Genomic DNA, 72,089 nt, shown 5'->3' on the forward strand with positions numbered 1-72,089 from the left:
ATGATGTTTATGGGGCACGATTTCAGTTAAGTCGTGATTACAAAATGCTTAAAGGGGAAACAGTGACACTTAGGCCTTATTTGTTTATTTTAGATTAATATGTCTAAATTTTAATGCACATCTGAATATTAGGATGAGGTATCTAGATTTGAATACTGAATGATTAAGAGTTTTCGTTTTTCAACATCCGAATGTGTATAATTTATCTATATTTAAACATAATAAACATGCAATTCAAATAAAAAGTGATTAAATATAAATCAATAAAATATTAGAGAAAATATTAACTTGAAGAACAAAATCATTATTTAAGGTAATTGAAGTATTTAAAGATATAAATGAATATTTTATGTCTGATACAATTATTGAACTTTTGAACTATAAGTAAAAATTATATATCGATAACATAATTGTTGTAATAAAATGTAATCACAAAGATCAGTGAATTGAAAACATAGGCTCCTTCGAGCTCCAAACAAAAACTTCCAAAGTTTTCCTTTAAGAGAAAAAGACCCGGCCATTCCAGATGAAAAAAGTTGGTAGCTCATCATATCAGCTAAAAGAGATGAAAATAAAGCTCCCACATTATGAAGTGCAGTATGGCTAGTGTGCAGTGAATTACCTAATTTCGTTCTTACTCATGTTGGTCCGTGCATTGCAGGAGTATCCCTGCTAGTTTAATGTAAGATTCAACATTTTAACTAAACTAGATTTGCGTGTTTGATCTAATAATGGATGTATATCATATCATTTGTGCATGAAAGTCTTGATTTGTTATGTGTTTTTCTAATTGAATGATGGTTGCGGATGAAATGGGCATCTTATTCCACCTTTAATATTTATTATTATTATTTTTATTTTTTTTGGCAGCAGAATCAAGACAAAATGGATTATATGGATATAGATGATATACATACGGACACAAATGATAAATCGGGAGTAGAGGACTATGGAGTGCTTATCTCTAATGGGGTAAGACTTTTTAAAATTGCAAATTTAAGTTTAAATGTTTAATTTAATATTTTTTGTTCACTTGATCTTGTAGGCTAGATTACACTTCGCTGGTAGCACGATCATGACCCATGCCAGCCATCGGTTAGACCTAGGTAAGTATCTAGTCTCCTGATTTTAATAACTTTCTTCATACTCCTTGGTTTCCCATTCTTGCACTTAAATGTTGCATTTCAGACGTTATACCTCCGTAAATCCCTTGGTAGTACTGAAACTACTACACTACCTTCTTCTCATGTCTTCTTTTATTAATTTTCATAAAAAATAATATAATATATCCCATTCACACCATTGAAAGTAAGTCCCAAATTCTTATCTTGTATTTTTTTTTTTTTATTGTAACAGACTCTTGCATTGCCTTCACTCTTAGCACCGCAGTTGGTGCTCTAGTCGCAGTGAAGGATCCTGGTGCGATTGCACATAATCAATCAAAGTCAGAAATGGTTGATTGTTTCCTAATCCATCATGGAGGGCTCTTCTATTCATTTGGTTATGGATACGTTATTGGGAGGGGCCTGCACACAGAGTAAGAATATCTATATCTAAATGGCTACAATCTTTCGTGTCGATGCCTCGATTTACGAGTATATTCGTTATAGGTTTTCTTTTCAAAACAATAATTTAAAACTGTATTTATGTGTGTTATAATTCACGTGTTTTATGGGCGGACCAAGCTCTCTTGTGAGAGACGTCCTAAATCATTTATGTCGCCAAACTTTTATAGCGGAATATATGTGTATCATAGCTTCATCCAACATTGTACTCCGTATAAATCTTTAGTGGAGTTAAAAGTTAGCTTTTTCTGTACTTTAATCATTGTGACGTGAGTACTTGATTTATTTTTGTCCCTTCGCACCATAGCTAGCAAATTCATAGGTTGACTTAGTAACCCAAAAACATAGTTGTTGTATTAATCAGTTTATGTTCACAAAATATTATATATGATTTTTGTTCACGTGGAATAGAAATTTTACTCTTGGAAGAGTTATTTTTCCTTAGAAGACTTGAAAATGATCAAAGTATGTTGTACCATTTTTAGGGTCCATGACTTTCATATAATCTGAAAATTGATTATAAATAAAAAATCATTGTACACTTTTCTATGCTTAACCAGTCAGTAATGTTCAGAAATTTTGTAAGGCTTGATTCAAGTTTAGTATGTTTTCTCAAAAGCCTGTTCAATTTAATCTACTTTTGTTTCAGGGTGTTTATTCCCCTTGGCAGGATGAAGATGTACTTCGTTGTCCAAATGGAGTAGCATGGCGTCATGTTGTTCTTGTCATAGGTTATGGTTACAGTCAGAATGATGAGCTATATTTTATTATCAAGAATTGGTCAAGACTTTCGTGGGGCGTCAACGGGTACGCCCGCGTTCGAGGGGATCTACTGGACTCGTTCGGATACCCAAGTAACATATGATGGAATTGCGACTTTGAGGCCTAAGTCGAGTTGAACTCAGGCACGCTATTTGTTGAAAATGCTTAATTTCTTCTCCCCTTGCTGGATAACTCTTCTCAAGTATTAAATTGTCTTGATTATATTTGATAATATTTTCTGGTTAGGTTACATTATATTTTAGATGTCTTGAAATTGACTAGATGTGATTTCATTTCATATGGAGATGTGAAAAGACAAAGGATTGAGTTTTGTATTTTTCTTTAGGTTTGACACTTTGCATAAAAAATTGACTCATTTATGCACAAGTTTACAACTTTGCTAGATATTTGATCTCCTTGTCAGAAACTAAATCCGCAGTTTGCTCCCTATGACTTGGACTATTAATGGAATTACTTTGATTTTGCAAAACTTTTACATACTTCGAATTATAATCACTCAAAGCATTTGAGTGTGGACTATCCGTTTTGAATCTTGATATATCATTATCCCTTAGGAAATTTTTAATTTCAACACATTTAAGGCGCTAAAAGTGACAGATACGTAACATAAAAAAGACAATTTAAAAGTTGTCTAGCATTTTAACCAGGGACCAAGTTTTTCAGTTGTCAAAAAATTTCTGAATTCCTAGTTATTTTAGTGCATGCTGCTCTTGTTTGTGTTGTAGAGCTTCCTAGCTTGATTATGTGACTTTTGTTCTATATTTGATCTTTCCTTCTCCTTTGCAATCAGTGAAAAAATAAGCAAGCGATTTAATTCTCACTGAAACTTTTTAAAATACGTAGATTATTTGTACTAAATTGCTTCGTTAAAAATACAATACATCAAAATATCAAGAACAAAATGATTGCATATGTTCCACTTAGATTGATACTTATATGCATTTATGATTGTACAGTTGCTTTTTTCAATAAATATTTTCTTTATAATTTGAGTCTCCTACGCATTAGTTTCTCTCTGATACACGGACAAACCAAGTCGATTATGTTCCCTCTTGTTTCTTGCGTTGGCCGCGGGATTCTTTGATTAACCTTGTATTCCTTTGCAGAAGCAAGAGTATTGGTTAGCTCTCTAAGAATATATAATATTGACAATTAGTTGTGAATGGATGATCCAAACAGCATTATTGCGTCTTTCTCTTGTAACAAAATCTCAGTTCTACACAAGTATTCAACCTGTCGACAACCTTTATTATCTGTAATTCTTTGCCTAGTTAGGCTTTTTTTTTAATGCAGGATATACATCATGATGGCTATTCATTTTTATATGAGTCACAATAACTTTATTAGAAATCAACATCTTCTTTGACTAATTTGAGAGTCTTTGTTTGCAACACATTTCAAACAATACTTAAGGAGGTAAGTAATAAGATAATCAAACTTGATAGAAGATCTAAAGGTCAATCTATAATTTCAGTTGCCAAAAAATTCACTGAAATGTAATTTTGTTAATTTTAGTAGATTCTTTGATGTCAATGCATCCATCATTGATGCATGATTCTAGTATTTTGGCTGACCTTCTTGGTTAATAGTATCTGTTTTGTTTTCTATTTTTTTGTTTCTGTTGTTGCAAATTCATCATTATTATTATTTGATACAAGATTGTGTGTAGAGTGAAGCAGAAAGATAGAAGAGCTAAAGGTCAATCTAAAAAGATCAGACGGTTTTTGTCATGAGATCTGATGTCAAGTTGCTTTTTTTGGGTAAAAAGACTTATGTTATGCGATTTCAGTGAAATATGTTTTGGGGATGAACTTTAGCGTGGAATCATTTGTCATGAACCATTACCATTCACATTTCTAAATTAGTTAGTAGGAGTAGAAATTAGCTAAATAGAAGCGACGACCAAGATTAGATGGGAATTAATGAGCATTAAAGGCTCTGATCAAGCCACGTCAACAGGCTTCCAATTCAGCTGCCAACACTGATAAAGGCTAACAACCAGGAGAGAGAAGGCATAACTGAATTCGGTATTTCCTCTCCCAAAAATTCCTTTTCTCTTCTCCGTTCTCTTCTTCTTCTCTCCTCTTCTAATTCATTCTTATCTTTCTCTTTGCAGTTATGGTCTATCAACGAAGTCGCACTAGAATTAGTTTCCATTTCGGTTAATTCAATTTTTATATTGTAATTTTGTCATTTGCTTTACAGTAATCATAAACCTAGAAAATTGTCCCAAATATTCATGTCAATTTACTTTAATTTGTTGGATATTGGTTCACTGATAGTCGGGTTCTGAAATTTGGTATCAGAGCTTCGATTCGTGCAATATGTGGGGTAGAAATGGTGGACGGAACTCGTTCTAAGGTAGTGGATGATAGGCTCAATCAACATGACGAAGTATTGGAAGAAATGCTAAGCAATCAGCAGGCATTTCGCACTATGCAAACAGGGATTCAAGGAATTCTAGAACTTATTTTAGAGAGGTTGACTACTCTAGAAAGGGTACCAAACAGAGACGTTGGTGACCAACCACAAGGAGACGGACTGCTGCCCATTTCAGCTCAGGACATGAGGCTAAACAAGATTCAACTAGTTCCAATACCCCCTCCTAAATGGGAGTTGCCCAGTTTCGAAGGTTATGAACCTAAGGTATGGATCCGCAAATGTGAAAGATATTTTAACTTGTATAGAACTCCTGATAATCAAAAGGTGGAAGCGGATGCACTTTACTTGAATGGTTTAGCTGAAAAGTGGTATAACTCCTTAGTATTGAGTAGAGGAATAATAGGTTGGGTAGAGTTCAAGGAAGAACTGTGTAGCAGATTTGGTGGAGAATTGCTGGAAGATACATTGAAGGAGTTTAATAAGTTGACGCAAACAGGTATTGTGGTGAGTTTCCGAGAATATTTGAGGATCTAAAAGCCCAAATGCTTGTGAGGAACCCTTTGCTGAATGAGTTACACTTCTTATACATCTTTATGGGATCTTTGAATGAGGAAATCAGGTTTGGTGTGAAGCTATTCAAGCCTACAACTCTAAAGTTTGTGATCGAACAAGCAAGGTTGTAGGAGAAGGCCATTGAGGAAACCCAAAAGAAAAATAAACTCAGTTACAAATCTCCTCCTGTTTTGGGTAACCCTTCCATTTCCAGGAGTATACCAACTCCAACAACAGTAAGGCCGAATGCCTTCAGGCTTAGCCCTGAAGTTTATGAGTACTTTAAAAATAATCATCTATGTTTCAGGTGTGGCGAGAAATATGTACCAGGCCACCAGTGTTAGAAGAAGCAACTTAATTGCTTGGTGGGAGAAATTGAGACTAGTATTGATACTACTAAAGTACTGACTGAGATAGTCATAGAAGGGAAAATTGAGCAGGAAGTTCAGGAAGCTGTATGTATGAGTGCACTATTTGGTAGTAATCCATGAGTGAGCTCTATACTGGTCAAGGAAAATGTGAAGAATAGGAACCTCACTGTGTTGATAGATTCAGGTAGCACACATAGTTTCATTGATGAAAACATTGTCAAAGAGACAAGTTATCAATCCAGCTATTGCCCTCCAGTAAGACTTACTATAGTTGATGGTAACTATATTATGTGCACTTCCATCTACAAAAGGATTCTTATGGAAGATGCAGGGCAGATCCTTCCAAGAAGATTTTCTTATTATTCCACTTGGTATCTGCGATATTGTCTAAGTGATTGATTAGATGAAGAAGCATAATCTAACCAAATTTGATCATGAAAAGAAGTGTTTCACCATTGGGAGGAAGGGTAACAAACTAGCACTTCATGGCATTCTAGAGGAAGGAAGGCTGAGCATGATATCGAGTGGTTCATTGGGAAGAATCATCAAGAAATGTCATGTTATCATTTCTCACTTGTTCATGTTGAGCACAAGTTCAGTGAGCAATCAAAAACCAGTAGCAGACGTTGTCACAAGGGTGTTCGATCAGTATACAGATATTTTTGCTGAGCCTAAATCATTGCCTCATGTCAGGTCTTTAAACCATGCAATTCCACTCAAACCTAGATCAATGCTTGTTAGTTTGAGGCCTTACAGATACAACTATTACCAGAAAGATGAGTTAGAGAAGCAAGTCAAAGAAATGCTTACTAATGGCACAATTCAGCAAAGTCAATCTCATTTTTCATCACTAGCTTTTCTTGTTTAAAAACAAGATGGTACTTGGAGGTTTTGTGTGGATTACAGAGGGTTAAATGACATCACTGTTAAAGACAAGTACCCAATTTCCATTGTGAATGACTTGTTGGATGAACTTTATAGATCTGTGGTATTTACGAAAGTGGATCTAAGGACCGGTATCATCAAATCAGAATAAGGGTTGAGGATATGCACAAGACTGCTTTTAGAACTCACTTGGACCATTATGAGTTCAAGGTGATGCCATTTGGGATTAGCCAATGCACCTGCAACATTCCAAGAATTGATGAATCGGATTTTTCAGCCCTTCATTAAGAAATTTGTCCTAGTTTTCTTTGATGACATACTCATTTACATCTTATCATTAGATGAGCACATTCAACATCTCACTATTTTATTTGCCACACTGAGAGAACATTCTTTATTTGCAAAAGGGTCAAAGTGCTCTTTTGATTAGCCTAAAGTGGAATACTTAGGGCATATTATCACTAAGGATGGGGTTTTCACTGATCCTGCCAAAATTCAAGCTATGATGGATTGGCTAGGCCTAATTTAGTTAAGTTTCTCACATGGTTCTTAGGTTTAACAGGTTACTATAGAAAATATGTGCCAAATTATTGAACTATATACAGGCTTCTCACTGATCTACTAAATATGACTCCTTCAAGTGGAATATTGAAGCCGATTTAGCATTTTCAGCCCTCAAAACAGCCATGAGCTCCACTCCAATATTAGCACTACCTGATTATTCTAAGGAATTCATAGTTGAGACTAATGTCAGTCACAATGGTATTGGGGTTGTCCTAATGCAAGAAGGTAGGCCTATTGTTTATTTCAGCAAGGTATTAACACAGAAACACAAGGGCAAATCCATATATAAGAAGGAATGCATGGCATTAATGAATGTGGTTGACAAATGGAGACACTATTTGCAGTTCAAACATTTTGTGGGGAGAACAAATCACCATAGTTTAAAATACCTCTTGGAGCAGAAGGTAACTTTAACTATTCAACAAAAAGGACTGACTAAATTACTAGGGCTAGATTATGAGGTCCAATACAAGATGGGTACTGAGAATAGAGTAGTTGATACACTCTCTAGGCAGCATGAGAAGCCATATGATTACACAGATCATGGCACTGGACAATTGCTAACTATAAGTGTCTTAGTTCCTATGTGGATGCAGGAAATAGGAGCTAGTTTTGTAGATGATGATCAAGCTCAAGGGCACATTGTTCAATTCACAGTGGACTTGAATGGACCTAACATATGGCACTACTCCTCTAGGGTTCTAAGAAGAAAGGGAAAGATCTATGTGGGAGCTACTGGAAAACTAAGACAACAATTAGTATCTATTTTTCATGACTCCTCTATTGGAGGACACTCTAGACAATTAGGAACCTTTAAGAGATTGGCTTTACTGTTTTACTGGCCAGGAATGAAACGAATGGTGGTGCAACATGTGACTAGTTGTGATGTGTGTCTCAGAAACAAAGAGGAGAATGTGGCATATCCTGGACTTTTACAACCTCAGCCTATTCCTAACCAAGTTTGGAGCCATGTCAGCATGGATTTTATTGAGGGCATACCCAAATCACATAATCAGGATGCTATACTTGTGGGTAGTGGACATGATATCAAAGTATGCTCACTTCATAGCCCTCAACCATCCCTTTACTGCCGCAACAGTAGCTGAAAAGTTTTGGAAGAGGATCCACAGTCTGCATGGCACCCCAGAATCCAGTGTCACTGACAGAGATAGGATCTTTTTGAGTAACTTTTGGCAATTATTGTTTAAATTGTTGGACACTCAGCTAAATTATAGCACTGCCTTATCATCCTCAGAGTGATGGGCAGACTAAGCGGGTGAATAGATACATTGAGAATTACCTCAGATGCATGTCTGCTAGCAGGCCTACTCAGCGAAAATAATGGCTTTTCTCAGTAGAGTGGTGGTACAACACAAACTTCCACACAGGATTACAGTATACTCCCTTTGAAGCACTTTATGGTTATTCTCATCCACAGTTATCTATTGGCCCTTTACTTGAGACTATAGTGCCAACTGCTGAAGATGCAGTCATGAAGAGGCAACAAATGCTACAATTGCTTAAGGATAATTTATGCAAATCCCAGGAAAGGATGAAACTATATGCTGACAAGAGAAGGACTAACAGAGAATTTCAGGTTGGCGACATAGTCTATTTGAAACTACAGCCTTACAGGCAAACATCTATTGCTCTTAGAAAGAAATTGAATCTATGTTCTAAATAGACAAAATACATAAAGAGACACTTAAAGTTAGCCTCAGATGTCTATCTTACACTCCAACTTACTCAATGATCAAGTAGACACTTCAACTTGGCACAAGTATGTCTTGTGAACACCCCCATCTGGTAAGCTTAGAGCGTGAGTTACAATTGCATATGACATGAAAAAGTGACAAATAAAAAATTGACATGTGTAATTTTTGTAAAAAAGAAAAAGACATTTTATTTAAAAAGAAAAAGAAAAACATTAGAAAATCCTATTTACCATCTCCTTCACCGTTGTAACAACCCGGTCGTTCATTCTGAGAGTTATAGCCCCATTTCCCCCATCTATGCTTATTTATGGGTTGTTCAACTGTATTGAGTTGTATCAAGTTGGTAGGTTTGGGTTCAGAGTAGTTTTGGAGTGAAATGAACACTTAGTCTCTTGGTTAAAAAGTTAAGTTAGAAAAATCAACCGGAAGTGGAATTATGAGTAAACGAATTCGGATGTGGATTTTTATGATTCGATTAGCTTCGTTGGGTGATTTTAGACTTAGGAGTGTGTCCAGAATATAATTTGGAGGTCCGTGGTAGAATTAGGTTTGAATTGGCGAAAGTTGGAAGTTTAGAAGTTCTTAGGCTTGAATCCGAGGTTGATTTGGTGTTTTGGTGTTGTTTTGGGTGTTCCGAAGGTTCAACTAAGTTCGAGTAGTGATATATGACTTGTTGGAATTATTGGTTGAGGTACCGAGGGCCTCGGGTGAGTTTCGGATAGGTTTGGGTTGTGTTGCGCTCGTTTTTCTTATGTTTCGACGTCGTTTCTTCAAGCATAAATGATATTATATTGAACAAATGAGCTCCGATTTCCTTTTTGATTGAAGCATTAGATCCGTATCATAATTACGAACCCGTAGCAAAAAAAATCGTTAAATTTAGACATCGTATGAGGATTTTAAGGTCATTTTACAAGGAATTAGGTTGTCAGATTTATCAGATTAATTACGAAATTGCCACTGACGGCGTATTTAAAAAGCTGCACGATTTGCAAATATTAAAACCTACATATCTCCTTCACTATAAGGTCAAATTGAGTGATTCAAAAGCCTAACTTGACTAAATTTTCATAAGGAATCCATTGGAGGCATAAAAAGCAAGTTTCGAGATTGTTTGGCAAAAGAAACGAGGTAGAATAACTGGCAGAAAAATATATAAAATGAGGGTTTGTTCATTTGGTCATATTTTGAGTTGGGGAACTCGGATTTGGACGATTTTGGAAGCGATTTTCACCATAGGGATTGGGTAAGTGTTCTCTACTCGGTTTTGGTTATATTTCATAAATCCATCTTTGTTTTTGGGATTTGATTGATGATTTCAAAGTAAAATTGAGGGAGTTAGGGCTTGAGTTTTGGAGAGATTTAGGTAGGGATTTGAGGGACCAAACGGAGTCCGATTTTGATTTTTATATGGTTAGACTCGGGAGAGGACTAGGGTTCTAATTCTGCCATTTTGACTAGTTCCGAGACGTGGGCCCGGGGGTAGGTTTTGGCTGGTTTCGGATTTTTGGCATATTTTGTAATTTTTACTGTGGAATTCGATTCGTTAGCCTATATTGATGGTATTAATCTGATTATGGTTAGATTTGCAGCTTTTGGAGACCGAGTCGAGAGACGAGGGCATCCCGGAGTAGGATTTTACGCTATTAAGGTAAGTAACAGTTTTAACTCTGGCTTTGAGGGTATAAACCCGATGAATTTGATACCGTGTGACTGTTTGGAGGTGATACCCACGCTAGGTGACGGGCGTGTGGGTGTATACCTCGAGGGATTGAGACTTGGTCCGTCCCGTGAGGCCTCATGGCCATCATCTGTGTTTACGTAGTTACTTGTTGTTGAACTTGTCTGCCTTCATGTTAGAGACCATGCTTAGGCTTTATTCATGCTTACATTATTTGTACTTAGTCATAGAAATTATTGTACATGTTTACCTCAGCCTCTATTATTTGCTAATATGCTGTGATACTTGATGTTTCGGGCTCATTTCCGTATTTTCTATATTATATTTAGAGTTGATTTAGTTTATGAGAAATTCAAATGTTGGAAATATTTTATTAAATTCTTATAATCGATTTAGTAGTAATATTTTGGGAAATAGACTTGTCTTGTAACACGATAGGCGCCATTACGACCAAAGTTAGATTTTGGGTCGTGACAACAGCCCACCCTCTTTCTTCTTCTCCATAAATTTCCACCAAATCCTATAAACCCCATTTTCTATTCAATTTCACTTTCATTTTTTTTAAAAAATTCATCATCTCTATTCAATTTTATTTCCACTATTTTTAGAAAATTCATCATTTGCTTCAATAATTCATCGAAATGTTGCATCGTCATCTAATTACACAACGCGGAGGATTCCACAATGCTTGCACTTGCAAACTATGGTTAAGGCTTGGTCCAGATTCATGGAAATATTAGCAACGATTACCACTTGTCTAATTAGATCAGATGTTAGAATCGAAAATAATAATGCTTCTTCTATTCGCTTATCCTCTATTTCCATGGCTGCCATAAAAATCGTAACACTATTTAGAATTATGGTTTATTAAATAGTGTATTTGGTGTTGTTCTTATTGGGGTGATAGCGTAAGGGTGATGATGAGTTTGTGATGGCGGCGGAAGAGTGGTGGTGGCTATGTCTTTATTGGAGATGAAGAAAATGGGGCCCATATGAAAAAAAATAAAATAAAAATATAATTTTAAGAGCTTTCACGCGCCCGAAATTGTGTGAAAATCAAATATTTTGCCATGTCAGCTCATGGTGTCCACTAGACACACCTGTGCCAAGTTGAAGTGTCTACTTGATCATTGAGTAAGTTGGAGTGTGAGATAGACATCTGAGGCCAACTTTAAGTGTCTCTTTATGTATTTTACTTTCTAAATATTATGGCCCTTCAAAATCCTTGCTCAGATTGGCAATGTAGCTTATAAGTTGGAGTTGCCCTCTGAATCAATGGTGCATCCTGTGTTCCATGTGTCGTTGCTTAAGAAGAAGAAAGGCAACAAAGTTGTAGCTCAAACTACTCTACCTCTCACGAGTGAAGATGGTCAGTTCCAGATTAAGCCCATAGCTATTCTAGAAAGGAAGATGGTCAAGAAGAACAATGTGGTTATTGTTAAGGTGTTAGTTCAATGGTCTAACCTTCCACCTGAAGATGCCACTTGGGAAGACTACCAATTCCTTAAAGCAACATTTCCAGATTTCCATTCTTAATCCTTGATGTCAAGAATTGTTTTTAGGGGAAGGAATTGTCATGAACTATTACCATTCACATTTCTAAATTAGTTAGTAGGAGTAGAAATTAGCAAAATAGAAGAGACGACCAAGATTAGATAGGAATTAATGAGCATCAAGGGCTCTGATTGAGCCACGTCAACATGCTTCCAATTGAGCTGCCAACGCTGTTAAAGGCTAAAAACCAAGAGAGAGAAGGCATAACTGAATTTGGTATTTCCTCTCCCAAAAATTCCTTTTATCTTCTCTGTTCTCTTCTTCATCTCTCCTCTTCTAATTCATTCTTATCTTCCTCTTTGCAGCTATTGTCTATCGATGAAGTCACAATAGAATTAGTTTCCATTTCGGTTAATTCAATTTCTATATTGTAATTTTGTCATTTCCTTCACAGTAATCATAAACCCAGAAAATTGTCCCAAAAATTCGTGTCAATTCACTTTAATTTGGAGGATATTGGTTCATTGATAGTCAGTTTCTGACATCATTGATTTCATTTCTCACCTCTAGGTGATGAACGCATCTTCTCTAATTTGCACTTGGTGAATAATCTTATTGTTGTTAATTTTCATTGACTCGTGACTTATTGAAAATGCATTTATTAATATATAGTCTCACATGGGTGGAATGTAACCCCTGTAGCTGGCGTGGATTTGCTTTAAGTTTGAGGAATTCTTATTAAGGAAATTCTGCATCACTTCTATTTTTTCAATTAAATAGTTTGATTAATAGACTTTAAGATATAGAAGTGATACGTTCAAACTAGAAAGATTGGGAATTGTATAGGTCACGCATCTTTTTTTATTCTCATTTTCCATAACCGACTCCCGGCTCTTTTTCTTTGTCAACGCTATTAAGGGGCAAGGACCTATAGATTTTCCTACTTTACTTATTAAAGATAATGAGAATGAGTTATTCAAACAAAAAGAAAAAGGTCCTACTTAGTTGACCGACAATAACAGATGTTTGCGAAACTAAGTAGGGCCTGAGGTCCATGCGAATCCGCAAATCTGAGGAGTATGCCTTCATACAATACATATTTGGTATGGCACAAAACAAATAGTATCAAAATGCCTTATGACTTTCTGGATGCATCTTATTCCCTTTTTCTGAACTTTTGAAGTCCTTTTCTTCTTATCTTTCATTTTCACATGTCATCCTATATTCACTACTAGAAATTGGGTAAAAACCGATCAAGGTCGACCGCCCAACTTTGTTCGGTCAAAAAACCAACCAAAAAATCGATCAAAGTTGGTCGGTTTTTCAATATATATATTTTTTTAATTTTTTTTTACGAAACCGACCAACTTTGATCGGTTTTCTTTGGCGCAAAAATGTGGGAAACTATTTTTGAGTCCCGCGAAATTTATTTTTCAAGAAACCGACCAACTTTGGTTGGTTTTTCAATTAAAATAAATAAAAATTAATATTAAAAAAATCGACCAAAATTGGTTGGTTAATTCGGCCGGTCATTTAAAAAAACCGATCAACTTTGGTCTGTAATTTTACTTTTTAATAAAATCGACCAACTTTGGTCGGTTATTTTCGTGCGAAAATACAATTAAAGAGTATAAATCAAATAACAGACAATCTTAAAACAAAATGCACTAATGGTCTAGTGGTAGAATAGTATTCTGCCACAGTACAGACCCCGGTTCGATTCCCAGATGTTGAATCTTTTGATTATATAATTAAAAAACCGACCAACTTTGGTCGGTTTGTTTTGCAATTTTTTTTTTTTGAATTTAATTGACCGACCAAAGTTGGTCGGTAATTTCCGATCAACTTTGGTCGGTATGCCTTTCCGACCCCTAAAATATCGTCCACACGTAAATGGTCGCGTTTTGATCGATTATTGACCATTACCGACCAACGTTGGTCGGTTTTTACAGGATTTCTAGTAGTGACTTATGTTTTTCTTTTCATAAGTTGAATGAAAGATGAAAATAGAATGAATGCCGATAGTACGTATCTTCATTGTCTAAAGGTCAGATTCTTGTTTATATGGTCATCTGGTAAAAAAAACAAAAGTTTGTTTGCTTCCACCCTTTCCCAATTTTTATCGTGTTGTTAGAATAATTTGGTATTAGATTATAACTATTATGGCTTCTTATATGTGGTTTATTAGTTTTCATCTAATACTTTTGTCTCCATTTCAGCCTAATGGTGCAGATCGAGAGTGAGCATACTTCACCCGTGGATAGAGAATGACCAAGCAAACACTTGGTATTTGTTTTTTCATATTTAGCGATGGAGTGCGCTAATGGTATTTTTGTTTGTCTTTCTCCAGATTTTGTTCCCCCATTTGAATCACTTGGTATTGAAACCGATATTACTACTTGTACTGTAATTAAATACTAGTGATATCCTTTGTTCTCAGATCGGATAGACACCAACAGGGCTATGTGGTGGAGTAGTAAATACTGCTTACCCCTTCATCCTTAATCAGAGGTCTCGGGTTCGAGTACCTGGGTATAAAGTTACCTTTATTAGAGAGCGTTTTACCCCCAATGTGATATTTTCCTGCGCGAACACGGATTTAGTCGGCCCCAATGTGAGTAACGGACACCAGATGGGAAACAAAAAAAACCAAAAAAAAGATCGGATAGACTAATAGAACGTGCCACGAAGCATTGTGTTGGTTGAATGTGATCGACAGGATGAAGTTTCAGCTTAGGTGCTTTTTTTTTTTTAATGTGTTGAACTGCCAAGTAAGACCTTACTTTATTAATAATTTTTGTGACTCATTCATTCATGTTAATCGTTTGTCCACAAACAAACCAAAAAGAAAAATAAGTTTTCCGTAGTAGTTTCATATTCAAGCGTGCATTTTATACTGACATTGCATTAACATGTCTTATTACTAATTCAGATTGAAAGTTGAGTCCGCAGTTTTTTTCCTTCAAAAATAGAATGGAATAAAGAAGAGATAGTCTATCTTGTATCGATCTTATAATCACTTTATGATTAGGTTAATTACCATTCACGACATTCTTGACTTCTCGAGGGGATATTTCTTACATAAAAGAATACAATTGTAATTTTGCTCAAAATAATAAACAAAAAACGACGATTGTTTTGTGGTTATATAATCCCTCCATCTCAGGAAATTTATTTTTCTCTTCTCTTTTAGTATGTTTATATTATGCTTAACTTCATATTATACTCCAAAGGGAAGTTCTACGGAGATGTTTGGAGGCGAGAGGTGTTCACATAGATTGCACTAGGGCGATTAAGGATATATATAATGGAGTTAAGACTCACGCTAGGGCAATGGGAGGAGACTCGGGGTACTTTCCGATTAATGCTAGGCTGGAGATTTGGAGACATACCCTGAAAACTAAAGGTTTTAAGTTAAGCAAGACTAAAATCGAATACATGGAGTACAAGTTCAGTGACGTAACTCATGAGAATGAAGTGGATGTGAGGCTTGATACACAAGTCATCCCCAAGAGGGGTAGTTTTGTCACACCCCAAACTCGGGGAGCGCGACCGGCGCTCAACCGAGAGAACCCGACCGAGCAAGCCTGTTAGATTTTCTTCTACCCAAACTCATCCATGAATAAAGAGGATATGTACTCCATTAATCAAACACTGAAAAGATTTTATTAACAACTTCCTTTTCATTCCCATTAGCAGCTTCATTCATAATTTCTAAAATATTACGAGTTTATAGAATTAATGAAAAATATGACTTTCAAATACCAATATTTCTAGTTCAATTCCCAACATCAACCCCAACTCACAACCTGTCTACGGAGCCTCTAAGTACAATAAAAGAGTAATATGGAAATGCCGGCAACAAGGCCACGGCTATACCGCAAAACACAGTACATGAGAAACAAAAGATACATGACCCCGAAATAAAGTGGGGCTCACCAAATTAGCTGAAAAGAGTGTACTGCTATCACTGATCAATGCCGTCTGCTGTAGAACCACGTGCATCCATTAAAGATGAAGCACCCCCGGCAAAAGAGACGTTAGTACTGTCGAATAGCACTAGTATGTATAGCTAAAAGTCCTCTTTCAAAATAAAATGCCCATATAAGAAAAGGCAACACATAAAAATAATAAGTCACAATCAACAATATCCAAATGTCCAGTTAAAACATAATAATTTTCAAAATACGAACTGCATATACAATTTTGGTTGGGAGATCATTAGCACCGATATACCACCGTCTTTGTTAGCATGGAGTCCGATCACGCCCGACCGGCTAGGCCATCTCCCTACGAACAATGTGGTTTGACATGTGATGTGAAAGAAAGTTGTTACCAAGAGTAGTACTACCATATGCGTAATATGGCGTCTGATCTCCACCCGATCAGCTAGGCCGCCTTCCCACATATGCCATGTGGGTTGACTTTTCCAATCCACAATTGTTACCAGTTTCATCCAAATTAAGGGGAATAATATCACAATTTCTCCAATATTTTAATTTCATCCCAAATAAGGGGAATAATCACAATCCATCCCTACACCGACACGTGTAGTTTCAGGTGTGGGCCTTATGACCCACCCTTCCTCGGTTTTGCTAATGATGCTCCCAAAAATATTTTGATTTGATTTACACACAGAGGTAACATAAGTACAATTGTACTCACCTCAACATCTTTCACATTGTATAAATTCTCATTAGTATTTCCAGTCATTCACAATGACAATATTTCCTTGGCTCATTTGGCCATTCACAAGATTCTTTATTCCTGGCACGATGGCCATATTTCATATTCCACACTTTCACCCCTTTCAATTTCAAAGATCACCATCAAATATCAACATATAAAATATTCCGAAAATTACAACTTTAAGTTCATTAGAAATGAACAATTTAAGCACCATAGATTTCTTTCCGAAAAATGGAGTAAAATAATTGGCAATTGATACGCAAGTTCAAATTATCAACAAGTAACACACCATTTATTCTTGAAATACTTTTCTCAAAAAGGGTAATACACAATTTTCATCACGAATATGTAAGAACGCAAAACACATTGAAAATGCTCACAAGCATAGTATTTGTTAAAACAGCCACATATGGCATGACTTGAGTACAAATGCTTTTAGTCAATTCTATTTTCGAAGTCATTTTAAAACAGTTGAGTCGAGGCTCATTCCATAATCTTTATCACATATTCTCATTTCATTGGCACCACTAGCCACAACTATAACTTAAATTCTTGGCACATTGGCCATACTCATATCCCCAATTCACTCATTTCACTTCCAACCATATTTATAGATTATAAACAATAAGACATTTCCAATCAAAACTTTAGGTACAAATATGAGCAATTAAGAGTCTTAAGAATATTGAGATTTTCTCACACAATTTGGCATCATAACCTTCAATTGGAACACGACTCAAAGACATAGTATTTTAATACGCAAACCATACTTTGAACATCTATCTTTCGATATAAGGCTCATTCGCAATAAACAAGTTTATAGGGAATAACCCGAAATATAGAAGTTAGGAATCTTGAGCCAATCATACTTGATCTTACGGAAATATTATGGATATCTATTCTATGAGAGAAAGTTTAGCCAACATACCTTACTTTGAACTTTCCTTAAATTATTACAACGTTCCAGAAATTCTAGAAATCCCAATATATTTTGAGACATAACAAAATTGAACCATTATTAGGAAGATATTTATGGTCTCAGCTCATTTGAGCATTTTATCAAACACTAGGTGTGCAAATTTAGCTACAAGGTTCTTCTACAAGATTTTCTTCACTCCACAACCCAATCTTTACTTATTTGAGCTCAACAATCTTCCCATAAACCTTATTAGTACAAGCATGTATAAATAATACTCTTACACCCAAGAATCATACTACCAATCACCCATCTTTTACCCCAAACTCGAAATTGAAGACTAGGGGTTTGAATCTTACCTCTTAGATAAAGATCTTGTGAGATTTCCTTTTTGGATTTCAAAGCTTAGGCAAGATCTTGATGAACAAAACATTTCATCTACTTTATTTCTCTAGAACACTCTTACTTCTCTCTAAAAAACCTCAGATAATTGCCCCTAAATAGACCCCAAAGCCTATTTATCAAAATGAGGTCGGGTTATAAAAATAGAAAAATTAACCCTCCGAAAGCAGGTCTGCGGTCGCATAATGGACCGCAGAATGGGTATATGGGTCGCAAAATGGTTGCAAAAATCGGTGCCCAGAACTGGGCTGTTCTGGTCCATTCTGCGACCAGTTTGCGGTTGCAGAAGCAGTTTCGCGATCGCATAATTATTCTGCAATCGCAGAGTTGGTCGCAGAATTGCATTTTTCTAGTCTTTGGTAAGTTGATCATAACTTCTTGTAGGAGTGTCCAAATGATGAACGGTTTGAAGCATTGGAAACTAGACACATAGACCTTTATATTGATATTTAATACACCATATAACGCTTTATATCAAGAGAGGTATGGTTATTTGAAGTTAGGTATTGTGCGAACTCATTTGAAACTTTAACCCATCATAAATTTTTCAACTTGCCTTAGCCTTGAGGCTCTTCTTAGACCATAAACCATTATTAATGCACCTCATACATATATTAGCATGATAAATTGATATCATTCTTATAATAGCCCTTGTCTGCACACAAAAATAATATAATTAGTGCACATCAACTTTCTTAATAGCGCTTAAGTACTTCAAAATTTTTCGGGGTGTTACATTCTCCCCCACTTAAGAACATTCATCCTCGAATGTTTTACAAGTCCCTTATAAGAATAGAGTTACCATCATTTTACCTCCAACCATTATACATAGGCATTTATGACCACATGGGGCTTATACTTCCCTTCCAAAATTTCAACTTACTCAAGGCCCGTAAAATTTGGCTATCTTTACAAAGTCTTAAAGATTTTGACAGAGTTTCCCCTGTAACTGGGACTATCCACCTGTCAGAGAATCCCAGAAATCAATCCTAATAATATATTAATTATTCAACAACGCATCACAGTATATATCAACAACTCCGATCTCAACATTAGGGCATTACATTAACAAAAGTGGTATCTTGACATGAACTGCACATTTAAACCATAATGCATAGAAGGTACGTTTTTTAACCACAACCATTTGGCTCTACAAACAAGTGAGAATATTTCATTTTCTCTATACTTTTGGCCTACGAGGTGATCTCTTCGACTCACAAACCTAGCCATAGCACTTGACGGAGGCAATCTTAACTTCCGGACTTATCTAACAAGGATAGCAAATAATTGCTCCTCATAATCCAATTATCCATTAACTTCACCTTCTTAGACATGGACACATGAAACACCGGGTACATGGAGAATAATAATAGGGAAACATCTTACTCATAGTTTGGCCTATTTCTCTCAAGATTTCATAAGGCCTAATGTGACTACACATACTTTAGCTTCCTTAATAATTCACCCAATATAATCATAGAGAACATCTTGAGAATAACCTGTTCACTTTCTTCAACTCTATATCCCTACGCCGAATACCCAAACTAAACCTTTGGCGACCTCCAACAATTAGTCTAAGATGTACTAGCTTAAATATGACCATAAAACTTCCTATCCAATATATTTGATCATGGGATGATATTTCTTTTTTGACATGTTTGAACCTTTAACCCCCCATAGGTTTACTATAATAGGAACAACGAGGTTCGAGATTGGGCTGGAATTATTCAAGAATCCATCACGTGCCAGGAAGGGTATTTCAAGAAGTTATATTCTAAGAGATATGAGGGTTACTACCAATAGCGCTGGCATGGTTAATTATTGTGATGACATTATTGATTCGACAAACGAGGCATAGAGTTGCCTAGTAGGCATTGATAACGTAGGGACCATGTTCATGATTCTGAGATTTAAAAGAAATGAGTCATGAAAAGGACAACAACAATTGTTTTATTTCATATGTGCCTTGTTCGGCAATAGTAGGCCTCAAAGAGAGATAGTCATGTATGTGACACTAGTCACCTCTTGGAATGTAGAAAAAATCAGTTTAACTCGAAATGAGAATATTCTAACACTTTGAATGTGATATGGGTTTCAAGATAAATGAAGTTGCATTACCCTCTTAATAGTATTTGACACAAGAAATCTAAGCCACACACCCACGAGGTTAAAAAAGAAGTTGAACACTTGTGAGGTTATTATCATTCTCACAGCTTAACCTTTCCTGATAGTTGATCCTATATGAGAGGACTAGAGATATGAAAAACTTGTCTTTCAAATCAATATGCTTATCATAAGTTGTTTAACTTTCAACCACACACAAGTGAAATCATGTACCTAGGACATCTTAATGTTTGGATGAAATCATGTATTGGTTAGAGAGAATGAACACTTTGTTGTGAGCTAGACATGCTTTTGCCATAACAACTCTCAAGCTGCAATACTAGGCCACTTCATAGGCAACTACAATACTAGTAAAAATGTGAGTTACTCACTGAGGCATGACCTAGGTGGACATGAAAGTCATACTGAGATGGGCGAACAAAAAGATCTTCTTGCGACAAATTCATGAAAACCTCAAATTCCCAAGAAACTTTATATAGATAAGTGACCCCTTTCAATTGATAGGTACACATATGATAGGTGTTAAGATATGCTCTCATGTTACTGGACAGTGAAAAGGATTCATGATACTATTCATAAAGGAGTAAAGTGATTGTTCAAACCATAGGAGTCACATACACCGGAGAGAAAAACAGTGGCTCGAGAAGGATCTCAACACTAGGTTGCTTTACATTAGATTTGATACCGCATAGTAAATATTATGGTGGTGCGTGCATAGGCACAAGTGAGCAGATGTTATTCATTCGATTCAAAAGGTTCTGTAAGAAATTCATCGGATATAGTCCCTTGTTGAGAATTTTGGGAAGCAAATGGGATGTATTAATCCTAGAGTTATAACTCAATTCAAGGACATAATAATAGAGCTCAATTCCACAAAAGGTTATAAATAAGAGAATTTGTGATGGAATGGATTCACGAATAACGCGTCTCGTTCAAAGAGTAGGTACATGTATTGTTTTGTGATTCAACATCTTGTTAAGACCATGTTTATGAGAGCTCTTCAATATGGGTACACATAAACAACAAGTAAAACTTATGCGGTGTTCATAACGATATAGCAAGGAGTGACTTACTTCATGACTTTAGATTAACAGGGCAGTACCTTAATTGATGCCCCTCGACTCCACATCCAAAATATACATTAGTACCATAGTGACATACCCCCGAATGACATCTCATACACTTCACACAATGAGGATGAGGTTCGCTAAACTGATTCGTCCCATTTACCCGATATTTACCCTTTTTGCATACATCATAAGCATTCCCCTTAGTCTTCCTCCAAGCCTTCATGAGGGGAGTAACAATCTCTGTAACAACTCGTTGTATGGACGTTTGGAATTGCCCAAATCTACCACCCTAACACGCTTATGAGCGTACTCACAACATGACGTAATTTATTTTTTCGCCCGCATATCGAGCAGACCGTAATAGGTGTATCCAACCTAAGGGCATTTGTTCTTCTTGTGCCCCCTCTTTCCAACACCATAACATATTTCCAGAATTATCTAACATAAACCCGAGTGGCTCTTCTTTCATATCAAACATTTCGGCTTATTGATGCCAATAATCCTCTTTCATTTCTTAGGTTCTCTCACCACATAAATTGGTGGCGGGGTGACATTAATAAAAATAAGGGCACTTCTCCTAGCAACTGGTTCTTTCATTCACTCCTCGCTACCTCGAACTTGCGGGTTACTCATATGGAAAATGAGACATGACGAGGAAATTAGTTTCCTATCTTGAGCTCTATCGCACGATCTGGAGTATCAAAGAAGTATGAAATTCCTAAATGTCCAAGTAGCCTCCTCATTATAGATGTGGTCGATAACACACCGATAAGAAGGACTCTACTAGACACGGCTCCGAGACATCCTAGGACACTTTAAAACCTGGCTCTGATACCAAGTTTGTCACGCCCCAAACTCGGGGAGCGCGACCGACGCTCAACCGAGAGAACCCGGCCGAGCAAGCCTGTTAGATTTTCTTCTACCCAAACTCATCCATGAATAAAGAAGATATGTACTCCATTAATCAAATACTGAAAATTTTTTATGAACAACTTCCTTTTCATTCCCATTAGCAGCTTCATTCATAATTTCAAAAATATTACGAGTTTATATAATTAATGAAAAACATGACTTCCAAATACCAACATTTCTAGTTCAATTCTCAACATCAATCCCAACCCACAACCTGTCTACGGAGCCTCTAAGTACAATAGAAGAGTAATATGAAAATGCCGGCAACAAGGCCCCGTCTATACCTCAAAACACAGTACATGAGAAACAAAAGATACATGACCCCAAAATAAAGTGGGGCTCACCAAATCAGCTGAAAAGAGTGTACTGCTATCACTGATCAATGTCGTCTGCTGTAGAACCACGTGCATCCATTAAAGATGCAGCGCCCCCGACAAAAAGGACGTTAGTACTGTCGAACAACACTAGTATGTATAGCTAAAAGTCCTCTTTCAAAATAAAATGCCCATATAAGAAAAGGCAACACATAAAAATATCAAGTCACAATCAACAATATCCAAATGTCCAGTTAAAATATAATAATTTTCAAAATACGAACTTCATATACAATTTTAGTTGGGAGATCATTAGCACCGATTTACCACCGTATTTGTTAGCATGGAGTCCGATCATGCCCGATCGGCTAGGACATCTCCCCATGAACAATGTGGTTTGACATGTGATGCGAAAGAAAGTTGTTACCAAGAGTAGTACCACCATATGCTTAATATGGTGTCTGATCTCCACCCGATCAGCTAGGCCGCCTTCCCACTTATGCCATGTTGGTTGACTTTTCCAATCCACAATTATTACCAGTTTCATCCCAATTAAGGGGAATAATATCATAATTTCTCCAATATTTTAATTTCATCCCAAATAAGGGGAATAATCACAATCCACCTCTACACCGGCACGTGTAGTTTTAGGTGTGGGCCTTATGACCCACTCTTCCTTGGTTTTGCTAATGATGCTCCAAAAATATTTTAATTTAATTTGCACACAGAGGTAACATAAATACAATTGTCCTCACCTTAACATCTTTCACATTGTATAAATTCTCATTAGTATTTCAAGTCATTCACAATGACAATATTTCCTTGGATCATTTGGCTATTCACAAGATTCTTTATTCCTGGCACGATGGCCATATTTCATATTTCATACTTTCACCTCTTTCAATTTCAAAGATCACTATCAAATATTAACATATAAAATATTCCGAAAATTATAACTTTAAGTTCATTAGAAATAAATAGTTTAAGCACCATAGATTTCTTTCCGAAAAATGGAGTAAAATAATTGGCAATTGATGCGCAAGTTCAAATTATCAACAAGTAACACACCATTTATTCTTGAAATATTTTTCCCAAAAAGGGCAATATACAATTTCCACTCACGAATATGTAAGAACGCAAAACATATTGAAAATGCTCACAAGCATAGTATTTGTTAAAACGGCCACATATGGCATGACTTGAGTACAAATGCTTTTAGACAATTCTATTTTCGAAGTCATTTTAAAACAATTGAGTCGAGGATCATTCCATAATCTTTATCACATATTCTCATTTCATTGGCACCACTAGCCATAACTATAACTTAAATTCTTGGCATATTGGCCACATTCATATCCCCAATTCACTTATTTCACTTCCAACCATCTTTATAGATTATCAACAATAAGACATTTTCAATCAAGACTTTAGGTACACATATGAGCAACTAATAGTCTTAAGAATATTGAGATTTTCTCACACAATTTGGCATCATAACCTTTATTTGGAACACGACTCAAAGACATAGTATTTTAATACGCAAACCATACTTTGAACATCTATCTTTCGACATAAGGCTTATTCGGAATAAACAAGTTTATAGGGAATAACCCGAAATATAAAAGTTAGGAATCTTGAGCCAATCATACTTGATCTTACGGAAATATTATGGATATCTATTCTAAGAGAGAAAGTTTAGCCAACATACCTTGCTTTGAGCTTTCCTTAAATTATTACAACGTTCCGAAAATTATAGCAATCCCTATCTATTTTGAGACATAACAAAATTGAACCATTATTAGAAAGATATTCATGGTCTCAGCTCATTTGAGCATTTTATCAAACACTAGGTGTGCAAATTTAACTACAAAGTTCTTCTACAAGATTTCCTTCACTCCACAACCCAATCTTTACTTATTTGAGCTCAATAATCTTTCCATAAACCTTATTAGTACAAGCATGTATAAATAATACTCTTACACCCAAGAATCATACTCCCAATCACCCTTCTTTTACCCCAAACTCGAAATTGAAGACTAGGGGTTTGAATCTTACCTCTTAGATGAAGATCTTATGAGATTTGTTTTTGGATTTCAAAGCTTGGGCAAGATCTTGATAAACAAAACACTTCATCTACTTTCTTTCTCTAGAACACTCTCACTTCTCTCTAAAAAAAAAACCTCAGATAATTGCCCCAAAATAAACTCCAAAGCCTATTTATAAAAATGGGGTCGGGTTATGAAAATAAAAAAAATTTGCGCTCCGAAAGCAGGTCTGTGGTCGCATAATGGACTGCAGAATGGGTATGCGGGTCGCAAAATGGTCGCAAAAATCGGTGCCCAGAACTGGGCTGTTCTGGTCCATTCTGCGACCAGTTTGCGGTCGCAGAAGCAGTTTCGCGATCACATAATTATTCTGCGATCGCAGAATCACATTTTTCCAACCTTTGGTAAATCGGTCATAAATTCTTGTAGGAGTGTCCAAATGACGAACTATTTGAAGCGTTGGAAACTAGACACATAGACCTTTCTTTTGACAGGTAATACACCATATAAATCTTCATATCAAGAGAGGTATGCTCGTTTGAAATTAGGTATTGTGTGAACTCACTTGAAACTTTAACCCATCATAAAATTTCAACTTGCCTTAGCCTTGGGGCTCTTCTTAGACCATAAACCATTCTTAATGCACTTCATACATATATTAGCATGATAAATTGATATCATTCTTATAATAGCCCTTATCTACACACAAAATAATATAATTAGCGCACATCAACTTTCTTAATAGCGCTTAAGTACTTTGAAATTTTTTGGGGTGTTACAAATTTCAAGTATCTTAGGTCAGTAATCCAAGATAACATGGAGATTAATTAGGATGTCACAAACTGTACTAGAGCAGGATGTATGAAATCTTGCTTCTGGTATCTTGTGTGATAAGAAGGTATCACCGCGACTTAAAAGGTATGTTTTATATAGTGATGGTTAGACCGACTATGTTATATGGGGCAGAGTGTTGGGCGGTTAATAACTCTCATGTCTAGAAGATGAAGTGACGGAGATGAGGATGCTTAAATGGATTTATTGGGCATACTAGGAGAGACAGAGTTAGGAATGAAGATATTTGGGACGAGACGAGGGTGGCCCCTATGGAGGATAAGATGCGAGAAATGAGGCTGAGATGGTTCGGAATTGTGAAGAAAAGATTCCCAAATGCACCAGTAAGGAGGTGTGAGATGTCAAATATGGTGGATCTTAAGAGGGGTAGAGAAATACGTAAAAAGTATTGGGGAGAGATGACTAGGCAGGATATGGTGCATCTTCAGCTTACTGAGGATATGACTCTTGATAGGAAGTTGTGGAGGTCGAGGATTAGGGTAGAAGGCTACAGGTAGATTAGCGTACTTCCCTTTTATTATTGCTATTGTCCCTTCTATTCCGGTAGCTTTAGTATTGCTCTTGCTTTTTCTTGGATTTCTATTATTACCTGTTGTTGCTTCTGTTTTGATTTTGGTACTATCTCATTGTTGCTTTTGCTTCTTTTCCGTGACTTTTAATTTTATATTTTATTTCCTTACTGTTGTGAATGTGCTTGCGTGAGCCGAGAGTCTATCGAAAATAGTCTCTCTACCTGCACAAGGTAGAAGCAATGTCTGCATACACATTATTCTCCTCAGATCACACAGATGAGAATACACTAGGTTTATTGTTGCCGGAAGAAGCAATTAAGTAACGGAACAAAAATGCATTAAAAGCGAACACATGCATTAATGAATTTAACTAAACTAACATGACATAAGTTAAAGATCAAACAAAGTAATTAAACCATTTCATATTTGGATTTACATGGAGTACTACTCCTATACTAATCAACATACAAGTAAGCATAAAATGAATTATTCAAACTCTCAAAAGCAATAATTAACTTTGTCAGCCACTGCATATCCATTGACTATATCTATTTTATGTGCCACAATATTTAATGCTTACAAGAATGTGCTTTAAAACCTCTTACCATAGGCTTAAACTTCTCCTTTGCCTTTATAATGCTAAGAAAAATCAGCCTATATAGAATCACCATTCCAAAAACAATAGCAATATCTCCCCACTTAGAGTAATTCAACTCTACTTGAAAAATATCTCTCAAGATTTCATCTCGAGTAACAATCACAGCCAATCCTCCATTAGTAAAATATGTAAAAGTTTCATACTCGTTCTTGTAAAAACCTTGAATTGCGTATTTGTGAAAGGCTAAATAGTACACTGGGTATTTCCAAATTGGCATTGGAAGATCCTTTGGCAAGCGAAAAAAGCCTCCATTTAGCATCATTACTCCTTGAATTCCAGCTCCTATAATTAGATGTGACAAAATCAACTCATTTTTAGTAATTCGCCTAACTAGTTCAAGTTTAAACGGATTGATTATGAGATGTTTATTGACTTAATTTAATGGGTTGAACCAGAAACCATCAAACTATTGAGTCAAATTAATGTAACCTAACATATCAAGATGCAACCCTAACCAAGCAAATAACAAGCAAAATTAAATTTGAAAATTAAGAATTATGTAAAGTTGATAGAACTTAAGCTATTCACTTAAGAAAAATATACTAACTTTCACATTTTATTTTCAAAAAGTACAATGACATTAGAAGGTCCATGAGCTCATCTTAACTCAACCCTTTTAACTCAAACATTTAAACCGGTTGAGTCATGATTCATTTATTGATTTGACCCAAAATTCGTACATTTGCCACATGTACATACCTGTGATGATTCCCATGAGGAAGTCGGGAACAATGCTTGCAACGATCATCATTAGGCTCTCGACTAGCATCATACAAGCGAATAGCATTAGGAAAAAATAAGCGAAACGATCGATCCCTTTTTGAACATCAGCAAGGTAATAAGCCACAGCTCCAGGTACTAAGGAGATCAATAACAAGAATGGAGTTGAAGATAATGTGTTTCCTATGACAAATGCAGCCACACCATAGTGCCCATTTAGCCTTTCTCGCGTGAAGAGCTGAGAAATGATCAAATCAAAATTAACTTAAGTAGTTGTTCATCCCGTCGCTTAAACTAAAGTAGCCGGCAAATATATAATATATGTATAGTCTATGTATAACATGTATATAGCTGTGTAGAATCTATGAATAATGACTAGAAAAAGTAAACAATAAATCTGTCCTATTATTTATGCAAAGATCCCAAACAACTATAAGAAATCGAGGAGGAGGATAAAAAAGGAAGATTACTTTCATTTCCTCCACAAAGGAAGGGAATCCACCAATTGCCATGAATGTCAAGAAACCAACCACAAATACAAGCATTGAGCTTCTAGCCTGCAAAGGGAAGAAAAAAACATCTAACTCTTGGGGGGGAAAAGGTGATTCTTTAGCTCATTTGTTTACATAATGACTTTAATTTTTACAAAATTGACCTGATATAACTAGTTAAAATATACTGATAGCATAAATAAATATTTACCTGAATGGAGCCATAATCAGATCCAATTTCATGGAATACAGTGCCAATGCACAAGCACAATGCAAGATAAATGAGAAATCGAAGCCAGTAATAGCCTAAATCACGATACATATTGACGAATGATCTTTGTGTTAGAACACGACACTGAGTGTTGAATCCTGCTTGACTCCCCTTCTTCTCAAGCAAATGTCCATTCTACTACATACATATGAAACCAACTTAAATAATAATCGAGTTAAACTTCTATATACCGACAACATAGAGAAGCAAGTAATAGCCTTTGATGAAATAATACAAGAAAGGGCTATACGAATAATTGTGTTAATAATGTAAAAGTGTACATGTCGAGTTTCATAAAAGATGACTACATAATACGTATCATCTATAAAAAGTGAGATTAATAACTTAAAAGTAATTAATTACTGATAGTGTAAAACTATTTATAATGACAATGCATATAAGTTAAATCCGAAATAATTTGAGTTAAAAATTAAATTATAAAGAAGAATATAGAGGACATTTTTACCTTTTGACATATGCTGAATACCCTTTGGCGGACATTGAGGCAAGCTTCTGATGATTCATATGACATGGCAAGAGTGTCAATTGCTTTTCCTGAGCTTATCTTTTTGCCAAATCCTTCTTCAATGTCCTAAAAATAATAAACAATTAATTGTTTCAATGATCAAAATATAAATTTGTTATAAAACTGCATAATTTAATAATTAAATGTGTTATAACTTACATCAAAATCCTTGTTAATAGTTCTAAGATAGTGATCAGAAGGGTTCCTCAAATATGGACAAGGAAAGCCATTGATAGCAAAAAACTGGAGCAAACATAAGACATAATATATTCATTAGTATCCTTGAATATTGTCTAATTCATTAGAGTATAATTTGAAATATATTGTCATTTGGTACGACAAAAGTCATCTTTCATATGAAAAAGATTTTTTTATATTTGATTGGCAATTGAAAAATATGCACACAGTGAAACCTTTAATTTGAGTATTAAAGATCAATGTAACGTGTAAGTGCTAATTGAGGAAGTACGTAATAAGATATTAAAAAGCTAAGATAGTTGTAAGAAAAATATCTTCTGCCAACAAGTGACGGAAGTTATTTTCCCACCTTTTATAGTAATAGACATCAGAAAATGACTATTTGAAGAAATTAATATATTTTTCTAATAACTTCTGTCGTACCTCGAATATTTTCGACACTAATATTTTAAAAGATATCTTCTGACACTAATATTTTCTAACTTTACGTACCTCATTTGCTGCAGAACTAGAACCAAAATAAATGGTTTTACCATAAGATAGAAGACATAAATTATCAAATAACTCGAAAACTTCACTACTAGGTTGATGAATTGATGCCACAACAGTCCTCATATCTTGTTGTGCAATTTTAATAATTCGATTCATCACATGATAAGATGCTGCACTGTCCAAACCACTCGTAGGTTCGTCAAGAAACAAAAGTTTTGGTCTTGTTAAAATCTCAATACAAATGCTAACTCTTCTTTTTTGTCCACCACTTAAACCTTTTAAACTCCAACCACCTATTCTTGTATTCATTGCTTCTTGTAATCCCATTTCTTTTATTGTTGCTTCTGCTCTTTCTTTCTTTTCAGATAATGGCATTGATTCTGGAAGTTGTAGCTGAGCTGAATAGTATACTGTTTCTTTTACTGTCAATGTTGTCATTAGTGTGTCATCTTGAGTTACATAGGCCTGTGAAAACAAAGAAGTAAATGTTATTTACCCGAGGTTCGGTGCACAAAGCATCTCATGTTCACGTACAGCCTGGGGAAGGACCGCACCTAAGAGGGTGATTTAGGCCGTCTACCCTGACACAAGCATCAGTGGCGTCGGAGGTAGGATTCCGCAAAGGGAGTTCAAAAAAAAAAGTTAAACTCTTACGCAAGCATCAGTAGTGGCGGAGGCAAGATTTTCATTAAGGGAATTCAAAAAAGAAAAAGGTAAAAAATTAAAAGAGAGCGTGGCTAGTGAAAATTGAACCAACGATATAACAAAGATTTTGGACCCCTTTGACCATTGAGTTATGCTTTTGGGTTGTGTTAAGAAATTCAAAATATATTATATAGAGATACAACCCGGATTTTGCCTTATATGCACAGTGTAATGTTTTGGCGAATGGGGTTCGGGTGAACCCCTTCCGCCCCCTAAATACACCCCCGAGCATCGGTGGTTGATTCAACGGCTCGAACCGTTGACCTATATAGGTCACACAGAGACAACTTTACTGTTGTTCCAAATTATTTACTAAGGGTTTAAAAGAAATTATATAATCAAGTTAACTATAAGGTACTTCGAAGTAAATAATTATGATAACTATGAATTGGTAACTTGATAAAAATGTCGAAATTTATATAAGGGGGTTTAACCTGCATATTAATAGAGGTTTAAATTTTGAGATAAAATGCTTTTGAGTGATAATTTATATGCAAATTTCGTACCGAGGTTCCAAAAGCTAGTGCTTGCTTGCGGCCATTGACGAGTATATCTCCACTCTGTCTTGTGTTGGAGGCTAATCTTCCTGCAAATTTCCAAAATGATATTAACCCTTTCGTGAAAATAGTTGTAATTGAATGTCTGTAAAATATTGGCGTAACTGGTAAAGTTGTTGTCATTTAACCAGGAGGTCACGGGTTCAAGCCGTGAAAACAGTCTCTTGCAGAAATGTAGGGTAAGGCTGCATACAATAGACCCTTGTGGCCGGCCCTTCCCCGAACTTCACGCATATCGGAAGCTTAATGAACCGGACTGACCTTTTAATTGTAATTGAATGTTTATATGACTTCGTGTTCTCTATCCCTTATTGTTTGTTAGCCGACACATCTAATGAAGTTGGTCGAACGAAAGCAACTTCTTCTTTAGTTACTTTCCTTCTTTTTTAATATTCTTCTTTCTTCTTTTTCTTCTTCTGTGTTTAACTTATAGTCTATTTATCCTATAGATTATAAGAACGAGATTAAATATAAGCTGGATAGTACAAACGTCTGATTTCGCAATAGGACTCTTAATAAATGTTGACAATATATTATAGTCTTAATTAACTTATTGGTCAATTAAAAAGAAGAAGCATAAAGAGGCATTAAGCTTCATTATTAAACAATCCCACCCCCGTCTTATTTATTCTACATGACTATAACTGTGGGTTTTTTTTGGTGGGAGGGGGGGGGGGTAGCTAACCTACTTTTATAAGATAAGTTGACTTGCATAGTTTAAGTATAATTTCAGAAAAATGATACATCACCAAGCCATTCTTAATAATAGTTTTCACCTTATGTATACTAGAAATTGATGTCATACTAGTGCACCTAAAACAGTAGAAATGACATCAGGTAGCGGCTATTTAAGAATTAGTCAGTGCGTCCCGAATTTTAGTTTTTCAGTTCAAAATTTCAGGACAAAAATATTCTGAATAGTCCTGAAGTTAAAGATTTTTAGTTTAAAAATTCAGGATAAAATAAATACTAGCTAATCTCTAAATTGCATCCCTGAAAATAACTATCTGTCCACTTGCCCCCCTAAAACCACTTAGGGTTGTAATGACATAATAGGATCATTTCACCCTTAATTAGAGATCTCAGATTAGAACCCTAAAAATATAAAAAATATTTTTATTAAAAAGTGTTTTCTCTTTCAACTGGCGCTTAACGCTGCGCAAATCCAAATTAATTTATGTTCCTATGCGAATGCATGACATCACGTGGGAAACTAAATAAAAGTACACATAAATATATTTTTATTCTTAAAGTGAGACCTTGGTCACCAACCATAGAATCGTTTTGTTGGGTCAGCTCAACAAATATTATTTCGAGGAAAGGACTTTCTAAAACAAGGTTTCTACGTTCCACCACAAATTATTCCATTTGACATCCCTTTGAGCCACGCAAAAAAAAAAAAAAGGCTTTCTAAAACAAGGTTTGCAAGAAAAATGTGTCTGAATATTAAAGAATTAATTAAAGAAAAAATCCCTCCACTGTCGTGTCACCCATGATTCATTATATTGAGCATAAAATGAATGTAAGATCAAAAACTGCATTTTCCTAACGTTAGCTACCACTAATAAAAAACTAGTTCATGCCTTTGAGGTGGCAAACCGGCGGGTCGGGTGGGATATGGGCGGGTCAAAATGAATAATACAAAATAGGATAAATTATTCGACCCGACCCATATTTAATATAGATATTGGGGTAACAAGCGGATAATATGAATATCCATATTATCCTTGACTTCTTGAATATATGATCACTTTTGAGAGAATTCCTAGTCTTTCAAACTTGAAAAACCCCAATTTGAGGCTTTACAAATGTAAAAGTTAAACTCAATAGTTATCTATTGATTATACATTAGTTATCCAGTTTCTAAGTGGATAATATAGTATCCATATATGACCCGTTTTTAAAAAATTCATTATCCAACCCATTTTTTAATGGATAATATGTGTAGGTCACTATTTTTTTAACTATTTTGCCACCACTATTCATGCCACACAATATAGATTAGAAGGAATAATAATTTACATTTTCTTAAATATACACTAAAGAAGACATAAGCTTATCGAAGAGTTTCTAACTACAAAACTTAAATTAGGGAGAGAAATAATTCAGATTTTACATCCGTGCGGTTGTTTTAATTATGTAACTTGAAACCCCAAGGGAAAAAAAATGCTATTGGCCCCATTGATATTAACAAAAAAGTGATTAATGAGAGAAATTAGCTTGGTGATATTAACGCTAAAAGCCTTTTACATCTTATCTGCTCAATGTTTATAGGAAAACTGACATTGTATAGCCGCCGTAAAAATAATAGCCGAAAAAATGTATAAAATTTGTATATTTTTTGTATATATATACATTCTATATGTTATATACAAAACTTAAACAAGTTTTATACACTTTTTCGGCTACGATGTAAATAGTTTCTGGCGTGGGCTAAAAGTGATAATACCCTTTTATAGGAATTTAATATTATGTCCTTTAATTTGGAAGCATTAAAACTAGCTTTATCAATTTTCCTATATAATTTAAGGCTACAAATTCATATTTGCAGTGTATTATCTACACAATCAGATTAAGGTGATCTACAACAATAAGTAATTATCTATTATATTTTTGATTTGATATCCATCAAATACACTAAATAATCTACTATGATTGGATAATATACACTAATAACGTAAAAGAATCTTAAACGGTCAGTACACATATAAGTTAAATCCTATCAATATTCGATTCTTGTTTCACTTTCTCTATTATTAATAGCATAAATGACAATCCAGCAGAAATATCTCCAATATTTTCTCTCAAAAGTTCTTATGCATGCATATTGAAAGTAGCTAGTGGGGATTCAACTACACTAGGTCAACGGCGGAGTCAAAATTTTCATTAAGCGGATCAAAATATCAATAAGTAAATCCACGAAAAAGTCAAAGAAATACAGTATAATTTTCTCACGAACACTACACTCCTTAAATGGATGTGGCTTCGCCGCTCACTAGGCCAGATATAGATCACATTTGTAAGGAACAAAATTTCCGAGAAATGAAGAACCTCTTGATATGGAGCATTTTACCTCCTAAATTAGTGGACATACTCAACATGAATTTAGATTAATCGAATCAGTAAGTTTCAGATACCGAATTCGTACCTGCTAAAGCATCAAGAAGAGTAGATTTGCCACAACCAGAAGGACCCATAATAGCCAAAACTTCACCAGGTTGAGCATAACCAGTTATCCCTTCAAGTATTGGCCTTCTTCCTACTTTCTTATCTGGCACTGTCACCCATAAGTCTTTCCATGTTAAATATAAGCCCTGATTATCTTCTAATTTAGAAGAAATCTTTGTTTCCATTAATGGATCACTTTCTTTCTTTTTTAGAGGAACTTCAATTGGAGAATCCATGGTATAATATTTTCTTCTTTTTGGTGGGAAGATAATGTTGTTTGTATTATAAGTATGTGTAGTAATGTGCAGTATATATAATATTCTGTGATCCTTTTGTGTGGAGGTTGAGAGGTAGGGAAGAAAAATTAAGAAGGGGAATAGTAGTTAGAGAAGGGAGGAACTTATCGTTTGGTTATCGAGACAAACAACAACAAACCCAGTGTAATTTCATAGGTGGAGTTTGAGGAGGATAGTGTCTACACAGCCTTACCCCTACCTTGTACAGGTAAAGAGACTGTTTGCGATAGACCCAAGCTCAGTCCAAACATAATGGCATTCAAGGGCGAAGCCAGAGACCAAGTTGAGGGTTTGGTTGAACCGAGTAACTTTGGTCCAAACTTTATATTTGTCTTAAAAAATTCTTTTAGTATGTATAAATTATTAGTTTAGAACTCAGTAACCTAAAAAGACTTGAATACTGAACGCATAAACTTCAAATCTTGGCTCCGCCTCTGGTCGCAACATTAATATTTGGTTACTAGGAGTAGGATAATCCCAGAATAGCTAGAATTTGGAATTGTATTTATTTCATGTTTAATTAATTATAAGTATTAGCTAATATCAGTACAAAGTTTAGCAATCCAGAAATTTTTGTTATTTCTAAGATATTTGATGATATACTTAAAAATGAGAAAATTCTTAGGTGTTTATACACATGTTAGTATTTTACGTGTACATGTTTTGGGCCTGAATCATTGTTAATCACTCTCTGCAAGTTGTATACGTATACGTATCCTTTTCATAAGTAGTTTGAATTTCACATACTGCATGCTGGTAAATAAGTAGTTTTTTCACACTATTAATGATTTTATACAATTTTGAAATTTAATAATGAGATACAAAACCTACATAAATTGGAAAACACTCGTAACATTCTGTTGAAGTAAAAATAAATTGCTACAACCTTTTGGTTGTTTAATTGCAAAAAAAATTAATGAAAACGATGACAAGAACATCAACATCAATAATAGACGAGTAAGTTCCTCTATATTATTATTATTATTATTATTATTATTATTATTATTATTAATGTCAATAAACAATAACTATACTTGTTGGCTAGGAAGTTAACTATTCGGGTTAAGTATATACATATAATATTAGGATTATTATTGTTTGAATTTTGACTGCACGTAAAGGTGGTTAACCTAAAAATAACTACCTTAGGATTTTTTTATTATTATTTTTTTTTTGGCAATATCCACCTTAGGATAACTTATGCCTTCTTGTCGACTTAAAAATTAAGATAACTAATTTTGGTTAGCGAAGAGTGACGATACTCACTACAAAGTCTAAACATTTACACGTATAGCCAATCAGGTTCACGGTATATTTTCCTAGCTTATATATATATATATATATATATATATAGATTATACATTGCTTATATATGGTTATACATATATTATACATGAATTAAGTATATATTATGCGTCCTGACTATTTTCAATTTACACTGTTGGATGAGCGGCTATTTAAGTTAAGGAAATTTTACCTCCTATATCAAAGGTATACACCCTATTTATTATAAACCAAAATTATTTACTTTTTATATTTTATAGCAAAATAAGTATTTATGGTATATACTACCATTGAGGCATGAAATACGCTATTTATGTTTTTTCTCTCTCTTTCTTTCAATTAACACACGATTCTCTCTAAGAATTTTTCTTCTTTCTCTCTCTCTTTCTTTTCTCTCTCTTCGAGCAAAATAGGTCGAATCATAGATACAAGAAAGAGAAACAAATCATGAAAGAAAGCCTCAAAATCTCAAAATCAGAAACATGAAAGTAAATCTATAATCAAAAAAAGGAAGCGGAGATATCTTGGGCGAGGGAGAGATTGAAGAGAAAGAGAAATTCTTAGCGCTGTAAGTAAGAGAGAAAAGAGGAAGAAGCGCTCGAATTGGAAGTGTTGTAAATTGTAATGGAAGAGGTAGTGAAGCGATACAAGGAGTCTTGGCCGAAAAACGCCATCTCCGACGAACTTTCTTTTCTTCTTTGCTATTTAGTCACATACAATGATACAAATATATTGTATTCTGTAAATATTTTACTCAAACACATTGTATTGCTGTATAAATATATTTTTTGCATGTGTTTATGTATTTCGAATGTCTGTATTTTTTTAATACAGTTGAATACACATGTATTCATGCATATTGTACATACAATATGCATGAATATATGATATAAACATTGAAATACACTGAATACAAACATTAAAATAGAACAAAATATAATCAGTGAATACATTTAATTTTAAAATAGAGTAAAATACACTGAATACAAATAAAAATACAGTGAATACAACCAATGAAATATACTGAATACATCAGTAATAACATGTATTAGGAATAACTAAAATAATGTTAATACAAATTTTGAATACACTATATATAAAATAGCAAATATAGTAAATACAAACATTGAATCTAATGAATGCAATAGTAAAAAAAAAATATTGAAACACACTAAATACAATAGTTATATACAACTGAAAAATTATTCTAATTAATTGGGTTGATAATGAGGCATGTTAGAATTAATTTTGTTGAGTTATATTCGGAGTGTATCACGCTAATTAATATTATTTATGTTATTAGACAACTGAACATACCTATTTTTAAGGTGATTGTCATTACTATATTCATAAATATATGACGCGAATACATGTGAATACATGCACGTACAACTGGACTGCCCTGATTTTAGGCATTTTTTGCTGCTGTATTCATGAATACAACAGCGCGAATACATGTCAATACATGCGCGTACAGCTGGACTGTCCTGATTTTAGGCACTTTTTGCTGTTGTATTCATGAATACATGGCGCGAATACATGTGAATACATGCGCGTACAGCTGGACTTTCGTGATTTTTAGGCGCTTTTTGTTGCTGTATTCATAAATACAACAACGCGAATACAGGGAATACACTACCGTAATAACTGAATAGTAGCTATAGAAAGTAATTATGTATATGGTAGCTATAGAAAATTAATAGCTACTAAACAATAGTGGTTTCTGAAAAATTTTCTTTAAGTTAGTTCTTCTTGATTTTATTCCTAGGTTTGTTTAGCCTATTCGGGTCAGATTTTGGACAAAGCAAATAAGGCAGGTTGTCATTTTAAAACCACTGCATTACTTCGCCAGATATTTTCATCTCTTCTATTACTATTTACCCTGTTTTATTACTTTTGTTTCACTTGATTTCACTTATGCCTATAATTTTTCCAAAGACGTATTGCATTTCGACTGTTACCCTACACTTTAGACTTGATCCAACCAAATTATAATGACTGAAAACCTCAAAATTTCTTGTATTCCCAATATTATTTGACTAAATAATATATAAAAGAGTAACTAGGGATATCGGTTTTATGATCCTTTACCAGCGGTGTCAAATTTAGCGTATGACAATATGACCCAAGCAACTCGCCAGGCTTGGGAAGATTGGGTTAGACATATTCATTCGCGAGTCAATTTGGGCATTATTCAAGTTAGCTCATCTAAAAATTTAAACAGTTTAAGCTACATATATTGCTTAAATTGATTCATTAGAAAACTTATCAAGAAATAGAAAAATAAGCTTTTTAAGTTTGATTTTGAAGCAATCAAGATAAATAAAGAAACAGGCGTATAGGTCAAAATATGCCCTAGAATATTTAAGACAAGATAACGCTAAAGGAAGAGTGTTCAAGCCGTCATCAGTCGAGGTCGACCAGGAAGCAGCGAGATTCATGGCCGAGATGTCAACAAGGGTCGAGGTCGAGCACCGTTGGCAAAGTTGTAACGGCTAGTTTTCGAAATAGGATATTAAAGAAAATATTCTAATGTGCACTTATACTATTAGGGTTTGTTAAGAAAATGTATCATATAAATAGAAAAGGAGACAATGGTGGAAGGCATGTGACATTCATTATTTGACAAGAACAGACTTTTGATTGAAGATTTGTTTCTCTCTCTTACAAAGATACAAACATTATCTTTTCATCTAGATTCTTGTTCGTATTATCCCACACCCTTTCATCAGATCCAAGAATAATTCGAACATTCTGGGATTTGTCTGTCACTCATCATTGTCAGGAGGGATAATCGACTAGTTCATACTTTATTGGGTGAATCACTCCTTCTATTTATTTAAATAACTTTTATTGTTATCCATACTTTTTGGAATAGTTAATGCATATTGTTGTCAATCCTCCACCAGATCTGACCAACATTAGTCACCTTTTCAGAAAATACATCTAGAAATATTATTACTAACTAAGTTTAACCCATTATTATATAAATTCAACTGTTTAAACCGAAAGTTACACTTTTTAGTCAAATAATTTGACGCCGTCTGTGGGAATTTCTTAGTTAAGCTTTTAATTTCTTCTAGATCTATAACCAACACAAGTCTCTAACATTAAAAAAAAAAAAAAAAAGAGAAGAGAAAGCAAAAAACAAGATCTCCTTTCTTTGTACGTACAAAATCCTAACATGGCACGTAACCGAGAAGAAAGGGTGAGAATAATAAATAACCTCCCAACTAACCTCTTGAACGTCATCAACGAAAGCTGCAAACGGAAGACGAAGACGAAGGCGCAACGCCCAATGCTTCCCCTAGGCAATATGGGTCACCGCCTCCTCATTGCAGCATCACAAAATCTCTTGGTAAGGGAGCCTCATCATCTATGGGGGAGGAGACGCCCTCAGCTGTAAAAAAAAAAAAAACTCCTCGAAGCATGGATAACCGACACGCTAACCAGCGTCTTCAACAAGCCCGCCCGGGATGCGGCCACAGAAAATGCAAGAACTTGCGTTATACAACCAGCAGACGAGCAGCACAACCATCTCCCTCTTCCTCCCACGACAGGTATTACTCACAATGTCGTTAATAGTGCAGGCGACGACATTCTCGCAACCATTCTAAATAGGATGGAGGAAATGGAGAACGAGAACAGAGCACTCCGGGACCAAATAAGGGAACACCAAAAAAGGGTCAATAAGATACCGAGCGCCCCTAAGCTTTTACCGAAGAGAGATGCCGGCAGATTCGTCGAGCAGCCTTATAGTGATGACGCCACCCCACATGCCATACCAAAAACCTTTAAAATGCCGTCCTACCTCAGGATATATGATGGCACGACCGATCCTGAAGATCATGTGACTCACTACATTACCGACGTGAAAGGAACTGACCTCTCCAAAGAACAAGTATCTTCCATTTTGTTGAAAATATTCGGTGAAACCCTCACAGGAAGAGCGTTAACTTGGTATTCGCAACTACCTGCGCATTCTATTAAAACTTTTGAAGAGATGGCTGACAAGTTCGTAACGGCCAATGTTGGGGCCAAGATGGCCGAGGCAAAAGTGAATGACATATTTGCTATTAAATAGTCTCCGAGAGAGGGATTGAGGGACTTCATCGCCTGGTTCAACCGAGTAAGGATGACCTTGCCGAACGTATCAGAAGGGATGGCGGTCACAGATTTCCATAACGGGCTGAGCAGGGATGGTTCGAGGGCGACTAGAAAGCTATTAAGTCGATTAATGAAGTAACCCCCTCCCCCCCCCAACAACTTGGGATGAAATACACAACGCATATTGTGCAGACCTCAATAGACCAACTCATTAACTGACCTCGATACAGGCCGAACCCAAAAAAGATCGAAGAAATTATACCAGAAAAGACTTCGCAGCTCCGCGACTTAACAGGGAACGGCATCAACCGTATGTCAGAGTTGCCGTTGCGCCCCCCCCCCCAACACCACCATGAAGAAGGCCCGCCTAGATCAAAGACAGGGACTCACCGAAACGAAAGAGGTATGCCCCCTTTATTATCCGCTTATAACTTTTGTGTGTCATATACAGAGATAGTCTATGCCCTATAGAAGCTCAGACCAAAGGTAAAATGACCACAAAAGATGAGTTCAGATCTGAATACCAGGAAGTCGGACGCCCTTGATAAGTGAGAATTTTGACTACTTATTAGCACCTTTTAGCTTTCATTTTAATCCAAAAACGTTTAGTTGTTTTCCCGAAAACTGATGAAATGTGGTTAATTGCAGGAATATTGGAAGATGAACTCCCAAGATGAAATCCAACTCAAGAAAGAGTAATCTGAACTCAAGCACAAAAAAGGCACAAAAGCTCAATTGTGCGGACCGTATAATATCATCTGCGGCCGCAAGTTATGAAGGAAAATCCATCACAGACTGGTGCAAAGTGCGGTCCGCACATGAATTGTGCGGCCGCACAAGCTGGGTCAGGAGCAAAGTTCAGAGAATCTGCATTTCAAGTCCATCAAAAGTGCGGACCGCACAATTATTGTGCGGCCGCAGAAGACGAGCTATGCAGCCGCAGTTACAATTGTGCGAACCGCAGAAGAGCAAGATGCGGCCGCAGTTACAAAAGTGTGGACCGCAAAAAGAGTGCAGTGCGCCCGCAGTTCAAAATTATGCGGTCGTAGACTTCCAATCCTGTCAAGCTGAATAAAAGTGTGGACCGCACATGGAATTGTGCGGCCGCAGAACCTTCGAAAGGGCATTTTTGTCCGAAATTTTTAGCCCTGTATAAATAAATAAGTTTCACATTTTTTGGTCAATATTTGGCATCAGGTGCTACAGTAGCCGTTTCTTTTTACTCTTTTTAGTAGTTTTTTTAATATTTTGAGCTATTTGAATATATATTTTATCATTTTAATTAGCAATATGAGTTTAATTATCATTTCTTCTTCTATTTCTTCCATTTCAAGCATGAGTAGCTAGATTTTTACTAGGGTTATGACCCAAACCTAGTGTGTAAACTTAATGGGTGTTTGATTTAATGTTTGTTTATGGTTGGTTGTTTATTATTTAGCCTTGTTCTTGCTTTTATTTGTGGAATTAATGGTTACAAGTATTAGTTCATGCCTATTTGACTTGGTTTCTACTTGAGAAAGAGAGACTTAGTCTAGGAAAACTTGGCTAACAAGAAATTGGGTCAATCGAGAGATTGACAATCCTAATTAAAAGATTGAACCTAGAGATAGTAACAACTCGACTTGAGCTTTTTATCAACTGTTTTGTTCAATACCCATTTGGACTTGAGAAAGCCAAATTAGGCAAAATCACTCTCTGACCGAAAGGTATTGAGTGGGTAATTGAGTGTAGGGGTGGGCATAATACCGGCCGAACCAAAAAAAATCGGTCGAACCGTAAATTTTGATTTTTTGGTGTCGGTTTAATCGGTTATTCGGTCGGTGTGCGGTTTATAAATTATTAAATTTTGGTATTCGGTGCGGTTAACGATTTTGGTATTTCGGTTTTCAGTTAAACCGAAAAATCAAAGTTTTGGTTGCAACAATGGAGATTTAAAGGAAAAATCATTGCTTTCAATTCGATCGGTTCTTGAAACAATAATGGAAAATCTTAAAGAAGAGAATGAGAGGAAGCCAATCATTCATTTGGGCCATGGTGACCCTTTGAACTTCTCCAGTAGCAGAAGACGCTCTTTTTAGTGTTGTTCGATCTGCTAAGTTTAATGGTTATGCTCCTGATGTTGGTCTTTATTCAGCTCGGAGATCTATGTGAGTCAACACATAAAAATCTTGCATCGTTAATAACCGAAAAACTAAACCGGAAATAACCGAACCAAACCTTGAAAAAACTGCACCGAACCATAAATACTTTGGTTTGGTTTAGTTATTAATATTACAAAACCGAAAATCGATAAACTGAACCGTACTTTCTTACTAACCGACCGACGCCCACCCCTAATTGAGTGTTGATAGCTATAATACACTCCGACCAATAAAATAAGATTTAAAGTTTATATCCCCTTAGGCAAACACCTAGGTGAAGGTCATAGCCCTAGACCTTTTTATAACATTTGAAAAACAACAAAAATAATTTCCTAGTTTTATTTCGTAAATTACAATCGTAGTTTAATTTAGACTTTAAAACAACCCAATTTTGTGGAAGTGCAAATTTAGATATACAAACTCACGCGCTACAATATATACTACTAACCCCCATACATATAGCTCCCTACGGAATTCGACCCCGACTCTTGTTGGGTATTATTATTGCATCGACCGCTTTCATAACCTCGAATTGAGGTGTGAACTTGGACGAGATCAATTTTTGGTGCCGTTGCCGGAGAGCTAAAAAATGGTGTTAGCTATATATTTAGGTGTGTTTTTGGGATATCTTCTTTTTCTTCCTTGTACTAACGTGTTGAGAAATTGTAGGTGCAATTATGGCAAATAATGAGCTCGGAAACTTACCTTTAGAGGATGTGGACGTTGAGGATGATCAAATGGATGAGGTCCCTCTTTAACCTCAAGCCAATAGACGAGACCAACCGACTCATGACAATGTGCCAGTTCCACCCCCACCTCCACCACGAGCGGCTCCACACCAGGTGTTGCCGAATGAAGGGTATGCAAGTGCTATAGTCCCTCCTCGTATTAGGTGGGAAACTTCCAAATCACCAATGTGATACTCACTTTTCTCAAGCATCGAGGGTTATTCATCGGCACACCGGTTAAAAATGCATATAAACAATTGAAGAGGTTCGTCGATACGTGTTGGGGGAGCAAACAAACAAATGTCTCCGAGGATGCTTTGAAGCTAAGGATTTTTCCCTTTTCTCTACGGGGGAAAGCTTTAGATTGGTTGGAACGCGCTTACCAAATCATTCTATTCATACTTGGGATGAACTAGCAGAGAAATTTATTTCTAAGTACTTCTCACCCGAGCACATGGCTATTCTTCGGGATGAAATTCTAGCATTCAAACAAGAGCCCAATGAACCATTACACGAGATAGAGGAAAGGTACAGAACAATGGTTGAAAGAATGCCCCAACAATGATATGACGGAGAACATGATTCAACAAACTTTCTATCGGGGGATCAATACAATCAACTAATGTGTAGTGAATCAACTTGCCGGTGGGAACTTCATGACTACGCCTTATGCGGAGGCGTGTGATATCTTGGATGAGATGGCGGATACTTCATCGGCGTGGCAATCTCGGGATAATGTTCTACAAGGTGATCCCAATGTGATTCACCTTCATAAAGAATTGCATGCCCATGGGCAAGCCATAGCCGAGTTGACTACCACCATGAACCAATTGGCAAAGCCTCAACTTTAACAAGTGCAAAACCCGAGGTAAGTCAATGCATTGAAGGGAGTAAATATGATGGTGGACAAGCGAAGAACAAGAAGTCCACAAGTGCAACAAAGAGTGGACAATTTTGTGCAAGATGATAATGGATTTGATCAAGATGGTTCTTATAATGACCAACAGGAAGAGGTACAATATGTGAACAACTATCAAGAGCAAAGAAATAACTTCCAAGGCCCTAGTCAACAACAATGGAGACCTTCAAATAATCAAGGAAATTGGAATTCTAACAACCAAGGCAATTAGAATAACAACAATCAAGGCAATTGTAGTGCAAGCAATAATCAAGGGAATTGGCATAACAACAATAACCAAGGTAATTGGGTAGACAACAATCAAGGCGGGTGGAATAAAAATCAAGGAAATCGAGGGTCGGGTGTTCAAAGGCCTCCTATGTATTAGCAACCGAGCAACCCACCTCCTTATCCTTCCCATGGTCCTCGTTCGTCCAACAATGAAATGGGCTGTATTGAGAACATGTTCAAACAAATGATGGAGAGGAATGCCGATTCCGATGCCCAATTTGCATCACACAACACATCGATCCGTAATCTAGAAGTGCAAATGGGTCAAATCTCTCAAGCTTTAAATTTCCGTCCTAAAGGGCCACTACCAAGTGACACGGTGGTGAACCCAAAGGGTGGGAACAATACGGGGCATGCCATGGTCATTACTACAAGGAGTGGAAGAGATGGGAATGCACCCACCTCAAGTTAAAGGACAATTGTGGATGATGAGCAAGTGGTAGAAGAAGAGGAGATCCTGAGCAATGTGGTACAAACAAATGATGAAGTGTAGATTGATATAGATTGATAAAGGAATAAACAGAACATTTTCTTCACTGAGGATATCACCTTACCTAGACAGGTAAAATCCACAATGAATAATAAGGTTAATGGATCTCCTACATTCAGGATTAGAGTGAAGAAAGATGTCTTCATTATTGATCTGGGATGAGTCTCCCGTGTTGTCACTAAGTTTCTTAATACTTAGTCAATCTCTTTTGGAAGCAAAACAGTAACATGAGGGGTCCTCCCCATCTTAGCTTCTTTCTTCTGCAGATTAGTCCTTTGCATATTTTGTATAAGAGGTTAGGCTTTTGTCCCCCTCTATGTAATCTTTTTGACTTATGAATGGAATTAATACCCATTCAAAAAAAATATATAGATGACATGGTGGAAGAGACTCAAGAGAATGTGAACCCATCTAGGGATTTTTTGATTGACAAACCGGAACCGGTAGTGCAAAAAGCTAAGGCACTATTGCCTAAGCCACCTCCTCCATATCCTCAAAGGCTCGCCAAGAAAAATGGCGAGAATCAATTCAAAAAGTTCATTGATATGATGAAGAGTCTCTCGATAAATGTGCCATTAGTGAAAGACTTGGAGCAAATGCCCGGATATGCAAAGTTTATGAAGGACTTGGTGACAAAGAAGCGGTCAATGAATTTTAAAACTATCAAAGTTATTCATCAAGTGAATGCAATTATACATTCGATGGCTCCTAAATTGGAAGACCCCGGTGCTTTCATAATCCCGTGTACCATTGGAAGTGCCAAGTTTGCCAAAGCTCTTTGCGATCTTGGGGCGAGTATCAATTTGATGCCCTATTCGGTTTTCAAGACCTTGGGAATTGGGAAACCAAGACCCACATCTATGAGATTACAAATGGCCGATCGTACAATGAAGAGACCGTTAGGATTTATTGAAGATGTATTGGATCGTGTTGATAAGTTCATTCTCCTGGCGGATTTTGTTATTCTTGATTGTGAAGTGGACTATGAGGTGTCGATTATTCTTGGAAGACCTTTCTTTGCTACGGGGAAGGCTCTTGTTGATATGGAAGCTGGAGAATTCACTTTCCGGGTGGGTAATGAAAAGGTAGTGTTCCACGTGTGCAAATCTATGAGGCAACCGAATAGAAATGAAGTGTGTTCATTCGTGGACTTGGTGACCGATGTGATTATTGATGATACAAGTGCCACGATTAACGTGGGTGATATGTTGGAGGCTGTTTTGCTCAATTTTGATGATGACAAGATGGATGGCTTCATAGAATGTGTTAATTCTTTGCAAGGAATGGGGTCATACAATTAAGTACCCCGAAAACTTTCCTTGGATCTTGAGAACATGAAAACTCCTCCTACAAAACCTTCAATTGAAGAGCCTCCGATCTTGGAGTTGAAGCCATTGCCTCCACATCTCAGGTATGAATTCCTTGGCCCTTGTTTTACTTTACCGGTTATTATTTTCTCTTGCTTGATTAACGTGCAGGTTGACTCTACATTGGATGTGCTCCACAAGAGGAAGAAAGCTATTGGGTGGACTTTGGCAGATATTCGGGGAATAAGCCCCGCATTTTGCATGCACAAGATTAACTTGGAGGAAGATGTCAAACCCTCCATTGAACATCAAAGGAGACTCTAAAAGAAATCAAGTTTCAACTAAATAGGTAAAACAATTAGTAAGAAAAGATCAAAAAAATTTGAAGTATATATCTCAGATCAATGATGAAGAATATAACAAGATAAAATAATTTAATAAATGCGCAACAGTGATCTACACAATTTAAAAATATAATCTTTTGCAATTTAGCCCGTGTACAGACTCGTCACCTCGTGCACACGACTTTTAACACATTTCAATAATTACATCAATACCAGTCCTAGGAAAAATTTCCCCCACACAAGGTTAGACAAGTCACTTACCTCGACTTGCTTCAATTTAACCAAGTATTATGCTTTTTTCTCGAATTTCCGACTCCGATCGACTCGTATCTAGTCATAATTAATTCGATACAGTCAACAAAAATTATAATAATCACTTTCATAAGAAAATATTATATTTTCATTAAAATCCGAAATTAGCTCAAAATTTGTCCGTGGGGCCCACATCTCGGAATCCGGCGAAACTTACAAAATCCGACAACCCATTCAATTACGAGTCCACCCATACCAATTTTACCAAAATCCGATAACAACTCGACCTCCAAATCTTAAATTTTCGTTTTTGGAAGATTTTGCAAAAATCTTGATTTCTTCCATTTAAATTCGAAATAAATGATGAATATGACCATGGATTTATGAAATATAATCACATTTGGATATAGGACACTTACCCAAGTTGAAGTCTTGAAGAAATCCTCAAAATCGCCCAAGAACCGTGCTCCAAAACTCCAAAACGAAATGAAGGAAATGATCATTTTTGGTCCTTAAGTTTCTGCCCCAAAAATACTATTCCGGTCGCTAAAAGTCCAATCCCGTCGCTAAAAGTATCACATCTGGTCGCTAAAGGTACACACCACGATTATTTACACCAACACTTTTATTTCACTAAAAAAGCTCTAACTCCATCATACAAACTCGGAATTCGACGATTCTTGTTCCTATGAGTCACAAATAAAAATACGAACTCATTCATTCAATCGAAACTCAATTCGGAGATCATTTGCTCAATGTGATACCAATTTCGCTCGTTAAACAATTAACTCATATTTTGCGCTTAAAACTCAATCGCGACTTGATGAAATTAGACCAAAACTTTCCAGATCACTCCTATAATTCATTATCAAAATGTCGAAAGTCTCGAAATCGAATTTCGATCTCTAGAACTAAAAATGGACTTTTGGATCATTACATACTTATGTTGAAAACATCAAACTCTTTCTCGACAGCCTGCAGTGTATCAATCATAACTTCTTGTACTCAACTCCAACTGCCAAACGGTTTAAAGTTCTGCAAACTAGATACAGAGTACTACAACTCTCATGTTTTTCTCATCACCCAACTCCTTATAGATTGCGAGATATAAGCTCCCAAAGTCAGCCCTGTGCAGCAGAAATTTCTGGCGATGCACACTGCTGTAGCTAAAATCTGCAGTAGCAGCTTCAGTCAATCGATCATAACATTTTGTATATATGTCTGAATGATAAATGGTTTATCATTATGAAAACTAGAATCAAAGGGCTACAACTTTCATGTTTTGAAAATGTTCAGATTCCTTATAGATTTCGAGATATAAGCTTCCAAAATCTGCTCTGTGATTGCACCGGTTGCTGTTCAAAAACAGCTTCTGTAGCAGAAAAATTCCAGCAGCTCCTTTTTGTCCGAAATTCATTCCGTTAACCTTCCGAAATCCACCCAAGGCCCTCGGTACCTTAACCAAATATACCAACATGTCCCAAAATACAATATGAACTTAGTTGAGGCTTCAAACCATGCCAAACAACGCCGAAATTACGAATCGCGCATCGAATCGAATTATGAGTTTTCAAATCTTCCAACTTCTATATTTTGCGCCGAAACATATCAAATCAATTCCGATTGACCTCAAATTTTGCACACAAGTCATAAATGACATAATGGATTTATAAAAAATTTCAGAATCGGATTTCGACCCCGATATCAAAAAGTCAACCCCTCGGTCAAACTTCCCAAAAATTCAACTTTCGGCATTTCAAGCCTAATTCTACTACGGACTTCTAATTAAAATTCCGATCACGCTCCTAAGTCCAAAATCACCATACGAAGCTGTTGGAATCATCAAAATTCTATTCCGGGGTCGTTTGCACATAATTTGACATCCGATCACTATTTGAACTTAAGCTTTTAATTTTTCATCAAAATTCCATATCTCTAGCTAGGGACCTCGGAATTTGATTCCGGGCATACACCTAAGTCCCAAATCACGATACAGACCTACCAAAATTGTCAAAATACTGATCCGAGTCTGTTTGCTCAAAATGTTGACCAAAGTCAACTGAGTTGAGTTTTAAAGCTCTAATTCACATTTTAATCCATTTTTCACCTGAAAACTTTTCCGAAATTTTTTTACGGACTGCACACTCAAGTCGAGTAATGGTAAATAGTGCTTAGATCACATAATTAATCATTAAATTTAAAGATGACATTTTAGGTCATCACATTCTCCACCTCTAAAACAAACGTTCGTCCTCGAACGGAGTTAGAAAAAGTACCTGAGCTGGTGAATAATTGTGGATAACAGCTGCGTAAATCATTCTCGACCTCCCAAGTCGCCTCCTCGACCGGATGACCCCTCCACTAAACCTTTACAGAAGCAATATTCTTTGACCTCAGCTTTCGAACCTGCCTATCTAAAATAGCCACTGGTTCCTCAACATAAGATAGATCCTTGTCCAACTGAACCGAACCGAAGTCTAACACATGAGACGGATCGCCGTGATATTTCCGAAGCATAGAAACATGGAATACCGGATGAACCGCAGAAAGACTAGGTGGTAGTGCAAGTCTGTAAGCCACCTCTCTAACTCTCTCAAGAATCTCAAAAGGCCCAATATACCTAGGGCTCTACTTGCCCTTCTTCCTGAACCTCATCACACCCTTCATAGGCGAAACCCGTAGCAATACCCGCTCACCAACCATGAATGCAACATCATGAACCTTCCGATCCGCATAACTCTTCTGTCTAGATTGGGCTGTACGAAGTCGATCCTGAATCAACTTAACCTTTTCCAAGGCATCCTAAACCAAGTCTGTACCCAAAAGTCTAGCCTTGCCTGGTTCGAACCAACCCACTGGGGACTGGCACCACCTACCATACAAGGCCTCATACGGAGCCATCTGGATGCTTGACTGGTAACTGTTGTTGTAAGTAAACTCCGCAAGTGGTAAGAACTGATCCCAAGTACCCCCAAAATCTATCACACACGCACGAAGCATATCCTCTAGTATTTGAATAGTGTGTTCGGACTACCCGTCCGTCTAAGGGTGAAATATTGTACTCAATTCCACACGAGTACCTAACCCTCTATGTAAAGCCCTCCAAAACCGTGAGGTAAACTGTGTACCCCGATCAGAGATGATGGATATCGGTACACCGTGAAGTCTGACAATCTCGCGAATATATACCTAAGCCAGCTGCTCTGAAGAGTAAGTAGTAATCACAGGAATAAAATGAGCTGACTTAGTCAATCTATCCACAATCACCCAAACTGCATTGAACTTCCTCCGAGTCCGTAGGAGCCCAACAATGAAATCCGTAGTGATCTGCTCCCATTTCCATTCTGGAATTTCCAACTTCTGAAGCAATCCACCCGGTCGTTGATGCTCATATTTCACATGCTGACAATATAGGCACCGAGCTACATATTTCATTATGTATTTCTTCATCCGCCTCCACCAATAGTGTTGTCTCAAGTCTTGCTACATCTTCGCAGCACCCGAATGTATGGAGTACCGCAAACTGTGAGCCTCCCGGAGAATCAATTCACGAAAACCATTTATATTGGCACACATAGCCTGCCCTACATCCGTAATACATCTTCATCTCCAATAGTGACTTCCTTGGTATTGCCGTGCTGAACTGTGTCCTTAAGGACAAGTAGATGGGGGTCATCATACTGATATTCCCTGATACGATCATAAAGAGAAGACTGAGAAACCACACAAGCCAAAACTCGACTCGGCTCGAAAACATCCAAACTAACAAACTGGTTGGCCAAGGCCTGAACATCCAAAGCCAAAGGCCTCTCTACTACCGGTAAATATGCTAAGCTGCCTAAACTCTCCACCTTACGACTCAAGACATCGGCCACCACATTGGCCTTCCCAGGATGATAGAGAATAGTGATATCATAATCCTTAAGCAACTCCAACCACCTCCGCTGCCGCAAATTAAGATCATTATGTTTAAATAAATGTTATAGACTTCGGTGATCGGTGTAGACCTCACAATGGACACCGTACAAATAATGCCGCCAAATTTTTAAGGCATGAACAATAGTTGCTAACTCCACGTCATGTACATGATAATTCTTCTCATGCACTTTTAACTGTCTAGACGCGTAGGCAATCACCCTACCGTCTTGCATCAACATCGCGCCGAGACCAATATGCGATGCGTCACAATACACAGTATAAGACCTTGAATATGTAACTAATACCAACGCTTGTGTCGGAGTCAAAGTGATCTTGAGCTTCTGAAAGCTTAACTCACACTCGTCTGACCCTGTAAATGAGGCACCCTCTTGGATCAATTTGGTCTTAATAGTTGTTCATAATCAATTACAGAATCGTCATTTAACCTCATGTTAACAAAAATCTCGTTGCAAACCTTCACAATACTGATAACTAGATACGAGGCATGAAGACTTCATAATTATTTGCTCGAATTAACGAGTCACATTTAACGCCACCTAGGCGGGCACCTATCTCGTAGGTTAAAAATTAATAATTACAACACGAATTTGACAACTATGCCCAAAGAATTTCATATAAGAATTTTCAAATAAACCTAACATGCCTGACTCCTTATTAGTACTATAGTACAAATTTAATTTCACAAGGGAGAACTTAAACACAAGAATTTTTCTCACAAGGATCTCGTCCTTATATAACTTCCACCGCAGCTCGTAGCCCGGTTTAAACATATCAATTTACATAAAAATGTGAGGATCTCGTCCTCAGTTCTGAATCACAAGTAATATGCACATCGTGCCAATTGAAAATTTCCATTTTCTCCTTTTAAATAATTTCGGTTACACCAAATCACAACACATAATGAACCCCACACCGGTAGGGCATATAATTCACAATTTGCAATTAATTATTCAGAATTTACATAAAAATTTACCGAAATGAGTAACAGAAAGCCACATTTAGCCTCGCAGCTCTTATTAGTGACCAACACGAAATGATAGGCGTAGTTATCTCCATAAAATCTCCCAACAGGGGTAAACACATAAGTAGATTATAGAATTATGAAGCTCACTCATAAGTGGAGCACAATAGGAAGACTCGTTTCGATATTGAGAACCGAATCAACTTAAGGAAATTATTCCTTTATATTAAATCGAGGTCGTACCTGCAACGACACCATCTGATGTAGCGACCTCCGCCATACCGTAAAACAAATATATCAACGGCTGGGTCTCCACCTCTAGGACGCCTTTTACTCATATGACCTTCACCCCTAACTGGTCGTGTGGGTGGTGTAGTAACTGCAATGGGGCACGTAGCCTGAGTGCTTTGATGAAATAAGTCTCTCCCAAGTTTTTGACAATTTTTCTCATGATGTGCCTAGTATCACCGTATTCATAACAACTCCTTTGCGGATTAGGCTGCTCATATTGAGTCTGTACCAGATAACTGGAATAACCATTATAGGAACTCATGTTGGTGGTGCATTAAAAGAACTTACTAGAGCACCCCGAATAATCCGATGTGCAAACTGGGCTGGACGACTGCCTGAGCCAAGTGGGCAGTGTTGCATTGGCTGGTCTGCCCTCTTCATAGGCTTACCACGAACACTGGTGGAGAATTATCTCTCCCAAGGCAAATTTCTTCTTTTGTTATGCTGACTCAACACTGTTGAGCTGACCTATTTCTTAACATACTCTTTGATTCTTTTTTGGGGTAACCCTTACCCCTATTTATACACAACGATCACAAAAGTAGAGCTCCATACAGACAAATCTTGGCACGAACCACATAGTCCAGAATCTCGTCAACAACTATACTTACTCCAAAGCACTCCAAAATCTGCAACAGTGACGTCCACGCTGAGTAGACCTTCTACAAATTTAGAGTTGTTTCTATAACTCCTTTGCTATTGAAGTATAGGATTATTAAGGAGGCGGACATACCACAAGTCCCAACCTTATCCTCTACAAAATCTCAGGTCTTAAACATGTGTAAATTTTAGGGAACCTTTCAGTACCACATATATACATTTCAGGCCAAAACTGATATAATACATGACCCCGCAATCCACCCATTGGTAGTGGACTCCCTCTATTCAGCGCGAAGTCATAGGTCACAACGTCCGATAATCCACAATAATAATCTTCACAGCTTGTATAAATCAACCAGACGCCAATGTCCGTTGCACCCTGCACATGATTCACTAGGTGATCTCTCAATACGCCCACATCTTCAGTCGGAACCACACGTTAAGGAAATGTTTGAGCATCTCTGGCTCCCTCGTAGTCTATCTGCGGCATCACGAACCGTCGACACACAACTGATATTGAGTGCACAATGTCATACATGAGTGGATACAAAGGAATATGAGATATATGTTTCACGCTAAATCAATGCCGCACGATAAGGAATCAAGGAAGTGAATATTTTCCTAACAGTTCCATAGCCTCCCGAAGATAAGTACAGACGTCTCCGTACCAATCCACAAGACTCTACTAAACCTGCTTGTGACTCATAACACCTATGAACCTAGTGCTCTGATACCAACTTGTCATGACCCCAAATTCCCTCCGTAGGATGTCGTGATGGCACCTAGTCTCTAAGACTAGGTAAGCCTATCAATGCGGAATAATAATAAATATCTGAAATAAATAAACTACAATTCAAACAATTTCAACTCCCAAAACTCGGTAGAAATAAGTCACAAGCTTCTAAGAATTTATTCTCAATATCTCTATATGTCAAGGTCTAGATAAAATATAAGGAAGCAACATAAAATAATAGAAGGGGACTCCGGAGTCTGCGGACGCTGGCAGATATACCTCGAAGTCTCCGTGCACAGGTAACTCAATGACGTCTAGGCTGGTAAAATGTACCTGGATCTGTACAAAAAGATGTGCAGAAGCGTAGTATGAGTACACCACAGCGGTACCCAGTAAGTGCCAAGCCTAACCTCAGTAGAGTAGTGACGAGGTCAAGTGAGGCCCTACTGGAATATAATATTGGCATGGTAAAATATTTATCAATGTAGTAAAATAAAATGACATTGAAAATGAATCAAATAGTATGTCACATTTAATGACACCAAATAATTGCAAATAATATCTCGTGGAAATCAAAACAGAATTTCCTTCAACTTTATGAAAATCACAATAATAATCAAAGGCAACTACGGCCATAAATTAATATCAACAAGGGCACTCCCGAGGTACCGCCTCGTAGTCCCAAATCATAAATAAATTCACAATATCTCATTTGCTTATATCACCGTGGGAGCCTTCACAATTTATTTAAAGAAAATATTTTTTCCGAAATAGCATCCCGCGTTTTAGCCACCCTTATCATACCGCATGACTTCTAGTAGTTCCCCTACTAGCCACGCGTATCAAGCCACCCTTATCTCACCGCATGCGTTTCAACACCCAGACCTTATACCACCGCATGCGTATCAATATCACAATATATCACAATTTGCACCTCAAGTGCTCAAATAATTTAACTTGCCAAAATAATTCAACAACAATATTTTTCCACAATAAAGAGCTCACGGCTCATGCCAAAATAAATCATCAATAATAGTTTGCCACAATAAAGAGCTCACGGCTCATGCCAAAATAAATCATCAATAATAGTTTGCCACAATAAAGAGCTCACGGCTCATGCCAAAATAAATCATCAATAATAGTTTTCCACAATAAAGAGCTCACAGCTCATGTCAAAATAATTTATCAATAATATTCTTCCACAATAAAGAGCTCACGGCTCCCTCACAATGAGTATAAAAATATTCAGGAGTAAATAATTTAGGAAAATAATATTTCAAAATCTTTACTACGTTGCTTCAATATCAAGTTTAAAAATGTCAAATACTTCATATTAATAATATTTAATTTAAAGAAAATCAACCTTCAAATAATGCACAGAATAAAAGAAACCAAGTTTCAACTAAACAGGTAAAACAATTAGTAAGAAAAGATCAAACAAATTTGAAGTATATATCTCAGATCAATGATGAAGAATATAACAAGATAAAATAATTTAATAAATGAACAACAGTGATCTACACAATTTAAAAATATAATTTTTCGCAATTTAGTCCGTGTACACACTCGTCACCTCATGCACATGACTTTCAACACATTTCAATAATTACATCAATACCAATCCTAGGGAAAATTTCCCCCACACAAGGTTAGACAAGTCACTTACCTCGACTTGCTTCAATTTAACCAAGTATTATGCTTTTTCCTCGAATTTCTGACTCCGATCGACTCGTATCTAGTCATAATTAATTCGATACAGTCAACAAAAATTGTAGTAATCATTTTCATAAGAAAATATTACATTTTTATTAAAATCTGAAATTAGCTCAAAATTTGTCCGTAGGGCCCACATCTCGGAATCCGGCGAAACTTACAAAATCCGATAACCCATTCAATTACGAGTCCGCCCATACTAATTTTACTAAAATCCGATAACAACTCGACCTCCAAATCTTAAATTTTCATTTTTGGAAGATTTTGCAAAAATCTTGATTTCTTCCATTTAAATCCGAAATAAATGATGAATATGACCATGGATTTATGAAATATAATCACATTTGGATATAGGACACTTACCCAAGTTGAAGTCTTGAAGAAATCCTCAAAATCGCCCAAGAACCGTGCTCCAAAACTCCAAAACGAAATGAAGGAAATGATCATTTTTGGTCCTTAAGTTTCTGCCCCAAAAATACTATTCCGGTCGCTAAAAGTCCAATCCCGTCGCTAAAAGTATCACATCTGGTCGCTAAAGGTACACACCACGATTATTTACACCAACACTTTTATTTCACTAAAAAAGCTCTAACTCCATCATACAAACTCGGAATTCGACGATTCTTATTCCTATGAGTCACAAATAAAAATACGAACTCATTCATTCAATCGAAACTCAATTCGGAGATCATTTGCTCAATGTGATACCAATTTCGCTCGTTAAACAATTAACTCATATTTTGCGCTTAAAACTCAATCGCGACTTGATGAAATTAGACCAAACTTTCCAGATCACTCCTATAATTCATTATCAAAATGTCGAAAGTCTCGAAATCGAATTTTGATCTCTAGAACTAAAAATGAACTTTTGGATCATTACATGCTTATGTTGAAAACATCAAACTCTTCCTCGACAGCCTGTAGTATATCAATCATAACTTCTTGTACTCAACTCCAACTGCCAAACGGTGTAAAGTTCTGCAAACTAGATACAAAGTACTATAACTTTTATGTTTTGCTCATTGCCCAACTCCTTATAGATTGCGAGATATAAGCTCCCAAAATCAGTCCTGTGCAGCAGAAATTTCTGGCGATGCACACTGCTGTAGCAAAAATCTGCAGTAGCAGCTTCAGTCAATCGATCATAATATTTTGTATAAATGTCTGAATGATAAATGGTTTATTATTCTGGAAACTAGAATCAAAAGGCTACAACTTTCATGTTTTGAAAATATTTAGATTCCTTATAGATTTCGAGATATAAGCTTCCAAAATCAGCTCTGCGATTGCACCAGTTGCTGTCCAAAAACAGCTTCTGTAGCAGAAAAATTCCAGCAGCTCCTTTTTGTCCGAAATTCATTCCGTTAACCTTCCGAAATCCACCCGAGGCCCTCGGTACCTTAACCAAATATACCAACATGTCCCAAAATACAATATGAACTTAGTTGAGGCTTCAAACCATGCCAAACAACGCCGAAATTACGAATCGCGCATCGAATCGAATTATGAGTTTTCAAATCTTCCAACTTCTATATTTTGCGCCGAAACATATCAAATCAATTCCGATTGACCTCAAATTTTGTACACAAGTCATAAATGACATAATGGATTTATAAAAAATTTCAGAATCGGATTTCGACCCTGATATCAAAAAGTCAACCCCTCAGTCAAACTTCCCAAAAATTCAACTTTCGGCATTTCAAGCCTAATTCTACTACGGGCTTCCAAATAAAATTCCGATCACGCTCTTAAATCCAAAATCACCATACGGAGCTGTTGGAATCATCAAAATTCTATTCTGGGATCGTTTGCACATAATTCGACATCCGGTCACTATTTGAACTTAAACTTTTAATTTTTCATCAAAATTCTATATCTCTGGCTAGGGACCTCGGAATTTGATTCCGGGCATACACTTAAGTCCCAAATCACGATACAGACCTACCAAAATTATCAAAATACTGATCCGAGTCTGTTTGCTCAAAATGTTGACCAAAGGCAACTCAGTTGAGTTTTAAAGCTCTAATTCACATTTTAATCCATTTTTCACCTGAAAACTTTTCCAAAATTTTTTTACGGACTGCACACTCAAGTCGAGTAATGGTAAATAGTGCTTAGATCATATAATTATTCATTAAATTTAATGATGACATTTTGGGTTATCACAGAGATAGCTCCTAAGATGGCTTTTAATTTATTCAAAGGGAATCATATTATTTTATTCTTTTTTGACTTTTATACTATTTAGATATTAATATTTTATACATACTTGTGAAGAATATAAAAATAAAACTTTTGTCATAAATGTTACTTTTTGCCTTTTCCTATATGAGTTCAATATGTGCCCATACTGTAAGTGAGATAAATAATTAAAATTTTAAAAAGCAAAGTACTCCAAAAATAGAATTTACGTGTATTTTGAGGGAAGGATTTAATTTTAGTATTATTTCAATTTAAGGATTTAATTTTAGTATTATTTCAATTTATTTATATTTATATTAGGTTGGGTCATTCCTATTTTAATTTGGTTAATATTTGTTAGACTGAAAAATAAAAAAATGTTATCGAAAAGTTATATTTTTCGGTCATTATATTTTTTTGTGAGTTACTAACAGTTTTTAAGATTTTTATGTGAGAAAACATAGTTGTATGACTTTGATTAAAAAAAATCATAATTATATGACCATTTGTGAAATTTACCGTTCACTATCACGAGCATGCCCTCTTTCCAAATATATATATATATATATATATATATATATATATATATATATATATATATATATATATATATATATATATATATATATATATATATATATATAAGCATTTCTTTGCATGGCGAAAATCCTTTATGTAAAAAAAAAAAAAAAGGACTGCCAATCTCTAAAATGCAAGTGTGGGGTTTGGTGTCATTTTCTTTCAAGAAATGCCCTAAATAGAGGAGTCGCGTATGAAAATAACATACATTAAATTAGTTGAACTCTGTGGTGGAGCATCAACGTGTGCAAAACATGGTTTCATCATTAATTTGAAAAATGCATAGTCTTTACTATAAAAAATATATACAAAATAGACTGTCGCTATACAAAAATATACTAAATATATTGTCACTATACAATTTATATACAATAGACTGTCACTATACAAAATATATACAAAATAGACTGTCGCTATACAAAAAATATACTAAATATATTGTCACTATACAATTTATATACAATAGACTATCACTATACAAAATATATACAAAATAGACTGTCACTATACAAAATATATACAAAATAGACTGTCACTGTATAATTTATATATAATAGACTGTCACTATACAAAATATATATAAAATAGACTGTCATTATATAAAAAATATACTACATAGACTGTCACTATACAAATTTTACCTCCTATATCAAAGGTATATACCTTATTTATTATAAATCAAAATTATTTTAAAATATTATTTTCTATAGCTACCTTTTATATTTTATAGCAAAATAAGTATTTATCGTATATACTATTGTCACGACCCCAAACTCCCTCCGTATAATGTCGTGACGACACCTAGTCTCTACGACTAGGTAAGCCTAACATATTGCGGAAATTAAACAAGCGGAAATAAAACTTGACAACTAACAGTAGTGAATAACTGAATAAGTAGTAACAATATCGCTCGGCATGTACAATAATCAATACTCTATAAATACACCATCTTCCCAAAACCCGAAACATCATAAGTCACAAGCTACAGAAGAAAACTAGTATCTCTACACACCAGAGTCTAATAAAAAAAGTATGGAAGGTAAATGGCATAGGAGAAAATAGAGGGGGACTCCGAGGTGTGCGGTCGCGGCAGATGTACCTTAAAGTCTCCGAACAACAGCAAGCACTCTCAGCTAATAGCGGGGCTGATAAGTAGTACCTGGATCTGCACACAAAATATGTGCAGAAGAGTAGTATGAGTATACCACAACGGTACCCAGTAAGTGCCAAGCCTAACCTCGATAGAGTAGTGATGAGGTCAGGTCAGGCCCACCAGTATATAATAAATAAAGCAGGAGAATATAAAAGTATAAAAAAAAACTGCAATTTACAAAAAAAAAAAAAAACAGCGATATCACAATACAACACACAGGGATAAACAACAGGGGATCTCCCGAAACAACGTCTCATAGTCCCAAAATAAATATGCAGGGAGAACTCCCGAGGTACCGCCTCGTACTCTCAAAAGTAAATGTGCAAGGAGAACTCCCGAGGAACCACCTCGTAGTCTCAAAAGTAAATGTGCAAGCAGAATTCCCGAGGAACCGTCTCGTAGTCTCAAAAGTAAATGTGCAAGGAGAACTCCCGAGGAACCGCCTCGTAGTCTCAAAAGTAAATATGCAGGGAGAACTCCATAGGAACTGCCTCATAGTCTCAAAAGTAAACACACAGCTCGAACCGATAAATACAATAATTTACAGCAAGATTTCTACAGTTATACTGATAAAGAACAAGGAAAGCAGGAAAGCAGGAAATCAACTAGACATGCTTTACAGAATTCAAATAAGCAGTTAAAGCACGTAGACATGCAATATTAGATTAAACAGGATAACTACGCACATTAGAATAGCTCAATTAAGAATGAAAATAGACTAATACTCATTTAAACGGTATAACTCAAATTAAAGGAAAATCAGGTTGCTACTCAGTAAAATAAAATGATTTTTTTTCAACAAATAGCCCGTGTACGTACTTGTCACCTCACGTACACGGCGCTCACATATCACAATAGTACCAAATCCTAAGGGGATTTCCCCACACAAGGTTAGGCAAGCTACTTACCTCGAACCAAGCTCAATCAATCGGTAACAATGCCTTTTTCACGAATATCCGACTCCGAATGGCCCAAATCTAGCCAAAAATAATAACATATCATAAATACAACTATAATAGACTAATCTAATTAATGAAATCAAGTCTTTAACAAAAATTTCGAAATCCGTCCTAAAAAGTCGACCCGGGCCCATGTCTCGGAATCGGGCAAAAATCAAAAAATTCAAAAGCTCATTCACTTACGAGTCCAAACGTACCAAATTTACCAAAATTCGATACCAAATCGCCACTCATTTCCTCAAATCAACGCACCAAATCCCTAACCTCCAACTCCTAATTTTCACCTTAAATACACCCTAATTAGGTGGAAAAATAAATGGGGAAGCAAGATTATTGATCCAAAATAAGCACAAGGGACTTGCCTCATGAAACTCTTGAAAATGTTCTCATAAAATCGCCCTAGACCGAGTTTGCAAAGTCCAAAATAACAAAAATCACGAAGCCCTTCGGTTTTAAACACTGCTCAGGCATTTCCATACCTGCGGAGCCTGGGCTCGCACCTGTACGTGCGCTTGTGCGGAAAATGATCGCTTCTGCACAAACCACTTATTCCCCTCTGCCTCCGCACCTGCGATGCAGGGGCCGCACCTGCGCGTGCGCGCCTACGGGATCCTGTCCGCTTCTGCGGTCTCACTTCGCACCTGCGGTCTTCCTTGCGCATCTGCGGGCATCGCAGATGCGGCCTTTTCCACGCACCTGCGACCCCTGACCAATCCACCCAACTCCGCTTTTGCACCATATTGCTAGCACCTGTAGGCTCGTACCTGCGGTCAGCCTTGCGGAGGTGCGATTACGCCTGAACCAGCCCAGCACCAGAAAATCTCCTAAGTCCAAAAATGATCTGTTAACCATCCGAAACTCACCTGAGGCCCCCGGGACCTCAACCAAATATATCAACCAGTCCTAAAACATCACACAAACGTAGTCGGGCCTTTAAATCACATCGAACAACGCTAAAAATACAAATTACATAAAGATTCAAGCCTAATACACTTTAAAGTTTCAAACTTTTACAAACGACGCCGAAACCTATAAAATCATGTCCGATTGACCTCAAATTTTGCACACAAATTATAAATGACATTACGAACCTACTACAACTTCCGAAATCGGAATCCGACCCCGATATCAAAAAGTCCACTTCCACTCAAAATCTCCAAAAATTCGACTTTCGCCATTTCAAGCCTAAATCAGCTACAGACCTCAAATTCACAGTTCGGACACGCTCCTAAGTCCAAAATCACCCAACTGAGCTAACGGGACCGATAGAGCTGTATTCCGGAGTCGTCTTCACATAGTTCTGACTACGGTCAAAAATTCTAAGACTTAAGCTTCCGTATTAATGACTAAGTGTCCCAAAACACTATGAAACCAAAAACAAAACCTCGCGGCAAGTCACATAAGCATAAAACGATACGGGGGAAGCAATTAATAGGGGATCGGGGCTATTACTCTCAAAATGACCGGCCGGGTCATTACATCCTCCCCCTCTTAAAACAATCGTTCGTCCTCGAACGAGCATAAGGACATACCTAAAGCGGTGAAAAGATGAGGATAACGGATGCGCATATCCTGCTAGGTCTCCCAAGTTGCCTCCTCGACTGGCTGACCCCTCATCTGAACCTTCACGGAAGAAATGTTCTTTGACCTCAGCTTTAGAACCTGCCTGCCCAAAATAGCCACTGGCTCCTCAACATAAGATAGATCCTTGTCCAACTGGACTAAGCTGAAATCCAACACATGAGCCGGACCACTGTGATACTTCCGGAGCATAGAAACATGGAATACTGGATGGACCCCTGCAATACTGGGAGGCAAGGCAAGCTCATAAGCAACCTCCCCAATATGTCGCAACACCTCAAATGGACCAACGAACCTTGGCCTTAGCTTGCCTATCTTCCCGAACCTCATAACGCCCTTCATAGGAGAGCGTCGGAGCAAGACCTGCTCTCCAACCATGAATGCAATATCGCGAACCTTCCGATCCGCATAACTCTTCTGTCTGGACTGTGTTGTGTGAAGTCGATCCTGAATCACCTTCACCTTATCCAGGGCATCCTGAACCAAGTCTGTACCCAGTAATCTAGTCTCGCCCAGCTCGAACCAACCCACTGGAGACCGATACCGCCTACCATACAGAGCCTCATACGGTGCCATCTGAATGCTCGACTGATAATTGTTGTTGTAGGAAAACTCTGCAAGTGGCAAGAACTAATCCCAAGCACCCCCAAAATCTATCACACAAGCGCAGAGCATATCCTCCAGTATCTGAATAGTGCTCTCGGACTGTCTGTTTGTATGAGGGTGGAATGATGTGCTCAGCTAAACCCGAGTACCCAACTCCTGTTGTACAGCCCTCCAGAACCGTGATGTAAACTGCGTACCCCGTTCAGAGATGATAGATACCGGTACGCCATGAAGCTTGATAATCTCGCGGATATAAATTCGAGCCAACTGCTCGAAATAATAGGTAGTCACCACAGGAATGAAATGAGCTGAGTTGGTCAGCCTATCCACAATCACCCAGACTGCATTAAACCTCCGCTGAGTCCGTGGGAGTCCAACAACGAAATCCATAGTGATCCGTTCTCATTTCCACTCCGGAACCTCTAACTTCTAAAGCAACCCACCTGGTCGTTGATGCTCGTATTTCACCTGCTGGCAATTTAGACAGCAAGCCACATACTCCACTACATCTTTCTTCATCCTCCTCCACCAGTAATGCTGCCTTAAGTCCTGATGCATCTTCGCGACACTCGGAAGAATGGAGTACCGCAAAATGTGAGCCTCCTGAAGAATCAACTCTCGCAAACCATCTACATTGGGCACACATAACATGCCTTGCATCCTTAATGCACCGTCATCCCCGATAGTGACCTCCTTAGCATCAACGTACTAGACCGTGTCCTTAAGGACAAGCAGATGGGGGTCATCATACTGAAGCTCCCTGATACGATCATAAAGAGAAGACTGAGAGACCACACAAGGCAATACTCGACTCGACTCAGAAATATCCAATCTCACAAACTGGCTGGCTAAGGCCTAAACATCCAATGCCAATGGCCTCTCTTCTGCTGGTAGATAGGCTAAGCCCCTCAAACTCTCCGTCCGGCGACTCAAAGCATCGGCCACCACATTGGCCTTCCCCGAGTAGTACAAAATGGTAATATCATAATCCTTAAGCAACTCCAACCATCTCCGCTGGCGCAAGTTAAGATTGAACAGATGCTGCAAACTCCGATGATCGGTGTAGATCTCACAAGGGACACCGTACAAATAGTGCCGCCAAATTTTCAAGGCATGAACAATAGCTGCTAACTCAAGGTCATGGACAGGATAGTTCTTTTCATGCACCTTTAGATGTTTGGATGCGTAGGCAATCACCCTACCTTCCTGCATCAACACCGTGCCGAGACCAATCCATGATGCATCACAATATACAGTATAAGACCCTGAACCTGTAGGCAATACCAATATCGGGGTTGTAGTCAAAGCTGTCCTGAGCTTCTGAAATCTCTCTTCACATTCCTCTGTCCACCTGAATGGAGCACCCTTCTGGGTCAGCCTGGTCATAGGTGCTACAATAGATGAGAAACCCTCTACAAATTGACGGTAATACCCCGCCAAACTAAGAAAACTCCGAATCTCTGTAGTTGAGGACGGTCTGGGCCAACTCTGCACTGCTTCAATCTTCTTCGGATCTACCTGGATCCTATCACTCGATACTACATGACCCAAGAATGCCACTGAGTCTAGCCAGAACTCACACTTTGAAAATTTTGCATATAACTTCTTTTTTCTCAAGGTCTGAAGCGCAGTCCTCAGGTGTTGCTCATGATCCTCCCGAGTCAGGGAGTACACCAAAATGTCGTCAATAAACACAATGATGAATGAGTCAAGATAAGGCCGGAACACACTGTGCATCAAGTGCATAAAAGTTTCTGGGGCATTGGTCAGCCCAAATGACATCACAAGGAACTCGTAGTGACCATACCGAGTCCTGAAAGCAGTCTTCAGGATATCTGGCTCCCGAATCTTCAACTGATGATAGCCTGAACGTAAGTCAATCTTGGAAAACACTCTGGCACCCTGTAACTGATCAAATAAGTCATCAATACGAGGCAATGTAGACCTGTTCTTCACTGTAACTTTGTTCAACTAGCGATAATCAATATACATATGCATAGAACCATCCTTCTTCTTCACAAATAAGACAGGAGCACCCCCAAGGTGACACACTAGGCCGAATGCCCTTATCAAGAAACTCATATAACTGCTCCTTCAAGTCCTTCAATTCACGAGGAACCATACGATATGGAGGAATAGAGATGGACTGAGTGCCCGACAATAAATCAATGCCAAAATCAATATCTCTGTCGGGCGGCATGCCCGGAAGATCAGCTGGAAACACATCTGGAAAGTCCCTCACTACTGGAACTGACTCAACTGTAAGGATATCAATACTGACATCTCTCACATAAGCTAGATACGCGTCACACCCCTTCTCAACCATTCGTTGATCTTTAAGAAATGAAATAACTCTGTTGGGAGTATACTCGAAGATACCTCTCCACTCTAATTGTGGTAAACCTGGCATAGCCAGCGTTACGGCCTTAGCGTGACAATGAAGGATAGCATAATGGGGCGACAACCAGTTCATGCCCAAGATGACATCAAAGTCTACCATGGTGAGTAATAATAAATTGGCTCTGGTCTCAAAACCACTAAGAACAATCAAACACGACCGATACATACGGTTCACAATAAGAGAATCCCCCATAGGAGTAGACACAAAAATAGGGGAACTCAAAGAATCCCGAGATACGCCCAAATACGGGACAAAATAAGAGGACACATAGGAATATGTAGATCCAGGGTCAAACAATACCGACGCAACTCTGTGACAGATCGGAACAATATCTGTAATGACAAAGTCGGAAGCAACCGTCTTTGTACGAGCCGGAAGAGCATAACATCTGGCATGGCCTCCCCTTCTAGGGCGAACTCGACCTCCCTGACCTCCACCTCGAGCTAGCTGAGCAGGTGGGGCAGTAGCTGGTGCTGGAACCATAGCCTGAGGACCCGGTGGAGCACGTGGTGGCTGAGAAGTCTGTGGAGGTGCACCCCTCCTAAGTCTGGGGCAATCCCTCACCATATGGCGGGTGTCGCCACACTCAAAACAACCCCTTGGAGGGCGTGGCTGTTGTGACTGACTCGGGCTAGGTCTGCTGGACTGGCCACTAAAAGCACCCCGAGCAGGAGGCACACTATATACTGGCAGTGCATGATAAGGCTCATGGGGCCTAGCAGGGGACGGAACACCACTGGCGGCTGGAAGAGCTGAATGAACAAGGAAACTCCCATAACCCCAACCATGTCGAACTGCAGCTGGGGCACGAGTACCGTTGTAAGTGCCAGACTCTCGAGACCTCTTGGCCTCCCTCTCCTCTCTATCTCGTGCAAACATGCCCTCCAATCTTCTGACAATACTCACAACCTACTGATAAGAAATATCCATCTCCAACTCCCTAGCCATGCTAATCCGGATACTGGGGTGGAGTCCCTCAATAAACCGTCGAACCCTCTCTCAAACTGTGGCAACCAAGGCCGGTGAATGTCAGGCCAAATCACTAAAGCAGACTGCATACTCTGACACAGTCATAACACCTTAGCGCAGCTGCTCAAACTCCGCGCGCGATGAGTCCTTGAGGCTCTGACGGACAAACTTTCTCAAAAATATGTCCGAGAACTGAGTCCATGTAAGTGAAGCTGCCTCATCCGGACTACTCAACTCATAAGCATGCCACCACTGATAGGTTGCTCATCTAAGCTGGAAGGTGGTAAAAGATACCCCACTCGTCTCTGCTATGCCCATAGTACGGAGAATACGATGACACTCCTCCAAAAAACCCTCAGCATCATCCGTAGCCAATCCGCTGAAGGTAGGTGGGTGGTACTTCTTGTACCTCTTAAGTCTGAGCTGCTCTACCTCAGAAACGGATGTTCTAGTCTCGTGCTGAACCGGAGCTACCGGCTGCATAGGGATGAACTCTAGGGCCTGGTCAACCTGGACCCTCTGCTCAGGAATACCGGTTGCGGGAGTCTTTGCCCCTCCCCCAGCCTGAGATGTGGCAGGAGCAAGTGGAATCAATCCAGCTTGAGCTAAGGTGCTGAACATGCTCAAAAACTGGGCTAGAGTCTCCTGGAGGGCTAGTGCAGTAACAACTATCTCAGGTTTCTGCCCTCCAGGTGGAGCTACTGGGGGATCCTCTGTAGCAGCTCGTGCGGGTTCTCTGGTTGCACCGCGTGGACGTCCTCGGCCTCTACCCCGGCAAGGAATCAAAGAAGTGAAATTTATCCTAACAGTTCCATAGCCTCCCGACGAAAAATACAGTCGTCTCTGTACCGATCCGCGAGACTCTACTAAACTTGTTTGTGACTCACGACACCTAAGAACCTAGAGCTCTGATACCAACTTGTCACGACCCCAAACTCCCTCCATATAACGTCATGACGGCACCTAGTCTCTACGACTAGGTAAGCCTAACAAATTACAAAAATTAAACAAGCGAAAATAAAACTTGGCAACTAACTACAGTGGATAACTGAATAACTAGTAACAATGCCGCTCGGCATGTACAATAACCAATACTCTATAAATACACCATCTTCCCAAAACTCGAAACATCATAAGTCACAAGCTACAGAAGGAAACTAGTATTTCTATACACAAGAGTCAAATAAAAGAAGTACGGAAGGTAAATGACATAAGAGAGAATAGAGGGGGACTCCGAGGTCTGCAGACGTGGCAGATGTACCTTGAAGTCTCCGAACAGAAGCAAGCACTCTTCGCTAATAGCGGGGCTGATAAGTAGTACCTGGATTTGCACACAAAACATATGCAGAAGAGTAGCATGAGTACACCACAACGTTACCCAGTAAGTGCCAAGCCTAACCTCGGTAGAGTAGTGACGAGGTCAGGTTAGACCCATTGGTATATAATAAATAAAGCATGAGAATATAACAGTATAAAAAGAGACTAGAATTTACAAAACAAAAAAAAAATACAACGATATAACAATACAACACACTGGGATAAACAGCAGGGGATCTCCCGAGATACCATCTCGTAGTCCTAAGATAAATATGCAGGGAGAACTCCCGAGGTACCGCCTCGTAGTCTCAAAAGTAAATGTGCAAGGAGAACTCCCGGGAACCGCCTCGTAGTCTCAAAAGTAAATGTGCAGGGAGAACTCCTGAGGAACCGCCTCGTAGTCTCAAAAGTAAATATGCAGGGAGAACTCCCGAGGGGATTTCTTCCACACAACTCGTCACTTCACGTACACGGCGCTCACATATCACAACAGTACCAAATCCTAAGGAGATTTCTCTCACACAAGGTTAGGCAAGCCATTTACCTCAAACCAAGCTCAATCAATCGGTAACAATGCCTTTTCCACGAATATCCAACTCCGAATGGCCCAAATCTAGCCAAAACAACTACATATCATAAATACAATTATAATAGACTAATCTAATTAATGAAATCAAGACTTTAACAAATATTTCAAAATCTGTCCTAAAAGGTCGATCCGGGTCCACGTCTCAGAATCGGGCAAAAATTACAAAATCTGAAAGACCATTCACTCACGAGTCCAACCATACCCTATTTACCAAAATCCGACACCAAATTGCTACTCATTTTCTCAAATCAACTCACCAAATCCCTAACCTCCAACTCCAAATTTTCATCTTAAATACACCCTAACTAGGTGGGAAAATAAATGGGGAAGCAAGATTATTGATCAAAAATAAGCACAAGGTACTTACCTCAAGAAATCTCTCAAAACGGCTCTCAAAAATCGCCCTAGACTGAGTTTGCAAAGTCCAAAATGATAAAAATCACGAAGCCCTTTGGTTTTAAACACTGCCTAGGCATTTCCGCAGTTGCGCAGCCTGGGCTCGCACCTGCGCGTGCGCTTGTACGAAAAATGAGTGCTTCTGCGCAAACCACTTATTCCCCTCTGTCTCTGCACCTGCGATGAATGGGCCGCACCTGCGTGTGTGCGCCTGCGGGATCCTATCCGCTTCTTCGGTCTCTCTTTGCACCTGCGATCATCCTTCCGCATATGCGGGCATCGCATATGCGGCCTTTTCCATGCACCTGCGACCCCTCACCAATCCACCCAACTCTGCTTCTGCGCCATATTGCTCGCACTTGCGGTCAGCCTTGCGCAGGTGCGATTACACCAGAACTAGCCCAGCACCAAAAAATATCCTAAGTCCAAAAATGATCTGTTAACCATCTGCAATTCACCCGAGGCCCCCGGGACCTCAACCAAATATATCAACCATTCCTAAAACATTACACAAACTTAGTCGGGCCTTTAAATCACTTCGAACAACGCTAAAAACATGAATTACACATCGATTCAAGCCTAATGAACTTCAAAGTTTCAAACTTTTACAAACGACACCGAAACCTATCAAATCACGTCTGATTAATCTCAAATTTTGCACACAAGTCACAAATGACATTACAGACCTACTGCAACTTCCGGAATCGGAATCCGACACCGATATCAAAAAATCCACTTCCGGTCAAAATCTCCAAAAATTTGACTTTCACCATTTCAAGCCTAAATCAGCTAGAGACCTTAAATTCACAGTCCGAACACGCTCCTAAATCCAAAATCATCCAACGGAACTAATGAGACCGACAAAACTCTATTCCGGAGTCGTCTTCATACAGTTCCGACTACGGTCAAAAATTATAAGACTTAAGCTTCCGTTTTAGGGACTAAGTGTCCCAAAACACTTCGAAACCAAAAACAAAACCTCCCGGCAAGTCACATAAGCATAAAAAGATACGGGGAAGCAGTTAATAGGGGATCGGGGCTATTACTCTCAAAATGACCGGTCGGGTCGTTACAACTACCATTGAGGCATGAAATATGCTATTTATATTTTTCCTCTCTCTTAGACACATAGACATACCTATTTTTAAGGTGATTGTCGTTATTGTATTCATGAATACATGGCGTGAATACATGTGAATACATGCGCGTACAACTGGACTACTCTGATTTTAGGCGCTTTTTACTGCTGTATTCATGAATACAGCAACGCGAATACATGTGAATACATGTGCGTACAGCTGGACTGCCCTGATTTTAGGCATTTTTTGCTGCTGTATTCATGAATACATGGCGCGAATACATGTGAATACATGCACATACAGCTGGACTGCCCTAATTTTTAGGCACTTTTTGTTGCTGTATTCATGAATACAGCAGCGTGAATACACTACTGTAACAACTTAATCGTAGCTATAGGAAGTAATTATGTATATAGTAGCTATAGGAAGTTAATAATCACTAAACAATAGTGGTTTCTGAAAATTCCTCTACAAAATATATACAAAATAGACTGTCACTATACAAAAAAAATACTAAATAGATTGTCACTATACAATTTATATATAATAGACTGTCACTATACAAAATATATACAAAATAGACTGTCACTATACAAAAATTATACAAATTAGACTGTCACTGTATAATTTATATACAATGGACTGTCACTATACCAAAAGTATACTAAATAGACTATCATTATATAAAATATATACAAACTAAACTGTCACAATATAAAAAAAATATACAAAATAGACATTTCGGGCGATTAGATGTAATATGTTTGGACCAGAGGGACATTTCGTGTCAATGGAAAAAAACATGGGTTATTAAAATTTTGAGGGGCTACATAGGTTCGTTTTCTCAATATTGGGAAAATGTTTTTCAAATATAAGAGACTCAGCCCACTTTCATAATACAGTACTTTCCTAATGATTTTACTATTGTTATATATTATATCACTGCATCCTAAACTGTTTATCCTCTTTTAAATGTGTCTTTATTAATATTTGAAAAATCAGATTACAAAATCTCTGGGACCTTAGAACCAACGAAGCCTCATCGGTCAAAGTACTTAAACTATGCAACTTCTTCAGTGTAGAAGAAAGTTAAAGATATCACACGATTAATATTGAGAAAAATGACCCTTTTTAGCAACTCAAAATTTTAATAACTCATGTTTTTTTTTATTGATCTGAAATGTCCCTCCGACCTAAACATATTACATTTAATAGCCTGAAATATTTATTTTGTATATTTTTTATATAGTGACAGTATATTTTGTATATTATTTGTATAGTGACAGTCTATTTTGTATATATTTTGTATAGTGACAGTCTATTTAGTATATTTTTTTGTATAGTGACAGTTTATTATATATAAATTGTACAGTGACAGTCTATTTTATATAGTGACATCTATTTTATATAGTTTTTATGTAGTGATATTTTTTTATATATATTTTTTGTATAGTGACATCTATTTTGTATATGTTTTGTATAATGACAGTCTTTTTGTATATATTTTGTATAGTGACATCTATTTTGTATATATTTTGTATAGTGACAGTCTATTTAGTATATAAATTATATAGTGATAGTCTATTTTGTATATTTTTTATATAGTCACAGTCTATTTGTATATTATTTTGTATAGTGACAGTCTTTTTTGTATATTAAATGACTACACATTTGTAAAATCAGTCATTACATAATTGATGTGATGCATTTTACTGTAATTTTTAATTATTTATTGTTTGTTAGTGTATCTGGGAATTGTAACAAATGGAGTATACTCCACGGATCCTATGTTTGAACTTCCGTAGTATTATATAAATAAAATTTTCAGTTTCTCAAAAAAAAAAAAAAAGGAGTATACTCCACAATTCCTAAAAGGAAAGATGCAAAAACATAAAATTGATTTTTTTTTTTGGCAACTAAAAATTTTTATTATCAATGGAGTAATGTACAGTAAAACGCCCCATCATGTATAGCGAAAATTTCTTCTTTTGTTTTTTTTTTTTTTTTTGTGTAACCATATTTTAAATAAAAATAAAATTTATTAAGTGCATGTAATATCAATCTTAGTACAGGAACTATCAAATTAAGAAAGTAAAGACTGATATTTATGATGGGTTATGATAATTGTTTGGATGGTGTAGCTGGGCGTAGCAAAGTGGCAGAATGAAAAAGATAAGGTGGGTTAGTGAATGTTTTGTTGTAACAAATACAATAAGTTTTTGGCTAAAACTTGCGATCAAATATAATGGACTAACGGTTATTTTAAGTTTGTGCCGAACAGCCAATAATGTCAGAACCTCAATAACAAGACACTAGATGCAGAACTTCAATCCGACATACAACAGGAGTGACTATAAACCCGATCGAACCCTCTACCAAATTAAACCCCCTCCAAGGAAAATGAACATGAGTAGTGTCAGTTGGACGTCTGATCTCACATAACCTTTTTACCCTATTTTTATTTTTATTTTTATTTTTTATATTTGAGTTCTTGTTTGGATTAAATTATTTGTTAATTTCTTTCTCAATTGAACTTTGATCTCACAGAACCCTTTTACCCTTTTTTTTTAATATTTGAGTTCTTGTTTGGATTAAATTATTTGTTAATTTCTTTCTCAATTGGATGTTTGAACTCACAGAACCTTTTTACCCTATTTTTTTAATTACTAGTATATATGAACGTGTGTTGCACGTTAATAATAGCACATAATAATTTAAATATTTATTTATATGAAGGAACAATAAAATTTAATTAATGAGAGAAATTTTATGTATAATAATACAACAATCATGTAAATGCCGAAAAATATTATTACATTAGCATAATACATGAATTTAAAATAAAAGGATATCATCAAAACTTATACAAATGATCAATTTTGTCATGTTAGTTAGATAATTATGTATTATAGTTTAAAAGTATTTAATGTGATGCTATCATAACGAACCCTTCTTTGTGGACAATATTACTTTGTGTATGTTTCCTCCTAATGCTTTGGTTGCTCTCCCTTAACCAGAACTCTTGTTATCGATCTTGATATCCCGCTTGAAAGTGTAACACACAGTTGTTCGTGCAAGACAATATATTACGGTAAATATAGTCCAATATTTAGGATATTTGTCCTTGTGCTTTATTTATTATATTTATAAAATATAAACATACTAAAAATTAATCCTTAGTTTCGAAAGACGAAAGTTGAATTCACGGATAAGAATATACTTAGAAGCGCATTGACTGGTGTCACGAAACCAAAATCTATTAAAGGTCGTGATGTTGTCGGACCCCGTGGTCAGGCAAGCCAAAAATAAATACTTAATTTGGTTCTCATTTTTAATATTTCTGAAATCATATTTCCTTCAATTAAATAGTAAAAGATGGAGTTTACAAAATAAATAATAAGATCTTTAAAAATTCTAAGACAGTGCAACGCATAATGGCCCAAAACCCGATGTCACAAGTGCATGAGTATCAACTAGGAAAATAAAATAAAATACAACATCTGTCCGGAATATAAATTGGACAGAAAAAGGTAAATACTCTGAAAGAGACTCTGCTGGCTGCGGACTCATAACGTGGAATGCAGCTCAACTAAGTCTCCGCAATAATCGCGCCTCTGCACCCACGAGGCCACTAGAGATATATGCACCTGCACAAAAACGTGCAACCAGTGTAGTGTAAGTACATAAATTAACGCGTACCCAGTAAGTATCCCGACTAACCTCGAAGAAGTAGTAACGAGGGGTCGATTTCGACACTTACTATGGGCTATAAATAATATGTCAATAATATAATTAAGAATGGATTACGTAGAACGGCTGTAAGCTCAATATCATAAAATAAGTAAACAATTATTTTGTTCATAAGAAATTTTCAAATTTATTTTCGTCATTTAATATTTTGTATCTCGGGCCAATGAAAAAAATATCAATTATTATCAATTCCAAAAATATATCATGCGCAAATTATGTCGAGGTCGTACAGCCCGATCCAACATAATATTTAAACCGTACACTGCCGAGGATCGAACGGCATGAACCATAGATGCATCTATCTGCTACCGAGGCGTTCGGCCCGCTCCACAAAAGAGAAAACACATTAAACAACCAATTCAAGATTTATTAAGGGGCAAATATTCCAAGGATTTCAAATTCTCATTTAACGATCAAGTAAATGAAGTTTAACTTTTTTACAATTCCTTTATCGAGTTTCTAAGTGTTTTAAATAATTAAATTAACAAATAGGGAGCAATAACGCAAGTACAACATGATATGGGTCCTAGACTACCCAGA

The 72,089-nt window shown here is 37.0% G+C and overlaps 2 protein-coding genes across 2 annotated transcripts; one reads left to right on the top strand and one right to left on the bottom strand.

Annotated features, from left to right (window-relative positions):
- The first annotated feature begins 4,685 nt into the window (after window positions 1-4,685).
- Window positions 4,686-12,034, top strand: LOC138893144 (uncharacterized). The gene is made up of 8 exons (XM_070176917.1): window positions 4,686-5,226; window positions 5,590-5,666; window positions 5,795-5,908; window positions 6,057-6,515; window positions 6,635-6,748; window positions 7,180-8,154; window positions 8,541-8,699; window positions 11,732-12,034. The coding sequence occupies exons 1-8, from the start codon at window positions 4,686-4,688 to the stop codon at window positions 12,032-12,034; spliced, it is 2,742 nt and encodes a 913-aa protein (XP_070033018.1).
- A 14,184-nt stretch (window positions 12,035-26,218) lies between these two features.
- LOC104119970 (ABC transporter G family member 1-like) lies at window positions 26,219-33,909 on the bottom strand. The gene is made up of 9 exons (XM_018778961.3): window positions 33,595-33,909; window positions 30,396-30,475; window positions 29,185-29,649; window positions 28,654-28,737; window positions 28,435-28,560; window positions 27,909-28,103; window positions 27,677-27,763; window positions 27,186-27,444; window positions 26,219-26,768 (listed from the first exon to the last, which is right to left on the bottom strand). The coding sequence occupies exons 1-9, from the start codon at window positions 33,848-33,850 to the stop codon at window positions 26,398-26,400; spliced, it is 1,923 nt and encodes a 640-aa protein (XP_018634477.1). The 5' UTR covers window positions 33,851-33,909; the 3' UTR covers window positions 26,219-26,397.
- Window positions 33,910-72,089: the final 38,180 nt, after the last annotated feature.

Source organism: Nicotiana tomentosiformis, chromosome 5 (assembly GCF_000390325.3).
Source record: "Nicotiana tomentosiformis chromosome 5, ASM39032v3, whole genome shotgun sequence".
NCBI classification, from domain to species: Eukaryota; Viridiplantae; Streptophyta; class Magnoliopsida; order Solanales; family Solanaceae; genus Nicotiana; species Nicotiana tomentosiformis.

Coding starts and splice junctions, on each gene's coding strand:
- LOC138893144 (XM_070176917.1), top strand. CDS start 4,686: ATGGTGGACGGAACTCGTTCTAAGGTAGTGGATGATAGGCTCAATCAA. Junction 5,667..5,794: donor GGTGGGAGAAATTGAGACTA/GTATTGATACTA, acceptor ATACTGGTCAAG/GAAAATGTGAAGAATAGGAA. Junction 6,749..7,179: donor TGGACCATTATGAGTTCAAG/GTGATGCCATTT, acceptor GACTCCTTCAAG/TGGAATATTGAAGCCGATTT.
- LOC104119970 (XM_018778961.3), bottom strand. CDS start 33,850: ATGGATTCTCCAATTGAAGTTCCTCTAAAAAAGAAAGAAAGTGATCCA. Junction 29,650..30,395: donor CACTAGCTTTTGGAACCTCG/GTACGAAATTTG, acceptor TTGTTTTCACAG/GCCTATGTAACTCAAGATGA. Junction 27,445..27,676: donor CCTTTGTGGAGGAAATGAAA/GTAATCTTCCTT, acceptor ATCATTTCTCAG/CTCTTCACGCGAGAAAGGCT.